Here is a 72089-nt window from a genome sequence, read left to right on the forward strand (position 1 = left end):
TGTCTGTGGCAAGGGAGTGAAATCTTTGAAAATATTTTTTTATGAAGAAATGAAGGTCTGTGCATTTTCTCTCTCTACCTATGGTGATCAGATGTTTTTGGAGATTTGTGGCTCTATGAAATATGAATGGTTTGAGAATCTTGATGAATATATAGGTTTCGATTCGAGTAATTTTCTGGGCTACAATTTTTATTTGTTTTTATGGGTTTCATGGATTTGAACTTATATTTGAATATAGAATGCATATGATAATACTTATCGTGTAGCCAAGCTTTGAACCTGGGTCTCACAATTTCAGGGAAGTGAAGGAACTATCTCACTAACCCTTGTGGTTACTAAAGGAAGGTCTGATTTTATGGAAAAATTGTGATGCATCCTTCACTTCACTTCTAAAATCAAACAAACATGCAATTAGGTATTCCTCGGGTCTATCTCTACTTTTTTATTTCAATTCCAATAAGATACTACCTTACAACCATTTCTGAGTTAAGACATTAATCATCAAGAGACTAAGTTTCGATAATTCCCTAAAATATCCTTCTCTGACAATAAGGGATGAGATTTCTCTGAAAATTTAGACTTATTCATGATGTTGAAGCCTGTTGGCATTGATGTCAATAGGGTCTTGGTGTTGTTCATGATCTGCCTATGTCTACCTCATGATGTGTGATAAGTGTTTAGTTGTTGTGGTGTTCATCTTGATGGTATTGTTAGTTGGCATTGATGTAAACATGCTTATGACTAGACCTAGACCAAGTGATTTGGAGGCTATGTAGAAATGGATTCCACATGTGTGATTGGATTGAGGTTGTCATGTTATGTTGATTGGAGATGTTGCTACTGCAAGTGGTTGGAGTGTTGCTCTAGGTGTTGCATATGTCTCTTTATGTATTGGAGACATTGGATTGTTGTTATATGCACTGAGATGTTGTTTCATGTGTTGGAGATGATGCTACAAGTGTTGGAGTTGATTTGGCTTGGTTTATGTTGGCTTGGTTTATGTCATTTTTTTTGGAGCTGAGTTGTTTTCAGTTCTGTTTGATCATTTTCTTTGGTTTCCTTGCACATCTTGTATATTTCATGAGTAGTGTATTACCATGGTACATGTATTCTTGGTCTTAGCATTACCATGGTATTGGTATGTGTGTGGAGTAGGTTTCCATGTGATATTACCTTGGTGTATATAGTCTTTGTATTGACATAAACATGGTATAAGATTCTATGGTATTGGCATAACCATGGTATTTACCTGTGGTATTGACTTGGAGATTACCATAGTACAGGCACATCTGTGGTATTGTCATAACCATGGTATTTACCTATGGTATTGACTTGCAGATTACCATGGTATAGGGGTCCATGGTATTGGCATAACCATGGTATTTACATGTGGTATTGACTTAGATATTACCATGGCATATGGGTCCGTGGTATTGGCATAACCATGATATTTACCTGTGGTATGTACTTGGAGATTACCATGGTACAGATGCCCATGGTATTGGCATAACCATGGTATTTACCTATCGTATTGATTTGGAGATTACCATGGTACAAGTTTCCTAGGTATTGACATAACCATGGTATTTGGTCATGGTATTGGTTTGGAGATAATTCAAGATAATTTGACCTTTACTAAAAAAAATAAACAAAGTATTGAGTTATTTTCTTAGGGTGTTGAGTCAGTGTGAGCTTGAAGAAGAGTTTGTAAGTTGTGCGAGTTGTCCAGTGCAAAATTTTCTAAAGCAGTTTGTAGGTGTTGTAGCAATGAGATGAAGTATTTTTTAGCCATCATATTTATGCGTTGGGTGAGGTGTTGAAGTGTGGATCGAATAAGTGTTTGGTGAGATTGTGGGGTGGCTAGTGGAGTATTTTTGAGATTGTCTTCAACAATTTTATTCTTATTTTTTTGTTGGAGATTTTGATTTAGAATGATGGTGTTGTATTAATGTTCATGTTGAACGAATTGCGACCCCTGTGTGAAATATTATGAAACGAGGCTCACATGGAGGAAGTGAAGGCACAGAGTCTTCATATTATACAGTGACTTGGAAAATTCAGTAGAAGGAAGAGATTTCTCCATCCAATAGGATATTGATAGTCCAATGGAAGTTGGGCGAGGATCATTGATCGTGGTGGATCTCCTGTCATGATGTCACCTCTTTGCATTTATCTCCAAAGATACTCTTTCCATAAGTGGATCTTCCTTAAACTTGTACCTTTGCTTCATCTCTAGGCTTTCGACAATCTTCCTCTTGCCTTGTCTTGCAAAGGTTTGCCGCTTGTTGTTGATGTCGTTGCTTCTCCCTATGGTGCTACTTCCTTGAGTGATAGTAGCCACTCTACTGTCATGATGACCAGTTCATTAAGCCTAGAGGAATTATAGCAATATCTCTACGGGTCTTCCTCTTAGTTTTGAACTTAAACTTCTTGAAGTCCTCGACCTCAGCATTCGCTTCTTTCAAACTTTGGATCGTATACAACCTAATTCACAAAGGAAGCATAAGCCTTGGTGCATTCTTCTTCCTATGTAATCCAGTTGATAACCTTATCGAGATGTGGTATGAAACCTCCTGCATGACCAGCTTGTCCATGGAAAATTTGGCAACACATGCGGAGCTTTCTCCACGTTGTACATCCTGATGAAGGTGCCATCGGGTGAGGCGTACCAATCTGCAATGTTTAGCAATGCCTCCATTGTTGCGTGGGACATGTAAGTCAAATCTTGTTCAAATATCATCATGTACAAAGGGGCGATGAAGTGGTCAAATAGTCTAGCCATGACTCCTCGGTAGTTGCATTCTGAGAGAAACTTGCAATATACATTCACAACATTCTCTGAAGGTGTCCATGCCCAATCCATGCCAGGAAACTCTTGACAGGAACAAACCACATCGATCAGGTAGGCAAACATAAAGAATCTTTCTTACTGATCCTTGGGTAGACTTCGAGCATTCGATACACGCACTTTCAACTAGAGAGCCAACATGTCAGACCAGTTGAAAGGTTTTCCTTCACTTTCCAGTTGATCCAACATAACAACCCAACTCTGCAGGAATATCTCCATACTCCCTTGGTCATACAAACGACATGCGAAGATGTCCAAGAATTGGTAAACCTTCTTGAGCGTCTTCGTCTTGTATATATGGTTGGGTGTCATCTTGAACTTCGATGGCTCCATTACCCAATGCTTCAAGATGTCTCTTGTGTTTGCGCTGCTATTGGGAGTGTAAAATGGTGCATCCATCCTATTCACCAGCAGTGGAAAATGGTATATCTACTGATAATCTTTCGTCCTAAAGAAAGAAAGCTCTACGCCACTGACACTGCTTAGAATCATCATCTTAGGATTAGACTGTGATATAATCTAGTGGATCATGTTTGCACATGGGAAGGTGGGATACCTACCTACAACCTTGTACAATCCTGACTTATGAATATTGACATAGACTTGTCAGTCCTCCAAATTCTCCTCAAAGTTTCCTGCAAAAATAGTGTTGATGTCTTTCCATGTGATATTGATTTCTTTCTCAATGAACAAGTGTGTGTATATGTACATGGTAAAGCTCATAGACCTCTCCTCAACCCCATCTCTAGTACTTCTTTCAACTTTGTCTTTTGATCTAGCTCTCTTGGAGACCATGATACCTGTACTACCAAGAAGCTGCTAAAAACCTATGGTACCTAGAGACAAAGAAGACACTCGTGGAAAGACAATGTCAGCTAAAAAAACATAAAGCAACTCGAGAATCGATCGGGAAACAAACTGGTGACTATTGGGCAAGATTACGCAGCGTTAAATCTAGGAGGCTGGGAGATTGTCAGTTGGAATTGCGCATTGCAGAGTCTCAGCTGCCAGTGAGGCTCACTGTTGACTGAAACTGTGCAATACGCAGTCCAGTGAGTTTGACTAGTGACTGAAACTGCACAATGCGCAAATCAATTAAGCTGTGTTGTTGGATGGAACTATGCATTGCACAGTTCCAGTGGGCAGGACTAGGCACTACCTCCCAAGATTACACAAAACACAGTTGGGAGCTAGTGTGGGTAGCCTCTCTACAATTCGTGGAGGCAAGGCAGAGCCTTGACTGCCAAAAATTCGTAGTGCTTGCCAGGAGAAACAAGATATGGGCCAAGACAACCCAGATTTTCCCAAGGGCAACCTAAAAACCCAAAGGACTAAAAGTGTGTGAAAAGCTAGTGCAGATATGAGTGAAATAGACATGCATGAAATTTAGGTTAGTGTAGAAATCAATTAAATGGGAAAACAATGAAGCTCATGAAGAGAGTCACCGCAACGATGACTGTTAGTGTAGAAACAGTCAGAGATAAGCTACCATCGCCCTAGTTGGTTTATTTCCATTTTTGTTTGTAAGCATATTTCAGTATTTTACATTAATCAAATGAAGTATTATTTCTACTGCATCTCTGTATTTCTGGTTATATTTGTAATTTGTTGTGTTCCTGTTTAAATCCGGATATAAAAATCCTTGCAATCTCTAATTGATTCATAATTTAGAGAATGAAGAGAAAATTACTAAAGGTATATAACTTGTAAGAAACATGAGTTATGTGTTCATTCAAGGTATTCTTTCTCAAGCATGAAACCATCGATAGAGTAGCCTCCAATGATTTAGAATTTCTAATGGTAAACATGCTCATCGAGAAATATAAAAAATTAACAATACAAAGTGCCTTCAAAGAAGTTGACTATATAGAAGTCTTTGTAAACAATGTGATGAATATTAGGAAATGAGACTTAACATTATGTTACGAAATGTATATGATCATCTCTATGGACTTTTGGCAAGGGATGGTGATATTGTATGTTTCCAATATGAAATTTCCATTGGTTGATCACTGGTGCAAATTTGGTTTTAGTAAAAAGGGAATCTGTTGAATTTATCTGTGTCTTTGATAATAATCTCATAATCATCGAAAGTGAACTTTGGGAGATGATTTTTAGCACAATCGAAAAGGTAAAAATCAATATTTCCAACCTTTACACAATTCTTATGGCTTATGTGAGTACGAAGGTTTCCCAAATGCAACTTGTTTACCTACCTTGGTAAGATTGGGTATTAATGTCAAATAGTGAAGTATTGACACATCTAAACCTGGAGCAACCATCTAGTGAACAAAAAGCCAAAACTTGACACTAGTGTGGATGTTAGTTTTGTTGAAAATGTGTTAAGATCAAAGGTTAGGAACCTCAAGACCTTTCTTATTAGCAATGAAAATTCATAAAGCTTATGCCATTGAAAAAACCATTAATGCCATTATATCAAAGGATGAGCAAAATTTTAATAAGATATCTCAAGAGGCCAAGTTGTGAGAACAATAAAGTAGGAACATGAGTCTTGTCTTGCTTCTCAAAAAGAAAGTCTACTCCTTAGTTTGAAATAACTCATTTAGACAATTGAGTATTGGTACAAGGGACCTGATGTTAAAAATTATTACTGATCAGAATTAATGGAAGCAATGAAATAAAAGTATGTTTAGAAGTATGCCTCGAAATATGTATACAAATGGAGTTTACATTATCTGGCTATTGGAGTTATATTGTCTAATATATACAGATCATTTGCGACTTTGATAAGGATTTTAAATGAATGGACAGTGTGAAGAGGCAAAGACAAGTTAAATCACTTCAAATTCCTAAATTGGAAAATAAACATACAACAAGTTATCTATAAAGATGCATGTTTTGAAAGTAGAGCAACTTGTTGATTGATTTTGTGAGAGACCTAGATCATGAATTGTTTGGAAAAGATAGAAATACAAAAAGACTTGAGGAAAAGAAGAAGAAGAGAAGTTGACTTGAGATAGAGGAGCAGAGAAGATAAGTAGCTATAAAGGAGCATAGGTAAGGTATATAGCATAGATAAACCATGTAAAGAAACAATGCAATTTTTTTTATTTATCAGGGGATTGGTGTCTCATTTCAGGTAGTAGCCTGAAAAGGAACATGTTGGATCCTATAATAAGTGGTAGTGGGTGCTCCTAGCAAGTTGTAGCTTGCAGAAGAAAAATAAGGTTGAAGCCTCATGTCGTAGAATCCTACAAAAAAAATTGATGTAAAAGAGGGAGTGGGTGTTTTCCTTTAAATTACAAAAAAAAAAAAAAAAAATTGTGATTTTCTTCCTTTATGGGTTTTCACTTATATCTGGTGTCGACATGTGTTGAATGTGTTGCTTTTTTGTTTTCCTTTGAATTTATGGTTAATTTTTGAACACATATATGATTCTATTAAGTGTAAAAGAAAAATTTAAAATGATGTTAAAATAGTTTGGAATTGGTCATTGGGAAAATACATAATTATTGATTCACCCCCACCGAGTAATTACCTAGTTTTCAATAGGATTTTCTTCCATGCCTCGTCGATGAGCACAAGTTAGGAGGGGGGACACCTACTACTAGAGAGGGTCCACAAAGGGATTACATTTATGCATTACCATATGGAGGATGATTCCTATCTCTTTTGTGACCTCATGTCGATAGCCATTCAAGTAAAGCTCACATGTGCTAAGGGGGAAGCTTCCTCTCACAGACTACGCCTCTTAGACATGGAGGTTCTTACTAAATTGGATTCTAGATACAGGGCATACAATAATTTATTTCAATTAGTATATGTAAACAATTCATCTCTAATGGCATATGAAATTTCTATTGTGGTTCACTCTCTTAGATTGGCATGAACTTTACATGGATTTTCTTTGTTCCCTTGAGCATCTACACCGACATCTAAGGGACTTAGGTTGAAGGATGGAGTGAAGTGAACATCATCTCTGCATCCCCCCTTGATGAAAGGAATTTCCAAACATACTAAGGAAACCATCTAGGTCGTTGTTTTGGACTCGGACCCTCTTGCTTAGATTTTAGTATGTTTATGCTATATGGTTTTTTTTTTATGATTTCTTTAAGGAGATTTAATTTTTGGATTTGGTTAGGTCTCCCTAGCCATAGACTCGCTTGAATTTTCAATTTATCTTGTAATTTCCACTTTTGAAGGAAATATAATTTACCCTATACACACAAAAAATAAAAGAGTAACTAAGTCATAATGGAAAACAAATATGTGTATTGCCATTATTATCATATAATAGAAAATAGCAATAATTATATATGCAATTATTTGTCCTTTTTACTATAAATTAATTAAGAAACCAACTCATAATCAAAAGATTTTATTTATTCATTTCTAGTTTTATCTAAAAAAAACCATAAATCTAAATTAACTTTAAATTTGATTTGTATTTTTTTCCCCATTTACTTTAAAGTAGATTTGTATTTTTTTATTTTTAATGTAAGTATTTCTTTTCAATATTATAACATCTTCGTCACATTAGGTTGTAGAGCGCACCTCACTACTATAGATGCAAAAATAATATTAAATACATTTAGTTGAGTTTATCTATTAATGTAGATCCATTTTAAAGGTTAATACAATGATCAAATTCTTTAAGGTGCAACTTAGCTTTTTTTCTTTCAACTTTTTCTTCAACTCCATGTGATGTATTGATTCTTTTGTATTAAATGATAAAAAAATTACATCTTAAAAATTCACATCCTTCTCCATTCTTGATTGTAAACTAATTGAACAAAACACTTATAATGAAAAATAAATATTTATTATGATTGTCATATAACTAGCATAGATCCATCTTTACTCCGGATCTACCAAGGGTCGAGAGGGATGAATTTTTTTTCTCTATGCTAGTTTGCATATCAAGATATTTGATCCCTCTAGGAGCTTAGCACTTAGTAGATCTGTCATGTCTCCTGTTAATAACATTACAAAAAAAAATTACATATATATGGATACGAATACAAAGTTTACTGCTGTATATATTTAATTCATAACCATTTATTAGGTAGGTATAGATGAGTAATAGCATTATGATACCGTTGTTGATAATATCGATCCTGTTGTTTTAGGTTATGTGTCAATGGCGTTGTTGCATTTATTTCCCATGCGCTGGGCTTTCTTGCCACAGTTGTTGAGTTCGGTCCCATGGCGCTTCAACTCACTGATCTTGTAAGACTTATAACCTTATGGTTGTTTTTTTGGTAATGTGGTTAATTTTGGGTTATATATTCAATTCTAACTCCGTTCCCTATACGTGGCACGACAGATCTGACCTATTGCAACTACCTCCATTGGATCCTCATTGTATCGACGGTGATAAATCCTGATGGGCGATCCAACGGCCAGAGTTGTTCTTGGCGACCTACACCTCCCTTAGAGCTGAAACAATATCTCATTTTTCCAGTTCATGGCACCTACTCCGACTCCTGCTTTCGCTCGCATACTTGCTCAGCTACCACTCTTGAGTTCAATTGCAATGGAGAACTCTCAGAACACCGGTTCTTAGTCTTACTTCAGGAGACTGCATCCCGGGTGAGTTTAGCGATGGTATTGTGTTTGCAGCATTTTTAAACAAATTTTCTAACAAAAGGTCGAGCTATTACAGGCCATTGCATTTTCTAGTTTTTAACTTTATTTGCGGCGTTTTGATTTGTAGGAAAACTCACAGGACCCAGGACTGTAGTTGCTGCTAGATGGGGTCCGTGGCTATCCTGAACAGGGGTACCATCCGAGGGTTTCCACCAGGTATGAAGGTCTTCCACCTAGTTTTCATTCAGCATGGGTATATTTGTTTAGATGCTCAACTAGGGTTTCATACTTTCATCGTGAAAAGGGTTTATCCTTTCCTTCTGTGTAAGCTACCTGTTTACTTGGAGTATGCCCGCAAGGGTTAAGGATTGCTTGTATATGCTCCCGTGGAGAGTCCTAAATTCCTCTGGTTAGGGTCCAGAGGCCATGGTCATGGTCATAATTTTATGTTAAACTTATTTATTTGAGGAGGGTTTTACCCCTCTAGGTGAATTGTTGAGCCATTATGGCCATTTTTTGAAACTGCAACTTTGTAAGATTGCTTCTCATATTCTAGTCTCGATTCTGATTGACACATAAACTGGAATTTCTTTTTGGGTTTATATTTATCTATGTTTGTTGCTCAACATTTTTTCATAAATCTCATATTCTTGGTTATGTACAGCTTAAACGGGTATAGAGATTTATTGCGGTGATACCCTAAGTTCTGGTTTTTCGTCTATTACTAATTTAGAGTGGAAATCGTCTCTGTTCTTTGCAAATATTATTATTTGGCTCTCTGTCATTCCTCATAGTTGCAAGTTATTTCCGTTGATGTAATCATTATGAGGGTTTTGTTCTCGGTTAGGGTTTAGAGGACCTATCGCCAGGATTATGGGGTTGAACGTAGCGTTACAGAAATGTTATATGAACCCCTCTAGTTGATTCTGTGCTTTGCGGTCCTCCAAGGTTTAGGCCGAAGTCATCAATCTCACAGCCTTGAGCCTCACCACTGTATATGCTGGTATTTTCTTAAAAGATAAACTTAGTTTAATTTCTCTATTCGCAGTTCTATTACCATTACTTGAATAATAGAAAATGTTTCTCTGATTCTCCACTGAGATGACTCTATTTTTATTAAAAAAAAAAGGAAATAGACTGTTCTATTTTTTGAATGGTTCTATACAAATTCAGTTTATAGCTAGATTTTTTTTTTTTTTTCACGAATGTTTCAGGGCAAGATATTCCTGTTCTTTCTTTTTAATATATATATCAGATAGGTTCCTTCTTTAAAATTTCTTTTCAAGATTTGTTTACTCAGACAAATCTTTCTTACACTGGGATTATTCTGTTTCAATAGTTAATAACTACTACTATAGCAGAGCTATTGATACGAACAACTACCAGTTTAAATTTGACAACATTGGTTGTTCCTCGATATTTATTAAACATAGTAGAATGTTAACTCTATTGTTTGTTTCTTGTTATCTAATGAACAAAATATAGTAATAACTATGTTGTTTGTTCAGGCTCTTTGTACCACTAGATAATGTATCAACACAGTAAAACGCACTTCCTTTATTTTCTTTAGTTTAAGGCTTCAGAATGCCTTTTAAGTATTTCCACTTACCTGGAATGTTGTAGCTTATGAAGCTCTTCAAGGGCTGGGATCACCTCTGTTCTCCTGCTGCCAGTCTACCACCTGTCCTTGAGATTCGTCTTTCGGGACCAGAATCTCCCCCCTAGCTCACTTGCAAGACCACAGTCCTCAGCAAGTTGCTCGCACTTAGTGCATTGCTATCTGGTCATCACCAGACATAGCCATTTCCCTCTTTCCTGCCTGTCATTACAACGCAGTTTTTCCCTCCCCCCACTTCCTTTTCTTTGGAATCCTTTTCCAGTTAGGGGAGGTAGTTAGGGTTGTATTTCCAGCAACTATCTTTTCCAACTTCCCTTCCCAGAAGTTACTAGTTCTGCTGATACTTAAATCATTTCTCATTTTCAATAATTAAAAATATTATTTAATTCAAATAGATAATAACACTAAATATTCAGTTTGTTCTTACTGCGGTAAAATAAAATATTTACATTTTCTTGGGGACATTACATCTCCCCCTCCTGAAATCAAACATCGTCCTGATGTTTTCCAGCCATGAACAGTCCTGGATAAGCTTCTCTCATGAGTTGTTCATCCTCCCAGGTGGCCTCATCTGGCCCAAAGTGCTGCCATTGCACTTTAACCTGGGTGATGGCTCGTTTTCGCAGCGTTACTTCTCTCTGATCGAGTATATTCAACGGCTCGACTAAGATTTCTCCTTCTGGCTCGACCTGAAACACACAACATTTTAAGTCAGATTTTTTTCTTAGCCACAATTTGATTGGTTTACTAGAGATACTTTCTTACATGTATGTCCTGCCAGCTGATTACATGCTTAGGGTCATAAACATATTTTTTTAATACCGATACATGGAAGACGTTGTGGACCCGTATATGACTTGGCAGAGCGAGCTGGTATGCCACCGGCCCAACTCTCGCTAAGATCTGAAAAGGTCCACAAAACCGGGGTGCCAGCTTGGTGCTCCCACTCCATTGTAACATGCTCCTCTTAGCTCGAATTCTCACATACACATGATCACCTACTTGATATTCCTTAAAATTCCTCTTTCGGTTAGCAAAGTTTTTTTGCCTGTCTTGGGCTGCCTTTAAATTGGATTGTACCTTCTTGACCATTTCTTCCATCTCCTTAAGCATTTCGGGACCCAACATCAGCCTGTCTTCTGGTCCACCCCAGCTTGAGGGTGTGCGGCATTTTCATCCATACAACACTTCAAACGGGCTCATTTGCAAGGACGTATGATAGCCATTGTTGTATGCAAATTCAACCAAGTGCAAATAATCTTCCCACTTGGATGGTTGCTGCATTACATATGATCTTAACATATCTTCCACAACCTGGTTCACCCGTTCTGTTTGTCCGTCGGTCTGAGGATGATAAGCAGTACTGAAATTCAGTTGAGTTCCCAATTCCCCAAACAGAGTTCTCCAAAAGACCGATGTAAATTTTACATCACGGTCAGAAATTATTGTTTTTGGTAACCCGTGCAGCCTAAAAATATTTTGCATAAAGATATGGGCAATCTGCACAGCTCTGTAAGTAGATTGCACTGGTATAAAATGAGTTGATTTGCTTAGTTTGTCCACCACCACCATGATGGAATCATTGTTTCTTTTTGACTTGGGTAATCCTATTATGAAGTCCATAGAGATGGTTTCCCATTTCCACTCTGGAATTGGTAGTGGATGTAATAACCTAGCAGGGTGTTGGTGTTCCGCTTTAACTTGTTGGCATTCCAGGCAATGGGTTAAGTATTCAGCCACGTCTTTCTTCATCCCCGACCAATAATATTCCTTTCGGAGTGCAGTAATCATTTTCTGATACCCCAGGTGCCCAGCATAATGACTTTTATGAAATTCATCTAAAATCAAGCTTTTAATGTTATTTTGGTTGGGCACATACAACCTTTTTTTATAATACAGCATGCCAGCAGCATCCATAGCATATCCTTGCTGATTTTCTTTGTTGGTTGAATTCTGAACTTGCTGTCCTATTTGTTGATATGTTGCATCTTGTTCTGCTGCTTTTTTAATCATTTCATTGAAGGTACTTCACCCCTCGCTGCAAGAAATCTCGTAGAGACATTGTATTTTTCGACTTAAAGCGTCCGCTACTCAGTTCTCTTTCCCTTTCAGATGCTTAATCTCAAAGTCAAAACCACTTAGAAAATCCACCCACCATGCTTGCCTAGCATTTAAAGTGGGCTGACTAAAATAATTAGTCAAGCTGTGATGGTCCGTTAATAATAGAAACTTTTTACCCATCAAATAGTGACACCACATTTTTAAGGCGTGAATAACAGCTGCCAACTCCAAATCATAAGCTGAATATTTCTGCTCATGTTCTTTTAATTTCCTAGACTCATAGGTGATTACCTTTCCTTCTTGCATCAGTACCCCTCCTACCCCTTCCTTACTCACATCAGTACACACCACATAGTCCTTACCCGGATCAGCTATACTTAATATAGGTGTTGTGGTGAGTAGATGTTTGAGTTGCTCAAAACTTCTTTGGCATTCTGCAGTCCATTTAAAAGTTTTTCCTTTTTTCTGTAAGGAAGTGATAGGGTAAGCCACTCTCGAAAATCCTTCCACAAACTACCTGTAATAACCCACTAATCCCATGAAAGATCTTATGTCTGCCACGTCCCTTTGCACGAGCCATTCCATTATGGTCCTTATCTTTTCGGGATCCACAACGATTCCATCCTTAGTGATTATGTGTCCCAAGTATTGTATTTGTTCCTTAAAGAAGTCACACTTGCTGTATTTGGCATATAATTGGTGCTCTCGGAGAGTTTGCAACACCAATCTAAGGTGCTCTTTGTGTTCCTCCATATTCCGAGAATATATCAGTATATCGTCAATAAAAATTAACACAAACTTGTCTAAATACTGATGAAATATGTTGTTCATTAAGCACATAAAGGTTGCGGGGGCATTGGTTAACCCAAAGGGTAACACCACAAACTCATAGTGTCCATATCATGTTCTAAAAGCAATTTTGGCTATGTCTTCTTCTTTAATTCTGATTTGGTGGTATCCTGATCGTAAATCAATTTTTGAAAATACCATTGCCCCTTTTACCTAATCAAAAAGTTCATCAATACGGGGTAAAGGGTATTTATTCTTAATTTTCAATTTATTCAACTGACGATAGTCCATACACATACGAAGGGTCCCATCCTTCTTTTTAACGAACAACACTGGGGCTCCCCAGGGTGACACACTGGGGCAGATGTAATTTTTGTCCAACAGCTCCTGCAACTGCATTTTTAATTCTATCAATTCTAGTGTGCTCATTCTATAAGGAGCTCGGGATACCAGGGCTACCCCTGGCACCAATTCGATAGTGAAGTCTATGTCCCTCTTGGGTGGCAGTCCTGGTATCTCCTCTAGGAACACATCTGCAAAATCTCGTATCACTGGGATACTTTCCAATGTGGCAGTTTTGTCTTTTGAGTTGGCATAACCCACTTGGATGGCATAAATCTGACATCCTTTTCTGATACACTTTGCCAACTGAGAAGCAGTTATTGGCCGAATCTGCACTGGCCTCTTAATACCTTGCATCTCCTGCTTTTCTCCGAGCTCATCCTTGTAGCAGATAGTCTTTGTTTTACAGTTTATAATGGACCAACGTTTTTCCAACCAGTCCATGCCTATCAACACATCATATGAACCAAGGGGAAGCACATTTAAATCTGCCATCACTGGCTGTCCTGCTATCTTCAAAGGGCAGTTATTGACCTTAGCTAGCACATGTCTCTTTGCCCCTATTGCCAGCTGTACTAGCCAAGGGTCTTTAAATTTAACAGTTTGTAACTTACATTGTTCCACAATCTTAGGACTAACATAGCTTAATGTAGCTCCAGGATCAATTAAAACAGCTACAGTATAATCAAAGATCTTACCTTCAAATTCCACCATGGTCGGCTGGTATTCTACCTGACGATCTTCTAGAGCGGCATTAATTCTTGGTAAACTTCGTCCCATGTCGCCAACTGTAGATGCTTCATGGATCTGTGAAACCTGTTCGGTACCCTTTCGATGAGGACAATTTTTAATGTAATGAGGCCCTCCACATCCCCAGCATTGTACTGGAGGCCTTACTGTCCCTTCATTGTCAATTTTTCCAGATTGTTCGTTGATTCTGGATTCAATGGGTGGCTTTAATCTGAGTGGGTTCTTTTGTATATTTCTGTTGTTTTTCCCTTTGGAAAATCCTTTATTAACACTACCATGATTTCCTTTAGTATTTCCAGCCATCTTATTACTTCTCTTATCAACCCACCTTTTTCCTAGAATTTCTCCCTTCTGCTTACTTTGCTGATAACATATCCTGGCCTTTCGTATCACCTCATCCATCGTTTTTGGGTTATCAAACTCAATTCTTTCCCTCATTGCCAAGGGTAAACTACTGATGAACCGTTGTACCTTAGCCTTCTCCTCTCGTATGTAGGGCACATAACGGAGTAACGAGGTAAATCAGGTGATAAACTCATCCATTGTCTGCTATCCAAGTCATAGGTCATGGAATTCCCTTGCTTTCTTGTCGTAAAATCGCTCAGTCAAGTATCTTTCCTTGAAATATTTTTGAAAATTTTCCCAAGTTATATTTTGTTCACTTACCCCTCGTACAATCTTGACCTCTTCCCACCATAGGGTGGCCTTCCCTTGCAATTGGAAAATGGCCAACTGCGCCTTGAGGTTGTGATCGTATTCGTATAGTTGAAAATATTTGTTCATATTAATCAACCAAGCCTCGACTGCCTCCTCCAGCTCTCCATCGAAGTGTGGCGGTTTTATTTTCCAGAACTCCCCTTGTAATTCTATCCGCTACCTCTTTGATGTCTGGTGCTCGGAAGCATTATCCAACTTTTCTTCTCGATTCTCTTCCCTTCCTTCTGACTCTTCCTGTTCTGTGTGGTAGCCTTGTTCCTCCGACACTCGTTGCTGCTCAGGGCTGGGATTCAGTGGGCGTTGATTCTGCTTGTCAGATAGGCTCTTCATGATCTTTTCCTGTTCCATGGTTAATCTCGCATTATCCTCCCATAAGCAGGCCATCTCATTCTTTAATTCCTAAACTGTCTCTAATATCACAAGGTTCGTATTACGGGCCTCCTCTCCTAGCTGTACCCATATCTCAGGATTAGTTTCAGGGCTTGTTGTAGGTCCCTGACCCACCACAAACCTGTGCATAACACTATCCGTTCTCCTCATAATGGTTGTCATCTATTTCTTGGACTTAGCACAAGGAGAGAAACAAAACAAATTAACGCATTAACTGTTTAAAAAAAAAAAAACATAATATCTGTTTATTCTCCATTCACAAATTTGCCAGAGGCCACAGTTTTTGAATCCTTGGCTCTGATACCACTTGTCATGTCTCCTGATAATAACATTACAAAATTTTTGTTTATATGTATATGGATACGAATACAAAGTTTACCGCTGTATGTATTTAATTCATAACCATTTATTAGGTAGGTACAAATGAGTAATAGTGTTATGATACCGCTGTTGATAATCTCGATCCTGTCGTTTTGGGTTATGTGTCAATGGTGTTGTTGCATTTATTTCCCATGTGCTGGGCTTTCCCGCCACAGTGGTTGAGGCCGGTCCCATGGCGCTTCAACTCTCTGATCTCTTAAGACTTATAACCTTATGGTTGTTGTTTTGGTAATGTGGTTAATTTCAGGTTATATATTGAATGTCGGCTCCGTTCCCTATACGTGGCATGGCAGATCTGACGTGTTGCAGCTACCTCCTTGGGATCCACATTGTATCGACGGTGGTAAATCCTGATGGGCGATCCAACAGACGGAGTTGTTCTTGGCGACCTGCACCTCCCTTAGAGCTGAAACGATGTCTCATTTTTCCAGTTCATGGCACCTGCTCCAACTCCTGCTTTCGCTCGCATACTTGCTCAGTTACCGCTCCTGAGTTCAGTTGCAGATGGAGAACTCTCATAACACTGGTTCTTAGTCTTACTTTAGGAGACTACATCTGGGTGAGTTTAGTAATGGTATTGTGTTTGCAGCATTGTTATTCAAATTTTCTAACAGAAGGTCGAGCTATTACACGCCATTGCATTTTCTGGTTTTTAACATTATTTGCAGTGTTTTGATTTGTAGGAAAACTCATAGGACCCAGGACTATAGTTGCTACCAGATGGGGTCCATGGCTATCTTGAACAAGGGTGCCATCCGAGGGTTTTCACCGGGTATGAAGGTCTTCCACCTAGTTTTCATTCGGCATGGGTATATTTGTTTAGATGCTGAACTAGGGTTTCATACTTCCATTGTGAAAAGGGTTTATCCTTTCCTTCTATGTAAGCTAGTTGTTTACTTGGAGTATGCCCGCAAGGGTTAAGGATTGCTTGTATATGCTCCTGTGGAGAGTCCTCAATTCCTCTGGTTAGGGTCCAGAGGCCATGGTCATGGTCATAATTTTATGTTAAACTTATTTATTTGAGGGGGTTTTACCCCTCTAGGTGAACTGTTGAGCCACTATGGCCATTTTCTGAAACCACAACTTTGTCAGATTGCTTCTCATATTCTAGTCTCGGTTCCGATTGACACATAAACTGGAATTTATTTTTGGGTTTAATTATATATTTATCTATGTTTGCCGCTCATCATTTGTTCATAAATCTCATATTCTTGGTTATGTACAGCTTAAACAGGTATAGAGATTTATTGCGGTGATACCCTAAGTTCTGGTTTTTCATCTATTATTAATTTAGAGTGGAAATCGTCTCTATTCTTTGCAAATATTATTATTTGGCTCTCTGTCGTTCCTCATAGTTGCAAGTTATTTCTATCGATGTAATCATTATGAGGGTTTTGTTCTTAGTTGGGGTTTAGAGGACCTATCACTGAGATTATGGGGTTGAACGTAGGGTTACAGAAATGTTATATGAACCCATCTAGTTGATTTTTTGCTTTGCGGTCCTCCAAGGTTTAGGCCTGAGTCATCAATCTCATAGCCTTGAGCCTCACCACTGTATATGCTAGTCTTTTCTTAAAAGATAAACTTAGTTTAATTTCTATATTCGTAGTTCTATTACCATTACTTGAATAATAGAAAATGTTTCTCTGATTCTCCGCAAAAACGACTTTGTTTTTCTTTTTAAAAAAAGGGAATAGATCGTTCTATTTTCTGAATAGTTCTGTACAAATTCGGTTCATAGCTAGATTTTTTTTTTTTTTTTCAAGAATGTTTCAGGGCAAGATATTCTTGTTCTTTCTTTTTAATATATATATCAGATAGGTTCCTTCTTTAAAATTTCTTTTCAAGATTCGTTTACTCAGGCAAATCTTTCTTACATTGGGATTATTCCGTTTTAATAGTTAATAACTAGTACTGTAGCAGAGCTATTGATACGAATGGCTACCAATTTAAATTTGACAACATTGGTTGTTCCTAGATATTTATTAAACAGAGTAGAATATTAACTCTATTGTTTGTTTCTTGTTATCTAATGAACATAATATAGTAATAACTATGTTGTTTGTTCAGACTCTTAGTACTACTGGTTAATGTATCAACACAGTAAAATGCACTTCCTTTATTTTCTTTGTTTAGGCTTCAGAATGCCTTTTAAGTATTTTCACTTACCTAGATTGTTGTAGTTATAAAGCTCTTCAAGGGCCCAGATCACCTCTATTCTCCCGCTGCCAGTCTACCACCCGTGACTGGCACCCGTCCTTGAGATTCATCTTTCGGGACCAAAATCTCCCCCCTAGCTCACTTGCAAGACCACAGTCCTCAGCAAGTTGCTCGCACTTAGTGCATTGCTATCTGGTCATCACCAGACGTAGTCATTTCCCTTTTTCCTGCCTATCATTACAGCGCAATTTTTCCCTCCCCCCACTTCCTTTTCTTTGGAAGCCTTTTCCAGTTAGGGGAGGTAGTTAGGGTTGTATTTCCAACAACTGTCTTTTCCAACTTACCTTCTGAGAAGTTACAAGTTCTGCTGATACTTAAATCATTTCTCATTTTCAATAATTAAAAATATTATTTAATTCAAATAGATAATAACACTAAATATTCAGTTTGTTCTTACTGCGATAAAATAAAATATTTACATTTTCCTGGGGACATTACAAGATCCAAAGTAAAGATGGATCTATGCTGGTTTAATTTCCCCCTTTAAATAGGCTACATTCAACATGAATATCATGGGTAAATACCATTAGTTCTCAATACCACAGGCCAATATCATGTGTCCTCTTTATTTTTATTTATATTAATATTAGGGTTAATAGTTTTTTTTGGATGGTAGTAATAATAATTTGGCCCATAGGCTTCACCTAAATAAAACATCTCTTTTGAGTGTTTGTAAATATAAAGTGGATTATGGAGTGTATATATATATATATATACACACCATACCTTTGGTTTATTTATATTTTTATTTATTTACCATGCCTCTTTTATAAATATGGTGTTAAAATGGTATTTGGCCCATAGGCTTGACTTAAGAAAAAAAAAAAAAAAACAAAACAAAAAAAATTGAGTTTCCTTAAATATAAAGAGGTTTATGGAGTAAATATAAAAAGAGGTTTTATTTATTTACCATACCTTTAGTTTTTTTAGTTTTCTTTAAATATAAAGAGCTTTATGGAGTAAATATAAAAATATGTTATATTTATTTACCATAAATATAAAAAGTTGTTTTATTTATTTACCATACCTTTCGTTTATTTATATTTTTATTTATTTACCATACCTCCAGTTTATTTATATTTCTATTTATTTACCATACTTATTTTTGAGTGTTCATAAAACTCTTTATATTTTAAATTTAAATTGTGTTTATACATAAAACTAATTAGATTGATTTTTAAATAGGGCCGGCATTAGATTAAAAATGTTAAAGGTTAAACATTACATGTTAAATGTTTACATTTACGTTTACGTTTACATGTTTCTCGCCGCAATAAAGAAGACAATACTTTTTATTTTCTCCTATACAAAACCATTATTCTAAATTTTCTCTCTAAATCTAATTTAAAGGTTAAACATTACATGTTAAATGTTTACATTTACGTTTACGTTTACATGTTTCTCGGCGCAATAAAGAAGACAATACTTTTTATTTTCTCCTATACAAAACCATTATTCTAAATTTTCTCTCTAAATCTAATTAGTACCGTATAATTTTTATTTTAAAATTGATTTGTATTTTTAAAATTTTTAATATAAGTAATTCTTTCACTATTATTTTTTTAATATAAAATTACCTAAAACAACCATTTTCAAAATTATCTTCGAAAACACCATATTCCCTTTAATGCAATGATCTTCAAATATATACTGTAAACAAAATTTATTAATAATAATAAACCAAAATCATTAAAAATGATAAAATAATATATTATAATTGAGAGAAAGATTGCATTAATAAGTGTAAAACCCTCTGACTTTTAACTTGGAAGTCGGCTTGGCTTTTGCTTTGCCCCAACTTTGCCCCACGGTTATTGAAAATGTCCATCAACTAGTAACAATATGAAAGGAGTCCAAAACCAACCAGTAACAATATTAAAAAAAAAAAAAATCCAACACCAACTAATAACAATATAAAAAAAAATTATGTCCAACTCTAAACCACTTAAACGAACCCTCGACAGTTACTTTTATCTTATCTTAAACCACTCCAACGAACTTTTAAAAATTAGTTTTATGTTTTATCTTATCGTAAACGTAACTATTAAATTAATTACTTTTATAGGTTATGTATACCTTAAAGAAAGAAACAACTTCAAAAATATATTAATTAATTAATGAAAATACCTTTTTCTATGTAGCCAACCAACACATCTTGGGAGAAGTCCTTATATAAGTGGACCTTTATGGTAAAAAATGTGGTGGGTAGGTCTTCTCTGGTTTGAATCAATTATAAAATAATATAATCGAGTTATTTTATACATTATAGTTCACTTGTCATAATATAAATAGTGAACCAAAATATAAATAGTGAATCAAAGGACATCTCCCGGCCTAATGGCACGGCCACTGGATCCTGAGACAGAGCGGACTAAGCAAAAGGGTTGAAGAAGTTCTTAGAAAGAGTGGTTGCATGGTGAAGAGTAAGAAAAATACTTCGTATATTTTCTGTGAGAGAGAAATAAATATTGTAGCGATGGAAGCAGAAATCTGGCAAAGGCTCCCAGAAGAGTTGTTGTATATGATTTTAGCGAGGTTGCCCATTAGGGTTCTTGGCAAAATGAGGAGTGTCTGTAAACAGTGGAATTATCTTCTGTCTTCCCGTGATGCCCTCCAAGTAAATGTTCTAAATTGGTCGTTGCATTCCACCCCAAGGTTTCTAATTCAGATCCACTGGGATCTGCAAGGTGACGTTGTAGGTATTGTAGATTTCTTACCAGCCGCATGTTAATAGAAATGCTCCTTTTATGAATATGTCTTCTTTGCTTTAGTAACTATTACCAGGACAACATTTATCTTTACCAATCGAGGAAAAACAGAAATACTTCTACCATTTACTTAAACTTGCAAGCAATCTAAACAAGAAAATGGAACACACACTTTTTGCTTTTCAATGCCTTAATCTCAAGAATTTACTCATGAAAAAATCATCTTTCAAGTATTAATACAATATGAATGCAATTTTTTGATTTTTCCAAATAAATGATAAGCAACTAAATGCAAAACAAATCAAAGACTCAAAACTAAGGAGATATTTCTTTTTGCAAGACTGGAAAATTGTCTCATTGACCGGGAAGCAATGTGATCTATACCAAGTGAAGGAAGGAAACCGAATGAACAAGACATGAAAGTTTGGTAATCAAACGTCGCATACCAATCAAGATGATGACCAACAGTGAATAGGAGGAAGCCTCAAACAAAGTCAGAGATTATGCCAAGCAGAGTCTAAAGATCCCAATGAATGAGCGACCCAAGCAAACCAATCATTCAAGAAACACTAAGGTATTTAGGTCACACGGTTCAAGAGGAAGGATTTCAAAAGACTTGAAACCCGAAATCGAAAATCCTAACAACCAATACTTTTGATACAATAAAGAGGCAAAAAGCAAACCCAGAGGATAGAGAACACTGTCCAATCAACAAACAAACTTCAATATTTTAAATCTACAGGAATCGTCGTGAGTGTAAAACTAACAACATGCGCCGAAAATGAATCATCTCACCCCTCTAACTAAGCACTTTGCGATGTTGTCGCAGAATTACATTGGTTAGCAGCGCCGAGCTGATTTCAGAACTCTTCGCAACTTTTAGGAAATTTAATCGTGCCAGACAGTAAAAGGCGCAACCCATAAGACAGTGCAGGCGCGACTACTTTGCGATTGTCATAAAATAAACAGCAATGACCTAAGATCAAAGGCAAAAACGAAAGTTTGGCTGAGGCAACGCTAGATCTATCACTCATCAGAGTGGGAAGACTAGAAGAGTAGTTTAACAACTTCCAGAGTAGAGCATGGTACCCAAACAATGAGGGAGACAATAAAAAAACAAAACCAATCAAAACAAAAGACAAAAGACAAGATCCCTAGTATGGTCACCAACTTGTGACACAGGCAAGTTCCCTCTGCAAACAAAGGCAACCCCTCTAGCCCTAGAGTGGGTCTAGTCACCGCAAAGACAATACCCTTCCTTAGAAAGTTGTTGTTATGAAGGCCTACCTTCAGATCGTCGTTCGATGAAGTCCTCGTTGTGCTGCTGTAGCACTTGTTCTTCTAATCACTTGTACCTGAAAACAACATGTAGAGAAACACCACAAACACAATAGAAAACAACCAAACAATCTACTTGAAGAGTCAAGGAACTTCAAGCTATCGACATACAATTCAAAATACGATATAGGAAACAAGCTATTGATTTGTATTAAAATAAATCAAGGTAAAACTTACAACCGAGCCTTGATGTCGTAAGTCTCCTCGAAGGGTCCTGTCGGCATGTCTCCGTAAGCATTCGCTTGTGAACCGTCTCCCAAGGGAACACATGACTCTCACTTTCATCCAAAAGGTTGATGCTAGAAAGTTTTCAAGCCAACTCTACTTAAACATCTCTCAAGCCAAATTACATGTGAGGCTACTTACACACTCTAATAACACTCTCTACCTCTACTCCTCTCTTAGAATCTTGAAACTACCAAATTACATTTAGCTATCATCAAGTTACATTCAAGCTAGCTGATCTCAGTCATGGAGGAGGCATTTATAGGAGGGAGAACTTCCATAAGAGATGGGAGGAGGAACTTATCCTTTAGGGAGGTTGCACAAAAGGTGGAACAACTATCCCAAAGGAGAGAGGTGAGATCATCTGATGTAACAACTAGCCCTAGGACTGCCCATGAAGCAATTTCATCATGAAGCTTCGACGAGTTGTTTAAAAAACTTGCCAAAAGTAGCTCATCGCATGTGCAACACAGGGACAGAGCAACGACTTCGCTAGGGTTAGTGAAAACTTGACCATCTTCGTGGGTGGAACAACTGCTGACCCACAACGACCCAGAAACTTAGGAAAAAAGAGTCTGCTTCAGGGATAATGAACTGAGACATTCTTCCTGAGATTACAAGGAAGGTATTGACACATAATTAGCAACATGACACAGAATATATGTCAATAATATGGACCGGCAGTGTTCGGGATCAGGGAATGCCGAGTTGGTGACAAATTACTGTGTAACAGTAGCCTTATCTATTCCATTCTTACTAAGTTGGGACCAGCCTACTGTGTGTTTGTTTCCATCTTCCATTCTACTAGAGAAGCCTTCATTTCTGAAGGGCAAGACTACAAGTCCCCCTCTTTTGATGCCTCTTGTGATTCTTTAATAAGAGAACAAGAAAAACTATTACATCTTGGTCTTCTTAATCTTGGAAACTCTTCTAAGAAAGCCTTAGCTACCCAACAAAAACAAAATTTAAAGAATCCTAAGAAGAAGTATCCTAAAAAGAATGGTCCTAAACTAAATAAGCGTCCTAAGAAATTTTAGTCTCAAAATGAAAAAGCATTTCAACAAAATGATAAGGCAAATAAAAACAAAGGGAAGAAGACTAATAAACATTGCCACTTTTGTAATCGAGATGGCCACTTAAAATCCAAATGATTTAAGAAGATGGAAGCCTTGGAAGTAGCAATGAAGAAGCATAACATCCATTTGGAGAACTCTTCAACTTCAACTTCATCTTCAGGAATAACACTTCCTGCATGTGGTTTTCAAGCATCTTGTTCTGGTTCTGCACTAAATGTATCTTCTTCTTCTCATTCTCATGAGTGGCTCATTGATTCTGGAGCTTCTTATAACATGGAAAAAATCAAAGCCATGTTTTCTTCTTTAAATGATTGTAACACCAAAAATATATATGTTGGTGATGATAGATCTCTTAGTGTTGTAGGGACTGGAACTATTCATCTAGACAATGGTCAATTTAATGATGTATTATCTGTTCCAACCTTATCCTGCAACCTTCTATCTATATATCAGATAACTCATTTAGGTGAAGGTAAAATCGTTGAATTTTCACCTCACGATGTTGTAATTAAGGACCTAAGAGAACCTAAATAGATTTTGGCTAATGGCATTGTTGATGATTCTACAAGGTTGTATAAGTTTAACAACTTTGGGTCATAAAATCTTCCCTCATTATTTGTTGCTCATAATGATAAAGTGAGCAAACTTTGGCATGAGCGATTTGGTCACTTAAACTATCGCTCCCTTCAGAATCTATGTAAATAAAATATGGTGACAGCTCTTCCTATGGTATCTTGCAGAGATGGTGTTTGTTCCGGAGGTGTACTCGGAAAACATCATGGGGATAGTTTTGAAAAACGTGCCTCTTGGCATGCCTCAACCCATTTACAGCTTGTGCATAGTGATTTATGTGGTCCACTTCTAGTTGTTTCATTCTCTGGCTACAAGTATTTCTTAACTTTCATTGATGATTTCTCCAAACGCACTTGGGTATACTTCTCAAAACTCAAGAGTGAAGTATTTAACATGTTCTTGACATTTAAGGCCTTTGTTGCGAAACAATATCGACAACAAATTCTTAAGTTAAGATCTGATAATGGCGGTGAATATGTTAACAACAAATTCATCAACTTTTGCACTGAGCATGGAATTCAAATGCAACATATTGTTCCATATACTCCACAAAAAAATGGTGTAGCTGAAAGGAATAATCGCACCTTAAAGGAAATGGCTAATTGTATGCTTCAATCTAAAGGACTTAGTCTTAATTTTTGGTCAGAAGCAATTAACTGTGTAAATTACATAGTAAATCACACTCCTACTAAGGTTTTAAAGAATATCACTCCAGAAAAAGCATGGAGCTCAATTAAACCAGATGTAAGTCACTTTCATGTTTTTGGAAGTGAAGCATAGACCCATATTCTAGATGAGAAACATAAAGCTTTAGAACCTAAGAGTGAAAAATGTATTTTTGTTGGATATTCTGAAGATGTCAAAGGATATAGACTTAATCCACTTAAGTCCAAAAATGTTATCATTAGAAGAGATGTAAAGTTTGCTGAAAATATATCGGCCTACGAGCCTAGTTCGACGGATGTGCCACCTCTCTCTATCCCTTCTACTTCTAAAAATATTTCTTCTTCAGATGATGACAGTGAGGATGACAATCCTCCTCCACCTTCTTAGGATCCTCCTTCAGCTCCTCAGCTTCCAAAATGGGTCTGTGCTACTCAGGATGCAGCAGGTGCTCTTGCAGGTGATCCTACAGATCAGCGACGTACACGTTCTCAATTTGATAGAGCCTCTTCTTTACTGGCTCAAGCTTCAGCGAATTATGATCCTGACACCTTTGCAGAAGCTTCAGGCCATCCAGATTGGGACGCAACTATGAATGAAGAATATCGTTCATTATTGGCAAATGATACATGGGATCTTGTTCCTCTTCCAAAGGGACAAAAAATTGTTATATGCAAATGGGTTTACAGAACCAAGTATGGACTAAATGGAAAAGTTGATAAACATAAAGCTCGTCTTGTTGCTAAGGGTTTTTCACAAGTTGAAGGCATTGACTATATTGAAACCTTCTCCCCTGTTGCCAAAATGAACTCTATCTACCTTGTTCTTTCCCTTATTGTCTCTTTCAAATGGGAAGTCCATCAGGTGGATGTTAAATCTTCCTTCTTGCATGGGGACTTGCATGAAGAAATCTATATGGAACAACCTACTGGATTTATACAAACAAACTCTAGCCTTGTATGTTGGCTTAAGAAATCCCTTTATGGTCTCAAGCAAGCCCCTCAGATTTGGTATTCCAAAATGGATAGCTTGCTTTTAGATACTGGCTTTTCTAGGTGTCACTCTGACAATAATGTCTACACCAAGAAAGTGGGTAAGTCTCTTATCATTCTTATTCTTTATGTTGATGATCTTATCCTTACTGGTAGTGATTCCAACCTTATAAACCATGTGAAGTCCAACCTTAAAAAGAAGTTTGAAATGACAGACTTAGGACACTTGCATTATTTTCTTGGTCTTCAAGTCTTGCAATCCAAGGAATGTATTTCCCTTTCCCAGTCCAAGTATGTCTATGATCTTCTACGCCACTTTCACATGGAATATTGTAAGCCAACCCCTTCTCCCTTTCAATCTGGAGCCAAAATTTCAGTCAATTGTACTTCCCCTGAAGTTGATGCTACCTTGTACCGTCAGCTTATAGGAAAACTTTTGTATCTGACCCATACCCATACCGACCTTTCCTTTGTTGTTGGCCTTATTGCTCGGTTTATGCAAAACCCACATGAAAGTCATTGGAAAGCAGCTAAGAGAATACTTCGTTATGTTTGAGGTACAGTTCAGTTTAGGATTCATTACAGTTCAGAAGCATATCCTCTATTGATTGGTTTCACTGATTCCGATTGGGCTGATGACCCTGATGATCAGAAATCTAGTGCAGGTTATGTATTCACTCTTGGTTATGGACCTATTACATGGGCTTGCAAGAAACAAAGTGCCATTTCCCTTTCTTTAGTAGAAGCAGAGTATCGTGGTGTCGTAGAAGCTAGTAAGAAAGCCTTGCGGCTTCATCAGATCCTGTTAGAGTTTGGCTTTCAGTAGCAGAATCCGACTACACTTTGGTGTGATAATCAAAGTGCCATTCAACTATGCACAGATCCAATCCAACATCAGCGCAGCAAACAAATTGAACTACACATGCACTTCATCAGAAAGCTCATTCATGACCATGTTCTTGAAGTGCAATATTGTTCAACCGATGATCTAGTTGCAGACATCTTTACAAAGGCTCTCACAGAGGCAAAGTTTACAAAACTTCAATTTATGTTTGGAGTTCAGGAAGTTGTCACTAAGGGGGGATAGGCTCTAATGCCTCCTTCCTTCTCCTATTGTGTCATATTTGTACATCCTTCAATCCTATCCCAAGTTGTTCTTAAGGGGGGATGTTAGGATATTCTGACACATAGGAAATAGTTAAGTATAACTTGGTCTAGTGTAGAGTTAGGTAAAGTGTGTTTCTTTGCTATGTACATTTGTAACTTACAATCCAATAGTCACGATATGTTCTAAACATGAAGTGATCCAACGGTTCATTCTCTCATCGGTATTACCGAGACTTGATCCATGGCTTAACACCCGATTGGTCCATGATCTCTATTTAAAGAGCATGGAGGGTCATTTGTAGGGTAACCATTCATGAGAGAAGCTTATGTAAATTTTCATTATTTTATTAATAAATTTCCTGAAGTGGCCATGTTGGCTTAGGCCATGGACTGTTTCCCTCTTTGAGAGTTTTAACTACGTCAAGAATACTGGTGTATTGATCTGTTATGTATTTGTGAGCAGTGTCCTTTGGTGTTCTATCTGAGGAACTTACCGTGTAAATTCCTACATTTCTAGTTTTATCTAAAAAACCATAAATCTAAATTAACTTTAAATTTGATTTGTATTTTTTTCCCTTTTACTTTAAAGTAGATTTGTATATTTTTTATTTTTAGTGTAAGTATTTATTTTCAATATTATAACATCTCCCTCACATGTTTGTAGAGCCCACCTCACTACTATAGATGCAAAAATAATATTAAATACATTTAGTTGAGTTTATCTATTAATGTAGATCCATTTTAAACCTTAATTTCTTTAAGGTGCATCTTAGCTTTTTTTCTTTCAACATTTTCTTCAACTCCATGTGATGTATTGATTCCTTTATATTAAATGATAAAAAAATTACATCTTAAAAATTTCAAATCTTTCTCCATTCTTGATTGTAAACTAATTAAACAACACACTTATAATAAAAAAAAAAAATTATTTATTATGATTGTCATATAACCAACATAGATCCATCTTTACTCCGGATCTACCAAGGGTCGAGAGGGATCAATTTTTTTTCACTCTATGCTAGTTGCATATGCTAGTTTACATATCAAGATATTTGGTCCCTCTCGGGGCTTAGCGCTTAGTACATCCAAAGTAAAGATGGATCTATGTTGGTTTAATTTCCCCCTTTAAATAGGCTACATTCCACATGAATACCATGGGTCAATACCATTGGTTCTCAATACCACGGGTCAATATCATGTGTCATATTTATTTATATAAATATTAATATTAGGGTTAATAGTTATTTTGCATGGTAGTAATAATAATTTGGCCGATGGTATTTGGCCCAGAGGCTTCACCTAAATAAAACCTCTTTTCTGAGTGTTTGTAAATATAAAGTTGATTATGGAGTAAATATAATTTTTTTAATATTTATTTACCATACCCCTTTTATAAATATGGTGTTAAAATGGTATTTGGCCCATAGGATTCACTTAAATAATTTTTTTTTGAGTTTCCTTAAATATAGAGAGGTTTATGGAGTAAATATAAAAAGAGGTTTTATTTATTTACCATACCTTTATTCTTTTTTAGTTTTCTTAAATATAAAGAGGTTTATGGACTAAATATAAAAAGAGGTTTCATTTATTTACTATACCTTTAGTTTATTTATATTTTTATTTATTTACCATACCTCCAGTTTATTTATATTTCTATTTATTTACTATACCTATTTTTTAAGTGTTCATAAAACTCTTTATATTTTAAATTTATATTGTGTTTATATATAAAACTAATTAGATTAATTTTTAAATAAGGCCCCCATTAGATTAAAAATGTTAAAGGTTAAACATTACATGTTAAATGTTTACATTTACGTTTAAGTTTACATGTTTATGTTTACTTTTTATTTTCTCCTTTAAAAAATACCATTATTCTAAATTTTCTCTCGAAAACACCCTATTACTTTTAATATAGTGATCTTCAAATATAAATTGAAAACAAAATTTATTAATAATAATAAACAAAAATCATTAACAATGATAAAATAATATATTATAACTGAGAGAAAGATTGCATTAATAGGTGTAAAACCCTCTTACTTTTAAATTAGAAGTCCACTTGGCTTTGGCTTTGCCCCAAGGGTATCGAAGGAGTCCAACACCAACTTGTAACAACATAAAAAAATAAAAAATAAAAAAGCCAAAACCAACTAATAACAATATCAAAGAGAGATTCCAACACCAACTAGTAAAAATATAAAAGAACTTTACATCTAACTCTAAACCACTTAAACGAATCCTTAAGATTTAATTTCATCTTATTTTAAACCACTCAAACAAGTTTTATCTTATCTTAAATGTAACCCTATTAAATTAATTATTTTTATAATTTATATATATCTTGAAAAAAAAATACTTCGCAAATATGAAAATACCTTTTCTATGTAGCGAGCCAACATATCTTTGGAGAAGTCCTTATATAAGTAGACATTGATGGTAAAAATTGTGGTGGGGAGGTCCTCTCTTATTTGAATTAATTATAAAATAATATAATCGGGTTAGTTTATACTTTATAGTTAACTTATTATAATATAAATAGCGAACCAAAATATAAATAGTGAATCAAAGGACATCTCCCGGCCTAACGGCAAGGCTAATGGATCGTGAGACAAAGCGGACTAAGCAAAAGGGTTGCAGAAGTTCTTGGAAAGAGTGGTTGCGTGGTGAAGAGTAAGAAAAGTACTACTTATATTTTCTGTGAGAGAGAAATAAATATTGTAGCGATGGAAGCAGAATTCTGTTAAAGGCTCCCAGAAGAGTTATTGTATATGATTTTAGCGAGGCTGCCCATTAGGGTTTTGGGCAAAATGAGGTCGGTCTGCAAACAGTGGAATGATCTGTTGTCTTCCCGTGATGCCCTCCAAGTAGAGCTTCCAAATTGGTCGCTGCATTCCACCCCGGGAATATTGGGTTGTGGAAGGAGGTGGTTCGGCAATCTACAAAGTTCCTTTGCTCAATCACGTCGTTGTGGATACTTGCAAGGGCATCTTCTGCTGTCATAGAAAAGGGGATCAGTCGGATCTTTTGATGGGCATTCCTGGTACCAAGAATTGGAGACGGCTGCCTCGTCCTCCTGCAATACCTGCTGCCTCCTTCACTTTCAGTGGAATGACTTTCGATGCCTCCACACGGCGTTGCATTCTCCTGCTCGGATATTCGTATTCCGATGGGGATAGAACAAATGTGATGTGTATTTATGATTCAGAATCCAACGCCTGGACTCAAGTTTCCACGATGGTCCCCGACCATATTCGGCCTTGTGGAAAGGGTATTTACTGTAAAGGAAAATTTCACTGGGCTACTCTCGCTTCCAATCGCAATCTCATCGTAGCGTTCAATATTGTTGATGGACTTTGGACAGAAATGGCACCACCAGAGGGATGCACAAAGATTTCTCCGGGGAATTTATGTGAACACGATGGGCAAGTGGCGCTACTTCAATTGTGTGCAACTGACAGACGTGATTCTGTTGACGTTCACATGTGGACGTTGAATGAAGTTGAAAAAAATGAAACGTGGTGTAAGCTAACCCCAAAAGGCCACTTTCCGTTATATTCTACCGTTCATCCTACCTTTGCGGTGAACAGAAGTGGGTTGATAATCGTAGTAAACTGGAGCCTTTGCAGTGAACAGAAGTGGGTTGATAATCGTAGTAGACTGGAGAATGAATATGTCCATAAATATCTCCATATTTAACTCCAAGGGGAAATTAATCTTCCGGAAAATGGGATTACCGGATCTTCATACGTATCAACGACAACGGCAATCTTATATATTTGTATCACCCTTGGAAACTACCAATGTGTGGTGGCCTTAGGTTATTATTTATACATCATCAAGTTTCTATGAAAATTTTGATGGTTTTTTAAATTGTATTTGTAAATTTTAATGATATTTGATTTTCCTTTTTAATGAATGTATCATTTTTTCTATTTGTGTCTCCATGTTAAGAAGATATTATAAACTTTTTATATTCATGTTAGGAAGATATCATAAACCTCTTATATTCATAAAAATCAGTATACATGTTTATCTTCTTTTATAATTAATTTAATTCAAAATTATAGGTAAGAAAGTCTTTTATAAAATATCATTTCTTCTTCCATATTGTCACTCATTTCGACTGATTCGTCGGGCCCTTCAAAAATCAAGATGGTGGATAAGGGTATTTATGTCGTGTCGTTTTCCAGTCACATTTTTATAAAAAAATCCAAAAGGAATTTGATCGAGAAAATCAATCCAAACATCATAGAAAATCAACAACAAAAGTGTACAGTTTCAACCATGTGAAGATTGACCGGATCTGAAAAAACCACCAAAACAGACGATCCAGTGCTCGTTTTCAAATGCTGAAAGGCAGACCTTTAAAATATTGCTGCTTATCCACATCAATGAATTTAATTATAATAGCAAACAGCTGTATGCACGCAAGGAAGGAGTCCAAATATTTATAATGTACATCGTCATGTGTAACGACATTCAAAAAACTGAGATCACAGCAGGCCAGAGCCATCTACTAAACTTACAAGTGCTTCAGAAAGTGAGAAAGAAAACACTAAAACAAAGCGAATGTCCTTAAACTTCAACCCTTACTCCTACCAATCCACTTCACTTCAATGGTATATTTATGGTATCCAATGTCTATCTTTTCCAACAATACGCTATGCACTTCCCCTCGTGGCCCCAACATCACCACTGCACAGATGATGTCGTAAAACAGTAAAGTTGAATAGGATTTCAATGCAGGACATGATCAATAAAACCCAAAAAAAAGTGAACCCTCAGGACTAGCAGCATGTCCTCTCATGAAGGTACCCAAATCATGGCTCCAATGGCCCAGCTGCTGCGCTCCGCCGAGGCGTTAACAATGCCCGGTGTAATTACCCCTCCTCCTCCTTTATTTTCTTTATTGTTCCATTCACAATGTCTTTATTTTCTTTATTGTTCCATTCACAATGTCTTTGTTACCTGCAGATATTGGAACTGAACTGTGTGGGAGATGCTAATGGTGGTGCATTATCAGGTTGAATCTCCTGTAAAGGTTCTTGCAAGATTCCTTCTTCTTCTTGTTCATCATTTTCCACTTCTTGTTCTTCATGCTCCTGAATTTGTTGTTCATTTTCTTGTATTGGTGTTATGTTTTCCTACTACTCTTCAAACCTGTCAATAACCTTCTTGACCTCCAACTCACCTACAATCCTTTTGAATATTTCTGACTCATTAAATATAACATCATTGCTTCTAATAATTTTATGTTTGACTAAATCATGTAAACTGACTGAATCCTGTAAACGATAACCAAAATCTTCATCCGCATATCCCAAAAAATGCATTTCATAGATTTATCATCTAGCTTAGTTCTATTTTATTTGGGAATATGTATGAATACTTCACATCCAAAGATTTTCAAGTGAGAATAATTCAAATTCTTACTAGTCCAAACTTCTTCAAGATACTGCCATCCAAGGCTGTAGTTGGAGATCTATTTATGAGGTAGCAAGCGGTCCTAACTGCTTTAGCCCAAAAGTTCTTCTCCAAACCAGAATTGGACAACATACTTCGCACATTTTCCATAATAATGCGATTCATCCTTTCTGCGACACCATTCTGTTGAGGAGTACCAGGCACAGTCTTCTCATGCTTTATGCCAAACCTGTTACAATATTCCTTAAATGAATTTGAGCAATATTCTCCACCATTATCTGTTCTTAAACACTTCAGTAATTTGTTAGTCTCTCTTTCAACAACAACATGGATTTTTTGAAATATTCCAAACACTTCACTTTTATTTTTCATAGGATATGCCCAAACCTTCCTGGATGCATCATCTATAAATGTTACAAAATATGATGATCCTCCTAATGATTTGATGTTAACAGGCCCAAACACATCTGAGTGTACCAATTCTAACACATTTTTATTTCTGTCATGGCCACCTCTAAGGAATGAAACCCTTCTTTGTCTACCATATATACAATGCTCACAAAGATCAAGATTGTAGGATTTCAAACCTAGCAATAAATTTTTACCAACAAGGATTTTTAAGCCCTTATCACTCATGTGACCCAAATGCTTATGCCACAGATCTGCTGAATTTCCTTCTTTTGTGACAGCAGCCAAATCTGATTTTCCTATCAGTGTCTTCAATGTGTATAATGTTCCTGTCTTGGGTCCTTTGGCCATGACCAATGCACCTTTGCTAATTTTTCGACCTCCTTTTCCAAAGCTTGTCGAATAGCCTTCATCATCCAGTCGTCCCATAGAGATTAAACTCATGCGCATTTCTGGTACATGCTTGACCTGTTTCAACAATATATCTTGTCCATATTTCATCTTGATCTAAACATCTCCCACTCCAACAATACTGCAAAAATGATTATTCCCCAAATGCACTCTACCATAATCACCAGGATTATATGAAACAAAATTATCTTTGCATGGGGTTACATGGTGAGATGCCCCAGAGTCAAGGATCCAATCAAAGCTACTACTAGATGTATATACACATGCACCTTCTACTGAAACAGTACACAACACATCACCATCTATGGCTACAGCGATAGTCTCACCTTCATTTGTGCTAGATGACTTGTGATTTGTACTAGACGGTCTCTGATCCTTTTGTCCTTTCTTCCAAAATCGACATTCTTTCTTCATGTGCCCGGGTTTGCCACAATGAAAGCAGATGATTCTGCCTCTCCTTGATTTTGATCGGCCTCTCGATCTTGATCGCCCTTGCCGGCCTCGATCCATTCTCCTACCACGATCAGCTAGAGCTAGAGCCTCTCCTCCCTGGTTTTCCGCAATTGACTTGCGTCGCAACTCCTCATTCATTAAACTGTTGCTGACATCATCAAACTTCAGGGTCCCTGTAGTTGCTGAAGTGCTCATAGCTACAATTAAATTTTCCCAACTGTCTGGCATAGAACACATCAGCAATATGGCTCTAATTTCATCATCTAAAATGATTTTAACAGAGGCAAGTTGATTAGTAATAATATTAAATGCATTCAAGTGCTCAGCAACTGAAGCACCCTCCTTCATTTTGAGATTATAAAGCTTCTTCATCAAGAACACTTTGTTTGATGCCGTGTTCTTCTCATATAGATCATGGAGCTTCTTCCATAATCCTTCTATTGTCTTTTTTCCAGACACATTGAAATAAACATTTTTTGCTAAATATTGGCAGATTGTTGCAATTGCCTTTCTATCTAGCTTATTTCACTCTTCATTTGTCATCGATGAGGGTTTCTTTGTTGTGCCCTCAATCGGCAAACACTGATCCTTTAAAATCAGTGTATCTTCCATGAACACCACGTTTCAACTCCAAACTCCACGAATCTCCACGTTTCAAACTCCAGCAACACGTTTCAACATAGATCCATGACCTTGTTTTTCTTGCAACAACCGTCTTTTAGTTCTAGCGTTCCTCAGCTATCTCCTGGACAAATCCTTCAATAGCTCCAGGGGTAACAACCAACGTTTTAACGAACGCTGCCAGAGTAAGGCAATGGCACTAAGAGGCTTGCACAGTGGATATTCAACCCTAGCTCTGATACTAGTTGTTAGTTCAGAGCTTACATAATTGATCCAGGTGGATGTTGGTGGCCACCCACCAACCCATTTGGACCCTCACAACTGTCTCTTTTAGTCTTTTCAGTTTCCTAAATTGTAGCGCAGTTTACTATTTTTAGCAGTTTTTCGGGTCCTGAACTTCCGGAGCCGTTTTGAGGCCCTAAACGACGTTTTTTTGGGATTCTGGGACAACATGGGTCCATCCCAAAGTGGTAGTACTCGGATAGATCTTTCTAACGAGCTATCGTACGCGTCAAACGGAGATCGTATGCCAAAGTTACGACCCCGGGAAATTGATGTACCAATTTACCCAAACGGGGCCCACAATTTGGCGTTTCATCTTCTAGGATTAGGTTTCGGGATGTGAAGGGTTTTTCATTGTTTCTCAACAATAAATAGGCCTTCGAGCCTCATTGTAATACAGTTCGGAACAGTTAAGAGGCATGTAGCCGCACATCTCTTCTCAGAGATAAGCTACCATCGCCCTAGCTGGTTTATTTCCATTTCTGGTTGTAAGCATATTTCAGTATTTTCCATTAATGAAATGAAGCATTATTTCCGTTGCATCTATGTGTTTATGGTTATTGCATCTCTGTATTTATGGTTATCTCTGTAATCTATTGCGTTCCTGTTTAAATCTGGATCAGTGGTATCAGAGCGGTCTGCTTTTTCTTTGTTTTTCTTTGCATGTCCCCAACGAGGTCGGGATATAAGGAGTTAGGGCTTGAACTGGTCGAACCTTTGCAAGACCAGCCTCGCAAATCCCGACGGCCTCCCATGGCGGATGAGAAGAAAGACGAGGGGGCAGGAGATCCTATCAGAATCTTGCTCGAAGAAGCCCTCGAGCGGCAAAGGAACGCGATGATGGATAGCTTTGCGCAGATCCTTCAGCGGCTACCCAGAGGCGACGCATCGGCTTCCAACAGCGACTCTGGAAATGCCACACCCTTCAAGGTACAAGTTAATTTTGAAATCCCCATCTTTGAGGGTCAAATAGACGCAGATGCCGTAGATAAATGGTTAAATCTGCTAGATGGGTATTTTTCTGTTCATGAATTTTCAAGTCGGGAAAAGATTGTTTTTGCTCTTCTCAAAGCAGCCCCCCACGTCAAGGACTGGTGGGAAACCTACTGTGAGCAGAAGGATGAAAGTACAGGCTCACTATTTTCAGCCGCACCCACTTGGAATGACTTCCGGGATGCCATCAAGGAGCAGTATTACCCTGTCGGAACCAATGAGGACAAATACATCAAATGGACCACACTGCGGCAGGGACGAGACCAAGATGTGCCGGAGTTCACAAACATTTTTCATACCCTTCGCACACAGTTGGGTATCAAAGATTCTGAGCTACATCTGGTACTCAAATACCGTGGCTGCCTGCACAAGTACATCCAGGAAGAGATGGGGTTCTTGAACATCCCCTCACTCGGCACAGCATACCGATACGCTGTCAAAATCGAGCAAAAGTTCAAACAGAAGAAGCGAGACTTTGGATCTACAAATCCGAAGCCCAAAGGACAAAGCCAAGGCGGGGTGACCCAAGACAACCTGTCAAAGCCACAAGAAAAGAACAACACCACGAAGCCGAAGAAGGACACAGGAAAGTGGTGTGAGTTCCACAAGAGTCCCACTCATAACACAAGTGAGTGTCGGACCAAGCAGTCGCTGGTGGCCGAGTTGAAGGCTTCCGAATCAGATGCATGTTCTGACCCTGAGCCAGAACCCGACAAGGGGAATGGAAAAGGGAAGCAGATCATTGATGCAGATCTCAGCGCCACTGTTGCCACTGCCAAGATCCAGAAGAATGAGCCCGAAGATCCAGAGGAGGGGGAGCGTCTTTTCCACTCACAGATGTGGGTGAAGGGTTCACCGCTGCAATTCATTGTCGACAGTGGTAGCCAAAAGAACCTCGTTTCAGCAGAGGTCGTGAAGAGGTTGGGCCTACCGACTACACCACACCCACAGCCGTACAGTATCGGGTGGCTTCATGAAGGACGAGATCTCAAAGTTCGCCAGCAGTGCCGCCTTCCCTACAGCATCAAGCCCTTCACAGACGAGGTATTGTGTGATGTTACACCTCTAGATGTTTGTGATGTATTATTAGGCCAACCATACTTGTGGAGGCGACATGCTGTGTATGAGTCAAGGCCTCGTGCTGTCATTATTTCTTTAAATAATTCATTATACAGGATACCAGAAGTAGCCCCACCTACTGCCACATCTTTTATCACTGCTAAGAAAGGTAGCAAGCTCATCTCACAGACCAGGAAATTTATCTGTCTGGTTCACTCCCAAAGTAAGGGGAAGATCGTTGCTACATCCATGACCCCTGCAAAGGGTTCCTCCATGCAGCAGCAGCAGCAAAGGGATACGGTCATGACAGAACACAGGAACAACTTCTCCTCACCCACAGGGGTACCACATAAGTTTCAGGTGGGCAACAAAATTTGGTTACATCTGCAGAAAGAACGCCTTACAAGAGCCCATCAGAAACTCAGACCACTCCGACATGGTCCTTACACCAGTACCAAGGCTACGGGCAACAATGCTTTGGAGCACATCATTCCTCCATTCCTTCGCCTGCACCAAATGTTCAATGTGGACCATCGTCGACCATGCTTCCCACCATCACTGGACACATCAGAGATTGCAAGACATGTTCAGCAGATGGAGGAACTCAACGCAATGGGGACCATTGCTTCCTAAGGGGGGAGGAATGATCCAGGTGGATGTTTGTGGCCACCCACCAACCCATTTGGACCCTCACAACTGTCTCTTTCAGTCTTTTCAGTTTCCTAAATTGTAGCGCAGTTTACTATTTTTAGCAGTTTTTCGGGTCCTGAACTTCCGGAGCCGTTTTGAGGCCCTAAACGACGTTTTTTTGGGATTCTGGGGCAACATGGGTCCATGGGTGGACCCATGTTGCCTCCCAAAGTGGTAGTACTCGGATAGATCTTTCTAACGAGCTATCGTACGCGTCAAACGGAGATCGTATGCCAAAGTTACGACCCTGGGAAATTGATGTACCAATTTACCCAAACGGGGCCCACAATTTGGCGTTTCATCTTCTAGGGTTAGGTTTCGGGATGTGAAGGGTATTTCATTGTTTCTCAACAATAAATGGGCCTTCGAGCCTCATTGTAATACAGTTCGGAACAGTTAAGAGGCATGTAGCCGCACATCTCTTCTCAGAGATAAGCTACCATCGCCCTAGCTGGTTTATTTCCATTTCTGGTTGTAAGCATATTTCAGTATTTTCCATTAATGAAATGAAGCATTATTTCCGCTGCATCTATGTGTTTATGGTTATTGCATCTCTGCATTTATGGTTATCTCTGTAATCTATTGCATTCCTGTTTAAATCCGGATCAATAACACACAGCGGATTCATACTCAGAGACTTAGACAGCAATAGCAGAGAATGATTTCAGAGACAGAAAAATGGAGAAACAACAAGATTACTCAGTCAGAAACAGCGGAATAGATAAAACAATCACTGGAGAACAGAAATCACTTTGCATTACATAACAGGCTTGGGCCTTGGCTTACTTTCCTTGGCCAGAGAAATTACAAATTTATAGAGGCAGAAGAAGGATCTAGAATCCTGTATGTGATTCAGATGGAGATCTGGAATGATCTAGAAACTAATGGCGGTGTAGAAAGATCTAGAATCCTGGAGATCTAGAAAGATATAATCTAGAAAGATCTAGAATCCTGCGTGAATTTGGCTTCACACTTAACATGTTGTAGATACGTTTGAATAGATTTGCAAGTAAAAGGTCCGTGTTCAATTCTTGTAAATAGAATATACGAGTAATGAAAGCAAGTCTCTTACCAATTTGAGTTAATTCTCTTAAATAAAATATATAAGAAAATCCATCACCAATTCGAATCTCTGAAGTTTTGGTATTTGGAATATCTTTACAAATAAAAAATAAATATGATCATTGAAATGACCAGTCCAGAGCTGAGCTTTTTGTAAATAGTGAAAATTAAGCTCTCTACCCATTTTGTGACTCGTCGAGGCAGTGCTCTGATTTATTGGTGTGTCGGAGGACATTAATGGCGTTTGGACATTTTCGATTTGTTTGTCCTTTTCGAATTGAAAGTCTCGAGCCGGAGATTGGAAACCCCAAAAATTTGTGTTTTTGCCCATCACAATTTTAGGCATTTATTAGCAGGTTCACATTGCCTTAAATGACCCTAAAAACAGAGACATCTAGATTTGGGTGAGTGACTGGACAAAGTAAGAGGTAGTCCTCGGAGAGATATTTCCAACGGATATCATGCGCGTCAAACGAAGATAATATGACCAAGTCACGACCCAGGGAATTTGGTTGTCCAACTAACCCCAACGGGGCCCATAAACTCTTGGTGTTACATCTCCTCGGGTTAGGGTTTTGGATGTTTAGGTTGTCTCTTATTTTTCAATACTAAAAAGGCCCTTGAGCTTCATTGTAACACAGTTCAGAGGCATGTAGCCACCACATCTCTCCTCAGAGATAAGCTACCATCGCCCGAGCTAGTTTATTTTCATTTCTGTTTGTAAGCATATTTCTATATTTTACATTAATGAAATAAAGTATTATTTCTGCTGCATATTTGTATTTATGGTTATTTATGTACTTTATTGTGTTCCTACATAAATTTGGATCAGTGGTATCAGAGCAGTCTGCTCTTTCTCTATTTTTCTTTTCATGTCTCCAATGAGGTCGGGATATAAGGAGTTAGGGGTTGAACTGGTCGAACCTTTGCAAGACCAGCGTCGCAAATCTCGATGACCTCCCATGGCAGATGAAAAGAAAGACGAGAGGGCAGGAGATCTTATCAAAATGTTGTTTGAAGAAGCCTTCGAGTGACAAAGGAACACAATGATGGACAACTTTGCCTAGATCCTTCAGCGGCTACCCAAGGGTGGCACATTTGCTTCCAACAGCTACTCTAGAGATGCCACAACCTTTAAGGTGCAAGCTAACTTTGAAATCCCATATTCGAGGGTCAAATAGATGCAGATGTTGTAGATAAATGGTTGAATCCCCTAGAAGGATATTTTTCCGTTCATGATTTTTCTAGCCGAGAAAAGATTACTTTTGCTCTTCTCAAAGCCACCCCCCATGTCAAGGATTGGTGGGAAACCTATTGTGAATAGAAGGATGAAAGTACGAACTCACTGTTTTCATTCGCTCCCACTTGGAATTCATTCCTTGACGCCATCAAGGAGAAGTACTACCTTGTCGGGAGCTACGAGGACAAATACATAAAGTAGACCACGCTACGGTAGGGAAGGGACCAAGATGTGCCAAAGTTTACCAATTTTTTTCATACCCTTCGCACGAAGTTGGGTATCAAGGATTCTGAGAAACATTTGGTACTCAAGTACTGTGGCTGCTTACATAGATACATCCAGAATGAGATGGAGTTCTTAGACATCTCCTCGCTCAGCACGGCATACCGATATGCTATCAAGATCGAGCAGAAGTTTAAACAGAAGAAGAGAGACTTTGGATCGGCAAATCCGTAGCAAAAGAAAGGCTTCTCCAAACTGCAGAACCAAGGACAAAGCTAAGACGGTGTGACCCAATCCAACTCGTCGAAGCTGTAAGAAAATAACACCACCACGAAGTCAAAGAATGACACAAGAAAGTGATGTCAGTTCCACAAAAGCTCCACTCACAGTGCAAGTGAGTGTCGGGCCAAGCAGTCGCTGGTGGCCAAGTTGAAGGCTTCAGAATCATATGCATATTCCGTCCATGAGTCAGAACCTGACAAGAGGAATGGCAAAGGGAAGTAGATCATTGATGCAGAATCCAGTGCCACTGTTGCCACCACTAAGATCCAAAAGAATGAGCCTGAAGATCCAGATAAGGGGGAGCGTCTTTTCCACTCACAAATGTGGGTGAAAGGTTTGTCGCTGCAATTCATTGTTGACAGTGGGAGCCAAAAAAACCTCTTTTAATTTACCATACTTCTTTTATAAATATGGTATTTAGCACATGGTATTAAAATGGTTTTTGGCCCATAGGCTTCACCTATATAAAAGCTCTTTTTTGAGTCTTCCTAAATACAAAGAAGTTTATGCACTAAATATAAAAAGAGGTTTTATTTATTTACCATACCTTTGGAGTAAGAATAAAAAGAAGTTTTATTTATTTACCATTCCTCTAGTTTATTTATATTTTTATTTATTTACCATACCTATTTTTTTAGTGTTCATAGACCTCTTTATATTTTAAATTTATATTGTGCTTATACATAATACTAATTAGATTGATTTCTAAATAGAGATTAAAAATGTTAAATGTTAAACATTACATGTTAAATGTTTACATTTACATTTACATTTTCATTTACGTTTGTGTTTACATATTTACGTGAGATCTACCCCCATCCTCTAAAAATACATTATTCTAAATTTACCTTCTAAATCTAAATCTAACTAGTACTATATAATTTTTATTTTAAAATTGATTTGTATTTTTCAAATTTTTATTATAAGTAATTTTTGCGCCATTATTTTTTTAATATAAAATTAAGTAAAACAACCATTTTGAAAATTATCTTCGAAAACACCCTATTACTTTTAATAGGGTGATCTTCGAATATAAATTGAAAACAAAATTTATTAATAATAATAAACTAAAATCATTAAAGATGATAAAATAATATATTATAATCGAGAGAAGGATTGCATTAATAAGTGTAAAACCCTCTGAGTTTTAACTTGGAAGTGGGCTTGGCTTTTGCTTTGCTTTGCCCCAAGGGTATTGGAAAAGTCCAACACCAACTAGTAACAATATCAAAGGAGTCCAAAACCAACTAGTAAAAATATCAAAAAAAGGGTCCAACACCAACTAGTAACAATATAAAAGAACTTTACGTCCAGCTCTAAACCACTTAAACTAACCCTTGAGATTTACTTTTATCTTATCTTAAACCACTCAATGAACTTTTAAAATTTAGTTTTATGTTTTATCTTATCCTAAATGTAATTGTATTAAAATAATTATTTTTAGAATTTATATATATATTGAAGAAAGAAACAACTTTGATCAAAATGAGTGTCTGGCCATTGGGAGGTCAGGGTCCATTCTCCACAAAGCCCTTGGGGTTAGGCCTAGCTAGTGAGCCCCGGGACCAGATTCCCTTCGGGATCGATCAGCCCAGAATTTTCTAGAGAAATCACAGGGTTCGCAAATTGCCAGCGGGGAAATCAAATTGCCAGCGGTTCGCACGACTCAACTACCATTTTTTACATATAAATCGTCCTTCGAAACTAACAACTTATGGTGGCGTTAATCATAATTTGGATAACGATAATCCGTTACTTAGGAAAGTTTAGACGGCTCATTTTTATTTGTCATAAGTATATGGAAGATTTCTTACCAGCACTAGCACTACATTAATAGAAGCGCTTCTTTTATGAATATATCTTTTTTCGTCTGCTATCTGTTACCAGGACAACTTCGAAATGAAAATTTCAAAGAACAAATGAGCTTCATATTTAACAATCTTTTACACTTTATAAATTCACTTATTTGCTTTGATACGTACTCTTCAGCTATTTGGCTCTGAAAATATTTTCCGAGTGTGACTCTGGTATATTATCTCGTGTATTACTTTTGCATAAAATTTGTTCTAAATTTGTTTTGTATATTAAATTTTTTAGTCAACGGTGTTAAAAATTGGATTTTCTTTTGAATTTTCATATGAATTTTAAGTAGCCTAAATTGGATTTATCTTAAAAATATTATTTTTTATAAAAAATATATATATCTTCTATTACTCAAGTATATTTTTAAATGTGATTTAATTTAATTTTATTATTTGAAAATATGAATTAACTTTAAATAAATTCAAATTTAATAAAATTTAATATACGTAATTTTTTAAACATTAATACAAATTAAATAAGATTTACTCAATTAAATAAAAAGCTTTATATGAATATATAAAATGATAAAAGAAATACAGATAAAAGGGAGATTAAAATATTAATAAAAATTATTTCATAGTTGCTCATAAATATTTAAAAGTAAATAAGCAATAAGATAATAATTTTAGCAAAGGTTTAATTAATAAACCAAATAGTTTTTATGTTAGAATTTTGCAAGAAAATTTCAAGTAATAACGGTATTTTTCTTCTTAAATGCATAAGTGGATTTAGCACTCTAAAAACTCCTAAAGCACTTAAATTTTAGAAATTAAACAACTTAAATTTATGATTCTTAGAATCTATACAAGATTTTGCTGGAAATTAACTAGAGGCCATTTCGTTTACTAGTTAGAGTACCCCATAATTTTATAGATAAAGTTCTTAGGAAAATATAAATGAAAAAGAGATGCAATAAAGTCTAGAAAACCAATATGAGATTATATTTCCTAGTAGATTAACATAATTTGAAAATAACATTTAAAAATAAATATAGATTAGTCTATGTTTAATATTAAATTATTAGCCAAAAATTATATTTTAAAGAAAATTTTCTATTTGTAGGTATTGAGAGATAATTTTTACAGACATATTATCAATATAAAACATAAAAAAAAAATTAGTAGAACTAACACAATTTATAAGAGATTTTACCATAGAAACTTAAAACAGAGAAAACTAGAAAGCATTTTCTATCTCTCAGTGATTTCAGAAAATAAAAAAGATTCAAGAGCACACTCACACAATTTGCAAGATATTTTACCCCAAAAACCTAAAAGTGAGAAAATATGACTAATTTTTCTATATTTTTCAATATTTACATAGCTACTAAATTCCCTCTTCAAGGAGGTCCCCTTATAGGAAAAAAAAATACTCACATAGCTTTTTCCATCACATGTACAACCTAATGATAAATGGTTTAGATTGACTATTAAATTACAACTCAGGGTTCTCTATAAAATTATTGCCACCCTCTGCACTTTTCACAATGATAGCTAATTAATAGTCAACCATTTTTATTTTATATTTTTCTTTAAATTCGAAGGTTCTTTTACAAATTTAAAGCTATTGTCTTTTTATTTTTATTCTTCTTTATATGAATTTCATTTTTTTCTCTTGCATATTTTTTTTAAGTTAGGTGGTTTGCATTACATCAAATGAGGATTACATAGACCAAATATTTTCTGCCCAAAAAAACCACTCTAACATAAGTTCATAATATTGAAGTTGTCAAGACCTCGTCTAATTAGAGCATCTTGTAAATAGAAACTTATAAAAGCAGGATGGTTGTGTGAGACTTTGACATACATCTACATGTGATAACAAAAAAGATTACTAATGCTGCAAGAAAACTTACTAGTGAGTCATTACAACTTACTTATGCACATCAACAATTCAAAAGTTCCTCAAGCCATTACAGGTGTCTACTTATCCTCAGCTCCATTTATACGAGCGTTTCTCGAGTTATTAATCAGAAACCTTCACAAAATTGAAACCAAAGAAAATAGTACCATCTTTAATTCATAGCATTCTTGCCCATTTTATCTCCTAGACCTATCAGTATAATTGTGGTCCAAGGTCTATCTTGTTCAACACTTATTAATCTAAAGGTGAAAGAAGAAAAAGAATATGTATATGGGTGTTTATTGCAAAAAAAAATGTCTTGATTGAGTCCTTCACCCTATCTTGTACCATTGAGTTTAATCCCTGCATTATAAACTTTATATTATAATAATCTTTATATTATAATGAATCATAGCTCCCTTATTTTTAATCATCGTAAAGGTCCTAAAAATATTTTGTGCTCTTTCGATTCCTTCCATCAAAAATAAAAACAGAAATGTTGGATTGATTAAATCATTACACTTCTCTTCCAAAAAAAAAAAAGGCTCCAACCAAAAAGAAAAATTTATTTGTTTATCTACTTTTAATGTGTGCTCAGTACCAATACATATTCACTGATCTCTAGTTGTTGCATTGTCTCAAGGTCACATTTCACGCTACCTCAAGACTCCTACACTCACTTGGGACTCGCTCTATGTCTATGGTAAGACTATAGTTCTCTTTATGATAGTAACAACACACTTACAAATGCAACATAATTACAGTGACAACATATTACAGTTATCACATTATTATAGTCTTGCATTGATTGCAGTCATCACATTACAGTCATCATTAACATCGTTGTTCCAATATCGCATTATGGTTACCGTCTTGCATCTCTTGTTGTATAGTATTCAGGGTATCTCTAACCTCAGAGAATGAAGTGTCACTCCAGATCTTGATATATCATCACCACAGTTTATATGCAACACATTTTTCTACGATTTATGGTCCAAGCTCAGTTTGGTATATATATTCTTGATCTCTATGATAGATATTATCTCACATGGTTATGGCTCACGTGGGTATGGCTCGCATGGATTAGCATGATCTTCTTATGCCTATGATGGGTAATCGGTTTTGCGCATAGTATGAACTAGTCCATCTAGAATTCCTCGCGCATTATATGTGTGTTTGGTCATATGACCTAGTCCGTCTAGCATGGCTCGCGCATTATATGTGTGTTTGGTATGACCGCACCCATTCTGCCTAGCATGGTTGTGCATTATATGTGTGCTTGTTATGGCCCGCATTCGATGGTAGTATGGCCTACTCGATGGTTGCACAGTACATGGATCAGATGGCCTACCGAGATATGGCCCAACGCCCAGCAAGACATGGCCCAATGTGTTATATGGTAGCATGACCCGATGTATTATATGGAAACATGGCCCAACAGAGTTGGACAACATGGCCCGTGATGTGTTATATGACACCATGGCCTGTAATGTTGTTAGGGTATTCCGACCACATAGGAAATATTTAAGTATAACTTGGTCTAGTGTAGAGTTAGGTAAAGTGTGTTTCTTTACTATGTACTTTTGTAACTTAACATCTGACAGTCACAATATGTTCTAGACATGAAGTGAGTTAATTCTCTCCTCGGTATTACCGACACTTGATCCGTGGCTTAACACTCGATTGGTCCATGATCTCTATTTAAAGAGCATGAAGGGTCATTTGTAGGGTGACCATTCATGAGAGAAGTTTATGTAATTTTTTTTTCTTTTATTAGTAAATTGCCTGAAGTGGTCGCGTTGGCTCAGGCCATGGACTGTTTCCCTCTTTCAGGGTTTTAACCACGTCAAGAATACTGGTGTATTGATCTGTGATCTGTTTGTGAGTGGTGTCCTTTGGTGTTCTATCTGAGGAACTTACCTTGTAAATTCCTACATGGTATCAGAGCTATTTGAGAGCCGCATCCGTTGGTGATCCAAATCGGAAGCTGGTACAACTACATTAGAGTGTCGTTTCCTAGATCTATTGTTTCTGACCGCTTTCAAGCTGAGAGGACTGCTCTATTGTGTTAGGAGCATCTGTTACGCAAAAAGGTTTCCGGTAGCCCTAGCTACGTTATTTTTAAGATCTAGAGGTATACAACGTTTATTTGCAGTTTTAGTTATTCATCTCTCAATTTATTTAACTTGTTCTTGGCCTTTAAGGCTTTAAAGCCAAACTGCGCTGCCTGTTCGTTTCAGCTTCTCGGCTTTTTGTCTCCCCGACCTCTGTCCGCTCAGACCCCTTTCTAAGCGTTAGCAATCATTGCTAAATGCTTCCAGGGATGGTGGCCACCTGCACTGTAATGGAATAGGTCATCGGGCCTTTGAAATCCTTTGGAATGCCAAAAACGATCGTTTTCTGTTTTACACAGAGAAACGCTGCAACACTGTGAAATTCCGCCAAAACACTACTCATTTCGGACTTCAAAAGTCCTTAAATATGGTCTATTCCTCTATCGGGTCCGTCCTCATCGCTATCGCAAGTCGCTTCAGCCTTGCTCCTTTGTATTTTTAAAAATACGTTAAAACTGTGAAAACAACGTAAAAATATGGCTTTGGCAGATCTGAAATATTATATATTTTCATTCCCGAACCCCTTCGGGTCCGGGTTTTATCGCATCGGCGTTGTTTCTTTATATTTCGTTAAATAACGAAATATGCGAAATATGTGAAATTACATTAACAAATGCCTTTCGGCGGATCTCAAACCTTATGCAACAATGTTTATATTCGTTATCGCGTCCGGTTGATCGCATCGCACATATATATGTGCATAGGTCCGCCCTTCTGTATGGCTCTGATGCGACTTTGCGACACGACTTGTCGCAGTCGCAAGTCGCATGGGCCCCGGGTCATGGTGAGTGCTGCTATTGAAATCCGCCGATGCGATATGGCGGTGCAACGTGGGCCGTCGATCTACGCGCTTGATCGACGGTCCTCGTTGACCCCACCATATCGCTATCGCAACATACATATGGTCTCCGCCGATATCCGCTGATTGCCACTGCCGATTGCGATTCGCCAATCAGATCTGGACCGTTGATCGGCCAGATCTGACGGCTACTGTGCATTCACTGTTCTGCCTCCGATACTCTGTTTTTTCATGGTTTTCTCTTGTTTTTGCCTCCCGATAGTGTTTTTCCGCCATTCTGAAAGGTTTTCTCATGCGATTTTCTTTGGTATTTTAAACGATTTTAAGAGATTTCAAGACTTAGAGAGTGTTCTTGGATCCATTTGGATCAAAATTTAAAAGAAAATGAAAAATGAATAAGGTGAAAGAAGAGAAAGGCTTCCTACACAAAGAGGTGATGCAAGTAACTCTGCCGGGGTATTGACTAGGCTCGCTGGCAGAGAAGTGATACTTGTGTTCCTACGTGACTCCATCGGGGAACTATCCAGGCCTTCTGGCAATGAAGCAACACCAGAGATGGAACTAAAACTCTGACGACCATATAGCCTGTGCACCAATATACCCCTCATCCCCAATCAAAAAAACTATGTAGGCTTGGCTTGGAATGTGTACCGACCAAGAGCTTGGAAGATGCTACATCTTACAATCAAGCAAGTGTGGAAACCAAGATGAACAGAGAACTGAACGATAGTTTCGGAGGTGCTAGACTTTCTTTTCATGAACAAGGTCCATTCAGAGAGCTAGAGTTCTACGAGTGTGTCGCCAAGTGTTGTAGTGGCTACAACCACCCTCCAAAAATTTTCCTTAGCTTCGTTTTGGAGCCTCCCTACCAACCATCCTTAGCAGCATGTATTGCACTGTCAAGTACATAGGCTTCATTTGATTTTCAGTGGCTTACCAGCCTGGGCATGTCAGTTTGCTTCACTCCCTTCACAAGTTTCCATTCTAGACTTAGACTATTTTCTCGCTGAGACACTCCCATAGAAAATTGCACAATTATATAGGGGAACTGACCTTCCCTCAAGAAATTACGCAAATTAGCTAGGCAGCCTACTGGGCTCTAGAATTGCACAGAACAGTTAGGCAGTCCTCCTTCAGAAAAATACGCAATCTAACCCAGCACTGGGCCTCAACCCAGAAATTGCGCAATTTTGGTAGCCAGTGACCTTCTCAGCCCAGAAATTGTGCAATTCCTGATAGATAGTGAGCTCTGCGCAACCCTAAAACTACGCAAATTTCCATCCCAGGCTCGCAGACCAATGCATATTCTTTCAAGGTTGACCGGTTCCCTCCGAGACCGAGCAAAACTAATTTTCGTGCATGGGCTTCTTTTCTCGAAATAGCAAAAGGAAACATGCAAAAGGAATCCCTAGATTTGAGGGATCTATTTTTAACAGCTAGAGGTTACATGCATAGATTATTTTAGAAACCTCTTACTAAGTGTCATTTTTCCTAGATTTGTGGCATGTGCGTCATAACCTCGATCTTATCAAAACTTATGAACTAGACGTTGCAGAGATCATTCCTCACATCGATCTTACATCTCTGACATCCCACATCGCATCCAAGAGTCTTCGGCACTTTCAGCTTAGCTGTCTTAGTGTGAGTCTGCTTCTCATGTCTTGCGCTACGTTTCTGTCACTTTTTGTGTTTCGCTTTGTGTAAGTGTTGTCTGCTTGATTTCAATGAGTGCTTGTTTCCATTTCGATGTATGTTAGCTTGTAGAAGCACCATTTCAGTTTTCGTTTGCATCTCACTGTTGTCGCATGCATAACATTGTTTTCGCACCGAAACAATCGTGGCCGTTGGTCACTGATTAACCACCATGTGAAGGTCAATCTGCATCAAAACCCAAAATATCTTTGTTTCCTTAACATGCTCTAGGTATTTTGTGGCCCACAACGAGGCAAATCGTGCTGCCTCCAACAATTCTTCTTTGTGTGGAGGACAGTGGCTATCCTCCAGTAACTTCCACGCAATCAAAACGATTGACAACATAAGCGAGGCATAATCAAATTGCGAGGGCTTTGCACGTCTCAACTACCATTTTTTACCTATAAATCGTCCTGTGAAACTAACAACATATGGTGGCCTTAATCATAATTTGGATAACGATGATCCGTTACTGAGGAACGTTTAGATGCCTCATTTTTATTTTTGATAATTATATTGTAGATTTCTTCCCAACACTACATTAATAGAAGCTGTAATGACCCCAATAGATGTAAATGTGAATTTTACTATGGTAAAAAGACAATATAGTAGTAGTTGTTGTTTATGTTTAAAAGAAACAAAACTGTGATAAACTACATTATTGAATAAATTAAATATTTTCTTGAAAGGTGGATTTCAAAGAAAGGAAATCAGTTGTAATAGCTGATTGGAACTGCCCTCCCAAACAGGAAAAGTCCTGGGTGTAGGGAGGAAGTTCTGTGCTGTTGGGATAGACAGAAGTGATTCCTTTCCAGAGGAAAAGGAAAAGGAAAAATATACTGAGGAAATTGGTTAAGTCTGGTAGGGACCAGATAACCAGGCACAAGGTGCTCAGATCTTGTTGAGGGTTTGAGGCCTGCAAGATAGCTCGGGGGAGAGAATTCCGTCTGGAAGATGGATCTCATGGTTGGGTGGACGAGCAGACTCGAAGCACAGGTGACTTGCTTGAGTATCTATTTGTGACTCTGGTGAACCAGGTACGGTTTCTAACCTCAGAGTCCTTTTTGCATTAAAAAGAGAGACTTACAAATGACCACAGTAGTTAAACAAGAAATGTTTATAGTTCTTAGAACTGTTACAATGTATTTATAATCGCATAAGTGTGGTGTTAAATGAAGGAATAGGCTATCCGCTGATAGACCTGATCTAAAACTAACTGGCGGTTATTAAAAAGAATACAGAGGGTTAGATTATGAAATGCCAGAGTTAGATTATTAAATGCCCAGGTTAGATTATTATATGTCTGTTAAAGGTGCAGAGTTTGGCACGAAACAGGCAGAATAACAGAGGTATTATATGCTCAGGAAAAGCCCATATCAGAATACATAAACCGAAACATCTTGAACATAAATTATCACCACATATTATGTGCTACTAAATACGAGCCTGGAAACCCTAGAGCTTGGAAAGAAGTCACGGCTGTAGCCGGACTATAACTGTTGAGACAGAACAGAAAAGAGTATGCAATGATATATATACATCGGTAGTTGAAATACGAAATAACTACATAGTCAAACAGAGAACACATTCTACAGCCGTATGGGACTCTGTCTCTGAATGTAAACAGTGTATTTAACCTCAGCTTTTCAACAAATAACAGCGAAGCTAGTTCAATGAGGAACAATAAAGGCGAAACAAACCCTCATACTTCTGTGTATTTCGATATTCACAACATAAAGAAACAGAACGGAAGTATCATCATATACATTTGAGAGCATTAATAGCAAAAGCTAAAAAGGTCTAGAACCGCATGCATATATCGGAACAAGTTATATGAAATCAGAACATATATATCTTAACTGAAAATCACGAGTTCTAGCGGCGCTGTGATATACAACGTATTTGTATACAGAGCGAGATTAATGATAAACGATATTCAATTCTAATAGGCAAATGGACATGTATTAGACGAATATCATTAAGAAGCCAAAGATATAGTCCAAAATGAAAAGCTGATGCCGTCTGAAGGCTCGAACAGAGTAATAAGTTCCTGCTTATGTCTTTAATCAGAACAATACAACAGTATACCTCTGAAGAGAAGCCAAGTGCATATACAGTGAAAATAGAGATGGTATTAAAACAAAGGAACCTGGTTCCGCTAACTTCGATGTGAGCATACGGCTAGGGCCGATGCTGGAGGTTATACATTAGATTAAAAGACCCAAGTCCGGGTATGCCGCGAGGCAGCACAAAAACCACATTAGTTCATGAAAAGCAAGAAAACAATACATGGGTTCCGCCTGGAACAGTAACTTTCAGTCGAACCTCTGAGACAATTAGTCAATAAATCAAAAGGCAACCATGAGGGTTCTCTTCGGAGAATACCTCAGTGAACCCAAGCACAGAACCGGCAAACCCTCGGCGGTCTGTAGCAAACATGATAGTAACAACTCAGAAACGATAGGTTCTGAGCTCTCATTGAAGGAAAACAAGCAAACATTATATGAGAACCAACCTGTATCCGCCGAGCAGGCTGGGCTGTCGAGACCATCACCTCGACACCATCAAAGGGTTAAGCAGTTCCACCTGTGTTCGCCAACAGCAGGAAGGCACACATTAATCAAGCCACAACCTTACAGTGAAATAATAAAAATGTTATCCAGTAAACGCAGAGCGTAAGATACCTGAGAAAATCCGGAGCTGGGCCCTTCACGGTCTTTGGAGAGGTTGCAGGTGGGAACCGTGAGCCTGGGAAGATTGAACCAGCATCTCGGCATAGAGACTGAACCGACAGAGCAATGCAAACAAATGAACCCCGAGTTTGATCCAAGGAGGTTAAGTAATGACTTGAAACCCTGGGGTTCATCTCCACCCTTCGTTCGCCAAATGAGATCTTGACCGTTCATATGAAGCAGGAAGAAGAGGCGGGAAGGCCGAGGATCCCAAGGCCGAGGTGTCACATGGCTGTATGTACAGGCCATGCCACCTGGCCAGCTGTGAGCCGAAACCATCGATGCGGTAGGTGAGCTGGGCCTGCAAGAACTGCGGCCGGACCTCCAAACCCCGAGCCTATTAAATACACCGTATGCTGGGGGGGGGGGGGGGGGGGGTTTAGGGGTTAGGCTCAGAAGTCAATAAACATATTACATACAAAGTTATGACATAGCTTAACACCGTGATGCAAATAGAAAACCATTGTCAAGTAAACGAGTGTTGATAATAGTTTATTATGGTGAACAATGCATAGCATAAGGGTTGACCAAACGAAAAATTAGCTGAAGCGCATGATAATATACATGGTGGTAATATATGGTGCATCAGCTCATATGTGTGGTATGCTCTTTTAATATTCGGACCATAATTTTTTTTTTTTTTTTGTATATTTATGTGTAAAGGGTTGTGACAAATTGGTATCAGAGCCCAGTTACAACACTGTGGCCTCAAACATGACATGTTTCACTGTGCAGAAGCATACACCATGTATATTTATATGAAAAACTGATAAAATTACTTAACTATTGTTCTGTTATGAAGGGGTGACACACAGAACTATAACAGCTAGCATTCAAGCCAAAGAAAAAGGGAAAGTAACGAAATGCAAGGAGACGGCAGTAACCCTCGGGAGAATCCAGAACTATGGGTACAGTTGGGTGAGGAAACACGAAGTACCAACCTTGCAATACTAGAAACTGTTCAGGAGTTGAAAAATGAGATGGCACGTTTTCGAGAAGACAACGCACGTTTGACATTAGAACAAGAAAGAATTCTGAAGAGTTTGTCGGACAGGCAAAATCCACCTTTATCTAACCCCAGCGCGGAACAGCAGAGGGTGACAGAGGAGCAAGACTTTCAGAATGTACCTGAAAATTCAGAAGGCAAAGAGGATCATTCTGACAATGTACCACAGCAGCAAACCTCAAAACGTCAGAAAATGGAGCTGCAGGGAGAATTCCGGAAGATTAAACCCCCGCATTTCGATGGCGAACAGGAAGAGGCAGCAGAAGCATGGTTAATAAATATGAATAAATATTTTCAGTTGTATGAGTATGATCACAACTTGAAGGCGAGACTGGCTATTTTCCAGCTACAAGGTAAGGCAACCTTGTGGTGGGAGGAAATCAAGATTGTTAAGGGGGTCAGTGAACGGACCATTACATGGGAGAAATTTCAGAAATACTTCAAAGAAAGGTACCTAACTGAGCGCTTCTACGATGAGAAAGCGAGAGAGTTCCATGATTTAAGACTGGGGCAGCAGACTATGGACGAGTTCATTAATCACTTTACCTCTCTGTTATGTTATGTACCTTATATCAAGGAGGAGAAAGCCAAGGTCCAAAGTTTTGTGAGCAGCTTACCTTCATATATAAGAGAGCGGATTGAGTTTGACAATCCTAGGACCATGGATGAAGCTATTCGTAAAGCAAGGATCTGCTACCAGCAGAATAAACAGAAGGGGGATACTTCAAATAAAAGATGGAATGAGAAAAAGAGTAGTCGGATGGCTGGAAACAGCAAGGGAGGTCGCAACAATGGAAGTAAGGGAGCTGGTAAAGGATTAAACAGTAGATCTGGAGCAAGAAGTGCGCCCCGAGCTAGGCCAGTAAGTGAATCTAGAGTAAGTGAACAGCCTGTTAGGCCAGAAAGTGAAGGGATGACCAGACCTTCATTTCAATGTTGGGGTTGTGGAGGACCTCACTATGTCAAAAACTGCCCGCAGCGAAAGGGGACGGACCAGATATCCCAAATTCATGAAGCATCGACTGTTGGGGATGTGGCACGTAGTGTACCCAGAATTAATGCAGCCTTGGAGGACCGCCAAGCGGAGTACCAGCCATCTATGGTTGAATTTGAAGGTAAAATTTCAAACCTTTCTTTAGCTGTTCTTATTGATCCAGGAGCTACTTTAAGTTATGTTAGCCCAAAGATAGTAGAACAGTGTAAGTTACAATCTGAAAAGTTCAGAAATCCGTGGCTGGTCCAATTAGCTACAGGAGCCAAGAGACGAGTCTTGGCCAAAATAAACAATTGCTCTTTAACCATAGCAGGGCAGCCAATAGTGGCAGACTTAAACATACTTTTTTAGTTTGCAGATTACTGTGGTGTGATTTTTGAATGGATTTCAGATTTTCCACAGTGTTCATGTTTTGTAGTCGACGTTTCGAGTCTGAAACTAGACTCATCATCAGGGCAAAATGTTCATATGACGTTCATATGACGTTCTGATTGGGATGGATTGGTTGGAAAAACACTGGTCATTAGTGAATTGCAAGATGAAAACTATCTATTATAAGGATGACCATGGAGAGCAGCAGGAGTTACAAGGAATCAAACATCCCGTACAGATTCGACCCATTACAGCATCTCAGTTAGCTAAATGCATCAAGAAGAAGTGTCAAATTTATGCTATTCAGGTGGGTTACGCAAATCAGAAGGATAAAACTGCCATGCTGGGCAACATTCCGGTGGTACAAGAATTTGCAGATGTTTTTCCTGAAGAAGTACCGGGACTACCACCCAAAAGAGATGTGGACTTCACCATTGAATTGATTCCGGGAGCAGCACCCGTGTCACGGGCGCCTTACCGAATGAGCGTACCAGAACTAACAGAATTAAAAATGCAACTGCAGGAGCTGTTAGACAAGAATTACATCCGTCCCAGCGTATCACCCTGGGGAGCCCCAGTGTTATTTGTCAAAAAGAAAGATGGAACTTTCCGGATGTGTATTGATTATCGTCAGCTGAATAAGCTCACGATCAAAAATAAATATCCCTTACCTCGGATCGACGAACTTTTTGATCAGGTGAAGGGAGCAACGGTTTTCTCTAAGATCGATCTGCGATCTGGTTATCATCAGATCAGAATTAAGGAGGAGGATATCGCTAAAACAGCTTTCAGAACGCGGTATGGACACTACGAATTCGTGGTGCTACCTTTTGGTCTGACCAATGCACCTGCTACCTTCATGTGTTTGATGAACAGTGTGTTTCACAAGTTCTTAGATAAGTTTGTGTTAATATTCATAGACGACATTCTGATTTACTCCCGATCGAGGAAGGAGCATGAAGAACACCTTAGAGTGGTGTTGCAAACTTTGCGAGAACATCAGTTATATGCAAAGTTTAGTAAGTGTGATTTCTTTAAGGAGGAAATACAATACTTAGGCCATGTGATCACAAAGGAAGGAATTGCAGTGGACCCTGAAAAAATCAGAACTATAATGGAGTGGCCTATACCGAAGGACGTGGCAGATATCAGATCCTTTATGGGGCTAGCAGGTTATTATAGAAGGTTTGTGGAAGGCTTTTCAAGGGTAGCATACCCTATCACCTCCTTACAAAAGAAGGGGAAGGTATTTAAGTGGACCTCAGAATGCCAGCGGAGCTTTGAACAGCTCAAACACTTACTCACCACTGCACCTATCTTGAGTATAGCTGATCCTAATAAGGATTACGTGGTCTGTACTGATGCAAGTAAAGAAGGTGTGGGGGGAGTGCTGATGCAAGAAGGAAGAGTGATTGCATATGAATCAAGGAAATTAAAGGAACATGAGCAGAAATACTCTGCTTACGACTTGGAATTGGCAGTTGTTATTCATGCGCTGAAAATGTGGAGACATTACCTGTTAGGAAGAAAATTTCTGTTGTTGACAGACCACCACAGCTTGACGAACTATTTCAGTCAACCCACCTTAAATACGAGACAAGCTCGTTGGGCAGATTTCTTAAGTGGGTTTGATTTTGAAATTAAGCATTTGAAGGGAAAGGAGAATCGAGTAGCTGACGCATTGAGCCGAAAGGTGCAATGTGTGTGCAGACTTTCGGTCAGCAAATGGCAGAGTACCTTACTTGAGAAGATAAAATTAGAAGCTGATCAAGATGCTGTATATCAGCGACTTAAACAGCAAGTACAACAGCTTTCTGATAAGGAAGTACAACAAGGATACGAGTTAGACAATGCCGGAATGCTGTATTTCCATAAAAGGCTGTATGTGCCCAATGAAGATAGTCTTAGAAAATTGATTCTAGACGAATTCCATACCAGCCATTACACCGGGCATCCAGGGTACCAGAAAATGGTTGTCGCACTTCGGAAGGAATACTATTGGCCAAAAATGAAGAAGGAGGTAGCTGAATATCTAGCGCGGTGTCTAGAATGTCAACAGATTAAAGCGGAGCATTTGCATCCAGCAGGGTTGCTACAACCCTTACCCATTCCGGAATGGAAATGGGAGATCATTTCCATGGACTTTATAACTGGGTTGCCTCGAACAAAGAAAAATAATGATTCCATTATGGTAGTAGTGGATAAGTTAAGTAAGGCAGCACACTTCATACCGGTTCAATCCACGTATAAAGTTGTGCAAATTGCTCATATCTTCATGCAAAATGTGTTCAAGTTGCATGGACTTCCGAAGGTAATAATCTCGGATCGTGATGTTAAGTTCACATCAACTTTTTGGAGGACATTGTTTGCTGAACTGGGGACACAACTGAACTTTAGTACAGCCTATCATCCCCAGACCGATGGGCAAACGGAGCGGGTAAACCAGGTAGTGGAGGACATGCTGAGAGCATGTGTTATGATGCAGCCAACCCAGTGGGAGGAATACCTCCACCTGGTTGAATTCGCGTATAATAACGGGTATCATACATCAACACAGTTGAGTCCCTTTGAGGTTCTGTATGGGCGGAAGTGCCGCACACCCTCAAGCTGGGGTGGACCTGAAGATAGGTTAAGATTGGGCCCGGATATGCTCAAAGAAATGGAAGACATGGTGAAGAAGGTGCGTAACAACTTAAAGGCTGCTTAGGACAGACAAAAAAGTTTTGCCGACCGAAAGAGAAGGTTCAAAGAATTCCAGGTCGGAGACCATGTTTTCGTAAGAATCCAAACCAGAAGGAGTACCTTGCAGTGGAGTGGGTGTGCCAAGCTGGCACCACGCTATTTTGGACCTTTCCAAATCCTGGCAAGAGTGGGGCCAGTAGCTTATCAGCTTGCCCTACCAAGCCATATTAAGATCCACAATGTTTTTCATGTTTCCGTATTAAAACAATACGTCTACGATCCTAAACATGTGATTCAATGGCAGGATGTTCGGGTAAGAATTAAATCTGGTCATTTTGAATAAGCTTTATTCTTAAACAAGGAATAACTAAATCTGTTGCTTTCACAGGTCGAGCCGGAAGGCGAGGTGTTGGTCGAACCACTGACCATTCTCGACCGGAGAGAAGTGCAGCTGCGGAAACGGGTTATTATCCAAGCTAAGGTGCAGTGGCAGCATTATGGGCCTGAAGAGGCCACTTGGGAGGATGAGGAACTCCTTAAAAAAGCTTACCCGAATTTCTTTAAGGGAAACGGACATCGGGACGATGTCCAATCACCACATATTATGTGCTACTAAATACGAGCCTGGAAACCCTAGAGCTTGGAAAGAAGTCACGGCTGTAGTCGGACTATAACTGTTGAGACAGAACAGAAAAGAGTATGCAATGATATATATACATGGGTAGTTGAAATACAAAATAACTACATAGTCAAATAGAGAACACATTCTACAGCCGTATGGGACTCTGTCTTGAATGTAAACAGTGTATTTAACCTCAGCTTTTCAACAAATAACAGCGAAGCTAGTTCAATGAGGAACGATAAAGGCGAAACAAACCCTCATACTTCTGTGTATTTCGATATTCACAACATAAAGAAACAGAACGGAAGTATCATCATATACATTTGAGAGCATTAATAGCAAAAGCTAAAAAGGTCTAGAACCGCATGCATATATCGGAACAAGTTATATGAAATCAGAACATATATATCTTAACTGAAAATCACGAGTTCTAGCGGCGCTGTGATATACAGCGTATTTGTATACAGAGCGAGATTAATGATAAACGATATTCAATTCTAATAGGCAAACGGACATGTATTAGACGAATATCATTAAGAAGCCAAAGATATAGTCCAAAATGAAAAGCTGATGCCGTCTGAAGGCTCGAACAGAGTAATAAGTTCCTGCTTATGTCTTTAATCAGAACAATACAACAATATACCTCTGAAGAGAAGCCAAGTGCATATACAGTGAAAATAGAGACGGTATTAAAACAAAGGAACCTGGTTCCGCTAACTTCGATGTGAGCATACGGCCAGGGCCGATGCTGGAGGTTATACATTAGATTAAAAGACCCAAGTCCGGGTATGCCGCGAGGCATCACAAAAACCACATTAGTTCATGAAAAGCAAGAAAACAATACATGGGTTCCGCCTGGAACAGTAACTTTCAGTCGAACCTCTGAGACAATTAGTCAATAAATCAAAAGGCAACCATGAGGGTTCTCCTCGGAGAATACCTCAGTGAACCCAAGCACAGAACCGGCAAACCCTCAGCGGTCTGTAGCAAACATGATAGTAACAACTCAGAAACGATAGGTTCTGAGCTCTCATTGAAGGAAAACAAGCAAACATTATATGAGAACCAACCTGTATCCGCCGAGCAGGCTGGGCTGTCGAGACCATCACCTCGACACCATCAAAGGGTTAAGCAGTTCCACTTGTGTTTGCCAACAGCAGGAAGGCATACATTAATCAAGCCACAACCTTACAATGAAATAATAAAAATGTTGTCCAGTAAATGCAGAGCCTAAGATACCTGAGAAAATCCGGAGCTGGGCCCTTCACGGTCTTTGGAGAGGTTGCAGGTGGGAACCGTGAGCCTGGGAAGATTGAACTAGCATCTCGGTATAGAGACTGAACCGACAGAGCAATGCAAACAAATGAACCCCGAGTTTGATCCAAGGAGGTTAAGTAATGACTTGAAACCCTGGGGTTCATCTCCACCCTTCGTTCGCCAAATGAGATCTTGACCGTTCAGATGAAGCGGGAAGAAGAGGCGGGAAGGCCGAGGATCCCAAGGCCGAGGTGTCACATGGTTGTATGTACAGGCCATGCCACCTGGCCAGCTGTGAGCCAAAACCATCGATGCGGTAGGTGAGCTGGGCCTGCAAGGACTGGGGCCGGACCTCCAAACCCCGAGCCTAATAAATACACCGTATGCTGGGGGGGTTTAGGGGTTAGGCTCAGAAGTCAATAAACATATTACATTCAAAGTTATGACATAGCTTAACACCGTGATGCAAATAGAAAACCAATGTCAAGTAAACGAGTGTTGATAATAGTTTATTATGGTGAGCAATGCATAGCATAAGGGTTGACCAAACGACAAATTAGCTGAAGCACATGATAATATACATGGTGGTAATATATGGTGCATCAGCTCATATGTGTGGTATGCTCTTTTAATATTCGGACCATAATTTTTTTTTTTTTGTATATATTTATGTGTAAAGGGTTGTGACAGAAGCACTTCTTTTATCAATATATCTTCTTACCTCTACTATCTATTACCAAGACAACTTCGAAATAAAAATTTCAAAGGGAAAATGAACTTGATATTTAACAATCTTTTACACTTTATAAATTCACTTATTTTCTTTGATATGTACTATTAAGCTATTTGGCTCGGAAAAGATTTTCTGAGAGTGTGACTCTGGGATATTATCTCGTGTATTACTTCTGCATAAAATATGTTCTAAATTCCGTTGAGGTTCACTTAGAGCCTTGGATCAGTAGTAGCACTGAGTCCCTGCATACAGGCAAGAAGCTGAGAAAAAAGAAGTTGCAGAGTGTTAGGCTTATATAAAGGTTCGTGTAAAGGTTTTCTAGAATTTATAAAGTGCAAAGGATGGTTAAAAATCAAGCTATGTTTCCAGAGTTTATAAAGTGCAAAGGATTGTTAAAAATCAATCTATGTTTCTAGAATTTATAAAGTGCAGAGGATTGTTAAAAATCAATCTATGTTCTTAAAATGCATATCATAAATGAATAGTTTTTTTTTTCAATTGAAAATTATGGATGATTAAAATTTTAGATTTTAAATATACTTTTACAGTATATTAAATTTTTTCAGTGAACGGTGTTAAAAATTGGATTTTGTTTTGAATTTTCATATGAATTTAAGTAGCCTAAATTGGATTTATCTTTAAAAACATTATTTTTTATTAAAAATTATATATCTTCTATTACTCAACTGATTTTCAAAAGCGATTTAGTTAATTGTATTATTTAAGAATATAATTTCAAATTTAATAATATATATATATATATATATATATATTAAACACTAATGAAAATTAAAAAATTTATATCTATATGAATATATAAAATAATAAAATAAAATAAATTAAATTATTTATAGGAATATATAAAACAATAAAAGAAATATAGATTAAAGGTAGATGAAAATATTAATAAAGATTACTAAAAAATATTTAAAAGTAAATAAGCAATAAAATAATAATTTTAGGAGAGGTTTAATTAACAAACAAATTTTTTAGTTAAAATTTAGCAAGAAGCAAACCTTCAAAACTCTTAAATCACACCATAATTTTATTATTACCATCTTAACACCGGATTTATATTTTCTGGTGTTAAGATGGATCTAGGCTAGTTTGGTTATACAAAATTCGCTAAACATGCCTAATTATTTTGATAATTTTAAATATGCTAAATATGTCTAAGATTAATTTGGTTAATTTAATTTAAAATTTTCTTAGTTACCTCAGTTTGTTGAGATGAGGGAGACTATTACTAAATGAAGAAAAATGATGTAATACAAATTTTGAGTGCAAAGTGTCAATGTAACAATTTTGATAGATAGAAAATGTAAATACTAAAAACAATGATGTAATACAAATTTTGAGTGCAAAGTGTCAATGTAACAATTTTGACAGATAGAAAATGTGAATACTAAGAACAATTACAAACAATCTTCATTGCAATCAATATGAAACTACTTTTTTCCATTTTCTCATATCGATCATATGAAAAGAGTAGTTGGAATCATAGACCATTAAAATATTTAACTCGAGCTACTGTAGTAAACAACATACCTCTTTCTCTCTAATATTAATAGTACTTTTCTCCAAAGTCAATCATTGTGACTTATGGAGTGTTAAACCCCAAATAATTTTCAATGGTAGTTATTTTCTATTACCGCGTTTGAATGCAAAGTAATTAACAGTGTTGAATCATGGAAAATGGGAATAATAAGAATGTACCCAATTATAAATGCAAGTAAGAAAGCATTTTATTTAAGATGAAAATGCAAGTATTGTAGGGTACATGTTTGTGATATGTTTGATGAAATGCCTCTCATGGCTAGTAGGGGCCCAAATAATTTTTAATGGTAGTTATTTTCTATTACTGTGTTTGAATGCAAAGTAATTAACAATGTTGAATGAGGGAAAATGGGAATAATAAGAATGTACCCAATTATAAATTCATGTAAGAAAACATTTTATTTAGGATGAAAATGCAAGTATTATAGGTTACATGTTTGTGATATGTTTGATGAAATGCCTCTCATGGCTAGTAGGGGCCCAAATAATTTTCAATGGTAGTTATTTTCTATTACCGCGTTTGAATGCAAAGTAATTAACAATGTTGAATGATGGAAAATGGAAATAATAAGAATGTACCCAATTATAAATTCAAATAAGAAAACATTTTATTTAGGATGAAAATTCAAGTATTGTAGGTTACATGTTTGTGATATGTTTGATGAAATGCCTCTCATAGCTAGTAGGGGTCTAGTTAAGATTTTGTTCAACTTATTTCTTTTGCTTCATTGTTTTCCTATACGTTTATTGATTTCAAGGAATCATTCCATTACGGGCAGTGGCCTCGGCTATGGGCTTGAAAAAATGGCTTAAATCCTAGGCTCACTAACACAGATTTAGCAAGTTTGGTCCACAGTCAATGGCATGCAAGCGTATGAGAGCGACTTTGGGTTTCTTCTCGCTCCCTTGCCTATAGCATGAGAGTGACTATGGTGTAAGAGGTCCAAAACAGTAGTGGGACCAAGGGAAAGGCTTTCATAGTGGTTGACTTGTCTCCTGAGGGTTCTATTGATGAGGTTGGATGACTGTATGTGTTGTTTCGTTGATTCCACTTCCTTAAGGTCACATAGGAGGTCAAATTTTATCATAGTAGCCTTTTGTCTCATGTTTACCCCGGTTGGCATAGTTACCTGGGTGGATGTGGGAGGAGGTTGTTACAGAGTGGTATCAAAGCATGGTTCAACTCTCAGACTAGAAGGGTTGAAGGTGTTGGTCATACATGCATGTCAGTTGCATGTGTGTATCTTACACTTATATACTTGTTACATTTCATTGATGATTGATTAGGGTTGTAGTATGGTTATCATGGAGAATTTGATATTGATTTCATGAAGAGTAATTGTCATGAGCATGTGATTGGTTGCATATGGATTATAAGTTTCTTACATGTTGATTTGATGGTGCCTACTTACATCCTTGTATGTTAGGTTACATTCTTGAATATTTGGATTACATGTATTAGTCTTGTAAGTTTATTACAAGATTTGGTCGCTTATGTTCGAATACATGTGTTTATGCGTAGGTGTAGTTGATTTGGCATTGCTCATGCATACTATTGGTTTCATGTGGAAATGTGTACAATGGAGTGATGGTTGTTTTCATGCATGTGGTCATAGCATGGATTGTTGATAAGGCCTTGCATTGATGACTGGACCCTAGCTAGAATGATGTTTATGCGTTGACGCACTTACTTGTTGTATGTCTATATGTTACTATGTCTATGGTATACATGTATCACGCTGATTTGGTGATCTTGCAGACAATGTATCCTCACCGAGATATACTAAGGTACGTTGATTTATTTTGATTTGGTTTACCTGACATATTATGCATTGCAGGAAGAAATATCAAATGGCTAGCAAGATGGTTGACTACAAAGACTCTCCCTATGAATCCGAAGAGCGGTATGGTGTTGGTAACTCTTCCAACTTGGCAGTGACACTGAGAAGCTTAAAGGAAGAGATAAGGAGTTGTAAGGAAAATAATGATAGAATCATATAGACAAACGAAAAGCTAGCAGAGGAAAATGCAGTGATACTCCAGACATGGAAAATTTTAGGGGCGAATGTTCGCCCTTTGTCGAAATTAAGGGGTTTTAAATTTTTAGTGGGAAAATATTTTGTATCATAGTACATTTTTACAAATCATCTCAAATAGCCCACCTTATTTTAAGGGAGAGGGTAAAAAAGGTAAATTTAGCCCTTGAAATTAGGAGTTACAAACTTCCATTCACCCTAATTTTCAAGAATAAGTTTTATTTAAGTGAATCCTATGGGCCAAATACCATATTTATAAAAGAAGTATGGTAAATTAAGAAAAATATAAATAAATGAGAGGTATGGTAAATAAATAAAACATTTTTTATATTTATTCCATAAGTCACCTTATATACATGCAAGGGTGTAAACAAATAAAAATATAAGTAAAGTGGAGGTATGGTAAATAAATAAAACGTATTTTTATACTTACTCGAAAGGTATGGTAAATAAATAAAAATATAAATAAACTAGACGTATGGTAAATAAATAAAACCTGAACCTCTTTCTATATTTAGTCCATAACCCTCGTTCTATTTATGAAGGCTCAGAAAAGAGGTTTTATTTAAGTGAATCCTATGGGCCAAATACCATATTTGTAAAAGAGGTATGGTAAATTAATAAAAATATAAATAAACGAGAGGTCACCTTATATTTACAAACACTCAAAAAAAGCGTTATATTTAGGTAAACCTATGGGCAAAATACCATGGGACAAATACCATGGGCTAGATTATTATTAATACCATGCAAAAAAACATTAGTAACCCTAATATTAATATTAATAAAGATAAAAATGGCACATGGTATTTACCCATGGTATTCACCAAAATGGCACATGGTATTGACCCATGGTATTCACCTGGAATGTAGCCTATTTAAATGGGGGAATTAAACCAGCATAGATCTATCTTTACTCTGGATCTACTAACCCCCGAGAGGTATCAAATATTGTGATATGCAAACTAGCATAGAGTGAAAAAATATTTGATCCCTCTCGGGGCTTGGTGGATCAAGAGTAAAAATGGATGTTGTAATTTAATGTATGTTAAACATTTTAGCTTGGTTAAAATAAAAAATAAAATAAAAATCAACTATTAATTTTATTAATTTTTATAAATTACTAATAGTAATTTTTAAGCTCCAGGTTTATGATAACCCATGGTAATACCATGGTATTCATGTGAGCATAGACTATTTAAATGGGAAATTCTATCATCTTAGATCCATCTTAATTCTGGGTCTACCAAGTGCTCAAAGGGATAAATAGATTTCATCCCCCTAAGAGTGGTAGATGTGGAGTTAAGATGGATATAGCTTGGTTTTGATGATAATGAAGATATTAAATAGACTTAGGAAATTATATTGTAAAAACATCTTAAGGTGAATGGTTAAAGCATAGACATTAGACAAGTATATTTGTATACTTCTGTTTTAAACTGAAACAAATCCAGGGCTAAAAGGAATGGATTGATTGCACTAGTCATCCTTCTATAACTTTCCAACATAGGCTGGAGTAAACAGATTGTAATTTGGGTAATTTTTCTAACTGCAAATAGGAACATACTTGTGTATTGGCAGGGTGGTTACGAGGTCCCTAGAAGTGATGAATTTGAATTTTTCTTGGTTTTATATATAGTATTAGGTTTTTTCTCATGCTTTCTATGAATGACACGGGTGAATTTTATCCTACACCCACTAGGTTATCGATATGTAATTTCGGTAATTTTGATTTCAAAAGATATTTTAAAGAAATGTAATGATTTCATTTGTGTATTCAATAAACACAATATTCTAATGGAATTCTGCATTTGTGGTTTACCTATACAGATTCCATGGAGAAGTATTAGTGGTGTGACATCATGGAGAAGTATTAGTGGTGTGACATCAATTGTCCTCAAGTAGAGGCTTTAGTTTTACTCTTTTCTGGAAGCAAATACTTTCTTCCAACATTTTTGAGTTCCATGAAAAATTTGAAAGTCCTAATAGTATTCAATTATGGGTTCAAGAGAGACATAGTATTCAATTATGGGTTAAAGAGATCCACACTGAATGATCTATCAGCCTTATCTTCACTTAGTTTAAGACTATTCACTTGGAGAGGTTGCATGTGCCCCCACTTCAAGAGCATAGTAAAGTCATGTAGAACTTAGAGAAGCTATCTTTAAGCTTTTAGTGAAGATTGGAAAAATGTCTGGGTTCAATAACACCCAGTCGAGCATTAAGCTTCCAATAATGCTAGATTTTAACCTGGAGCACTTTTGTGATTTGGAGGAGACGCCCCCTCGTATTTGGGACACATCTTCAGTTGTGAATTGGACTATTACTAACTGTCATTTCCTTCGAAAGTTACCTGATGACTTGGGGAACCTCAACTCTTTAAGAATCTTAAGGAAGGAAAGAAAGTACATTATGCTAAGTTCTCTTATGCTTTTCAAGTTTTTCTTGGATATCTACAACGTTTCAGGTAGGAAAGTACATTCTGTTAATGAAAATTTGTCTTGATAGAAAGGCCCAATTTCAAATTCTAATGCTTACAAAAAACATTGTATAACTATAATGTTTCTAAAAGGAAAGCATATTTTTTCAATTTAAGTATCATGATCCCATATTCCAACTCATTTTTCAGTAACCCATTAGGCTTTGTAGCTTTGAATAAATCCATGTCTCTTGATAAGATCCTCTTCCAAATTAGAACGCAGTTTCCTTTTGGCAATAACCACATACATGTCTTGATTTCGTTATTGAGAAAATAGAGGTTGTGAAACAAGCTTGTGCCATACAAGGACTTGATTCATTGATTATGTATCAATTATGGCTCTTGATGTAACAATGTCTTGATTTTGTTGCTTGAAAATAGAGGTTATGCTTTACTATTTCACAGAATTTCTTACAATATTTCCATAAGTATTATTTTGTAATCTCAGTCAGTGAGGGATGATAGTAATGACAAAGGTAATATTCCATGGTTTGAATTTCCCCTCTTACTAAATATTTAAATATATCACCACAATTTAACTGTTAGTTAAAGGAATTGTATTTGATTTGTAAACAATTCATTGCTTGATTTATAGATTTTGATTTTTTCCCTTTTTCATTTTTTTCTCAGATTTGGTATGAAATATCTTCCAAGATTTGGGTTCCCTAGTTTCCCCACCATAGCTATGAGGTTCAAATGCTATCATTAAATATTCTCGGAACGTTACAACTTTTCCAGTAAGTTTGCTTTGAAAAATTGTTGTTGCTTTTCCATGGTGTTAATGCAAATAAGCATTGCAACGAGTGCCATTATTTAGATTAAGTGTCGAAATCTAGGTGGTATTGTAATGATGGAGTGATTGTTTTCTAGCTACTAAGGCCATATGCATTTTTATCTCCTATGTTGTCCTGAGATATTCAAATTCAGAATAAGAATTGAGGTCTCGTTTCCACTGTAGATTGCAGTCAGTTTCTTGAACATAATATATAGTAGATTATCTTTTACTAATCAATTGTGTATGTGATCCCTCGCAAGAAAGGAAATTCAAAGTGACTTTGATTTCACATTGATTTGTCAAAACATCCACACAGGAAAGGAGATTCAAAGTGACACTGATTTCACACTGATTTGTCAAAATGGAGGCAAGAGAAAAGGAAACTTTGTATTCAACAATGCTCTTAATTTCATATGTACATGCACAGACATATTAGTAGAAAATATTGAAGGGTTGCCTAAGTAATATTTTCCATTCCACTACATTCTTTACAGCTTGTAAATAAATAACTCGAAACAATTCATTACACTACTTGTTAATCTTTATTAATCAGTGGTTAAGATTTTGATATTGAACTGGCTAAGATTTTTCTTCCTTCTGTGAAATTGTGTGTTCTATAATGCTTCTTTTCCATTCACTATGTATAGCATATAAAGTGTGTCTAATGGAGTAGGAAGATTGGAAAGTCTTGTGATCCTTGAACTATGTTACAAGGCAGAAACCCAACGGGGCAGGGTAGGTGCATCCCCACAAAGGGGTCACAAATACCAAAGTTGGTATTGGCTAGTGCCTTGAGCTAGAAAATTTCCTTTACCCTTGTATTAACAGTGAATCTGGAGAGGATTCTAATATTATCTTTATAAGATTTATATCAGTTAAGATTGATGAATAAAATTCATGAGACATGAGCTAGGATGTCCTTGCAAGGTGGTTGTTGATTATTGGAAGCTATGATGGCCATTATGTCAGGCCAGGTGGTCGCACTCCCTTGATCGTGAGCATGATTGTGATCAAGATGGAAGACTTCATAGTCTAGATTGATTGTTTAGCAGTGATAGTTAGTGGGCTCATTCACAAAAGCTTCTATTTCACTAATCCTTTTTATAGAGTTGTCAGATTCAATTTCCGAAGGTTTTAATTACACTATAGAGTTGAGTTCTGAGAGAGTTGTGATTCACAGTGTTAAGTATAGCAGCTATGACACTTGAATGAAGACAAGCATAGTAGAGGTATCAGACTCTGTTATAAGCTTACCTGCATATTATAAGGGACTTGGTTGGCTTTTTTATAATTTTATAAACAAGTTGCATGTCGTGGAAATGTGAAAAAAAACAGTGATATTGCCACCATGTGGCTCTTGTCATATATGGTTTTATACTTTTTCAAAAAATTCTCTAAGAGTTCACAATGCTAAGATTCACTAGGACTTTACAAAGTTTTATTATTTAGTGAAAGACTCACCAAGATCTTACAAGATTTTATAATTGAGTAAAATATTCGCCATGCCTGGTGAGAGATTCACCAAAAAATTATATATACATATTATATTATTAATAGAATTGCCTTCCAGTTTTCCTATATACCATGGAGATTCGCCCATTTATTATACATATAAATTTAGGGGGGGTTCTTAAAATTTTCCCCGACTCCAGATCTTGTCAGATTTGCGGCGGCAAGGACCACTTTGGATCAGTCATGAGTGAACGCTATTAAAAATTGGGTTTTCTTTTGAATTTTCATAAGAATTCTAAGTAGCCTAAATTGGATTTATCTTTGAAAACATTATTTTTTTATAAAAGGTATATCTTCTATTATTCAACTATATTTTTAAATGTGATTTAATTTAATTGTATTATTTAAAAATGTAAATTAAGTTTAAATAAATTCAAATGTAATAAAATTGTAATATATTTAATGTTTAAATTTAAACATTAATAAAAATTAGAAAGATTTACTCAATTAAATAATTATTTTTATATGAATATATAAAATAATAAAAGAAATAAATATAAAAGGGAGATTAAAATATTAACAAAAATTATCTCATAGTTCCTCAAAAATATTTAATCCCATAGGACCTTCCTCATTGCCATTGGATTCCGATGGGTGGTAGCATTAGTTTCGCATTGACAAGTTTCTTGGGTTATATCATTGGCTCCACGCTAGTAGATATTCTAGGTTGAGCCGGGCTCTGCTATGATGTCGCATTTCTTCAGATTTGACATTATCCAATAGATAGAGATGGACGAGATGAGTCAAAATGAAATATGATTTGATGACGATAATGATTCAATTTTTGATGACCATACTAATTATTGGATTTGGGATGGAGGCTTGATGCTTCCTTATGATGTTGATGTGGGTTGAGATGTAATCCCCTTTATGATTCTTCTTCTTCTTCTTCTGATATTGGATCGAGATTATTCTACTGATGATCAAAGGACGAGATATGATAAATTGGATATTTTGTTGATATAAGACGGGTATTAATGATGATATAGTTGTTTGTCTTTCATATGATTGTGATATGATTCGAGATTCGCTATGATGCAACTATGATGATACATCCTAGATGCGGCTTATGATTCTAATGGAAATTCATCCCTAGCTAAGAGGGAGTGTTGAAAAGTAGGGAAACTATGGGATGAATTTCCCATAGAAACCCTTGTGCCCTAAAAGAATATTTAAATAAGTCAGAAAGGAATTTAATTGGATTTATCAATTGGTGGAAATATATTTTGGAGCAAAAACTTATGAAGGAAAATTATTCGAATTTAAATTATTAAATTTCCCTCCAAAATTTCAAATTTGGCTTCAAATGTTCACGTTGGCTTCCTCCAAGGTCAACGTGCTATACAAATCAACCAACACAGAAAGTTGGAATACCAACACCTCAAGAAATGATGATGATGCATTCAAGACACTAATTCATAATAGAGCATTCAAAAGTGAAGAGAAACAAAGGTACTCTCAAGGGAGAGACGTCTTCAATAGATCTTCACCTTATACACCCACGTATATAGGCGCATTTTATGGTTATTATTATACATGTTGTAACTATGGACATAGAGCTACAAATTGCAAGAGATATAACATAAGTATTGATAGAGGGTTTCATCAAAGCCCTAGAAGCATATTTTTTGGAAGAAAAAACAAATTTCCTTACACCTATGGCAATAGAAGTCACAACACTTTTGCTCCATTATTGAGACCAGATGTAGAGTGTTATCTATGTCACAATCTTTTCCATTTTGCACAAGATTGTAAAAGCATTTTAATGTGGACCTTGCAAAATTAGGAAGGAAGGACCTTCACTAGGAAGGAATACAAGACCACCAGGGTCTAGAAGAGAAAATAGGAATCTCGATGATCTCTTCCATGCTTGGTAGATGCACAAAGATAAGGGGAGTTTGTAGGAGAAGAATGTTTTTCAGCAGGAGCATCAACACAAAGTCCGATGATATTACAGGATGTAGTAGGAAAGCATGTTAACATGGGGAGTTTGTCAGGGGGAGTTAGATCACAGGTTTCCAAGGAGTCACCCTTTGCCATTGATGTCAAAGGAGGAGTAACTTGGAGGAATTAAGGGAGAGAGAGAGATGCAGGATGCAATATACCTTTCCTTTCTAGGTGTGTTAACATCAATGAAAAATATGGAGAGTGTTTAGCATGTTGTCATTGATGTCAAATCAGGAGCGAGTGTAGCAGGTACAAGATTATGCAGGACACAGAGTGAGTGAAGATATTGTCATCAATGTTAACATCTGGAGGTCATTGATATGATGGGTTCACATGATGATATAGTTTGACCATGAAACCCTAGTTGCAGTAGAAACCCTAATTTCTTGGTTGAAACCCTAACCCTAGGGTTTGATCCCTTGGTGAAGATGATGATGTTTCAGTATGACACTACAATATGTTGAATCCTTGGTCTTGCAAGTGGATGATGAAACCTTAGCTATTGGCCAAAACCCTAGATCTAGGGTTTAGTTCCTTCTTCGATTGACATAACCCACACATGATGAGGATTTTGAAGCAACAGATCACCAATATTGTCTTAGAGACCCTTGTCATTGGATTCTCTTCGCCATGCTAATTTTGGTGGTATATGGAGTGTCCCGTGGGATCACGATTTAAAAGAAATGCCTAGTAAAAGTTGAAGTCCCAACCAATGGTGCTAAAACTCCAAGGGATGTTGAGGTGGAAATAGTATTGGCATGATGATGATGTGGAAAATCACTAAAATGATAAAGTTTTATTAAAGGGTTTGTTAGGTTATCAAAGTTTGACTTCAAATTTTAATTTGAAAATTCAAATGGGCCCCAATCATATAATTCGACCATATGTATCTAAGCATGAATTTCAAGTGGGCTTATCAAAAGTCGGTGCCAAAGATATCAAAGCTTTGGTCTTTATAATATTAAAAGGAAAGTTTACATGTTGGGCTCTGAAATTCAAAATTCAAATTTAATTTGAAATATATTACTTCCAAAATTCTTTTCATCCTTATTTGGAAACCTTCACTCTTTTATAAGCATGACGTGGCTTATCTCAAAGCACGTGCAATCTAAAGGCATTATTTCTTCCACACTTATGCCTATGGCCAGGGAGTGAAATCTTTGGAAATATTTTTTTTTATGAAGAAACGAAGGTGTGTGCATTTTCTCTCTCTACCTATGGCGATGAAAAGCTTTTGGAGATCTGTGGCTCTATGAAATATGAATGGTTTGAGAAGTTTTCTTTGGAAAGGGTTTTGGTATAGGGTCTTATTTCTGGGTTTCATTGGGGATCATTTTTGTGCAGAGGGTCTCTAAAGGAGAATATCTAGGTTTCAATTCAAGTAATCTTTTCTGGGCTACAATTCGGTTTTATTTTTTATTTTTTATGGGTCTCGTGGATTTGAACTTATATTTGTAGATGGAATGGGTATGCTAATACTTCTCATGCAACCAAGTTTTGAACCCGGGTCACACAATTTCAGGGCAATGAAGGAACTATCTCACTAACCCTTGTGGTTACTAAAGGAATGCCTGATTTTATGGCAAAGTTATGATGCAACCTTCACTTTACTTCTAAAATCAAACAAACCCACAATTAGGTATTCCTCAGATCTATCTCTGCCTTTTTATTTCAATTCCAATAACATACTGCCTAACAACCATTTATGAGATAAAGAATTAATCGTCAAGATATTGAGTTTCAATTATTCTCTACAAGATCCTTCTCTGAGCATAAGGGTTGAGAGTTCTCTGAAAATTTAGACGTATTCATGATGCTAAAGCCTGTTGGCATTGATGTCAACATGGCCTAGGTGTTGTTAATCACATGCCTATGTCTACCTCATGATGTGTGATGAGTTTATTTGTTGTAGTGTTCATCTTGATGGTCTTTTTAGTTGGCATTGATGTCAACATGCTTATGACTAGAACTAGTGTAGGTGATTTGGAGACAGAGTAGAGATGGATTCCACATGTGTGATTGGATTGAGGTTGGAATGTTATGTTGATTGGAAATGTTGTTACTGCAGGTGCTTGGAGTGTTTCTCTTGGTGTTGCATATGTGTCTTTATATCTTTGAGAAATTGGATTGCTGCTACATGTGTTGAAATGTTGTTGGATGTATTCGAGATGTTGCTACAGGTGTTGGAGGTGATTTGGCTTGGTTTATGTGAGATGTTTTGGAGTTGATTTTTTTTTTTTTTTCTTTTTGATTATTTTCTTTGGTTTCCTTGTACATCTTGCATATATCATGAGTAGAGTATTACCATGGTACAAGTATTCTTGGTATTAGCATTACCATGGTATTGGTATGTGTGTGGAGTAGGTTGGGATGTGATGTTACCTTGGTGCAGATAGTCTTGGTATTGACATAACCATGGTGATTCTTTCGAGATTACCATGGTATAGGAGTCTGTGGTATTAGAACAACCATGGTATTTACCTATGGTATTGACTTGGAGATTACCATAGTACAGGTCAGATCCGTGGTATTGGCATAACCATGGTATTTACCTCTGGTGCTGAATTGGAGATTACCATGGTATAGGGGTCTATGGTATTGGCATAACCATTGTATTTACCTGTGGTATTGACTTGGAGATTACCATGGTATAGGGGTCTGTGGTATTGGTATAACCATGATAATTACCCGTGGTACTGACTTGGCGATTACCATGGTACAGGTATCTGTGGTATTGATTTAGAGATCACCATGGTACATGTATCCTAGGTATTGACATAATCATGGTATTTGGCTGTGGTATTGGTTTGGAGATAATTGAAGATAATTTGGTCTAGCCTAAAAAAAGAAGAAGAAAAAAAGTATTGAATTGATTTTCCTAGTGTGTTGAGTGAGTGTGAGCTTGGAGAAGAGTGTGCAAGTTGTGTGAGTTGTCTAGTGCAGAATTTTTTGAAGCAGTTTGTAGGCATTGTAGTAGTGAGCTGAAGTATGTTTCAGCGATCATATTTATGCCGTGAGTGAGGTGTTGAAGTGTGGATTAGAGAAGTGTTTGGTGAGATTGTGTGGAAGCTAGTGGAGTATTTTGGAGATTGTCTTCACCAATTTATTCTTCTTTTTTGGTTGGAGCTTTTGATTCAAAATGATGGTGTTGATGTGATGTTCATGTTGAACGAATTGCAAGTCCAGTGTGAAATATTCATAAAACAACCTCACATGGAGGAAGTGAATGCACATAGGCTTCAGAGTATACAGTGACTTGGCGAAGTGAGTAAAAGGAAGAGATTTCTCCATGCAATAGAAGTTGGATATTCCAATGGAAGTTGGGCGAGGATCATTGATCATGGTGGCCTTCAGCAAATGGTAGTTCATAGATCCATGAGAGAAACAGTTTCCTGTCTGATAGGTGACAACATACTATGAAGGAAGTCCAGCCTTCTAGCTTATGGGAGTAAGCCAATCCATGTAAAATTTGTTCAACAAATTAATAAAAAAATTGAGCAACACAACAACAGTAACATGGTGGTTTTTGCCCGGCAAAGGGTTTTCCACTAAAAATATTTGTGTCTTTTGTGATTGA

The sequence above is a fragment of the Pinus tabuliformis genome, chromosome 7 (genome assembly GCF_031772625.1).
Source record: "Pinus tabuliformis cultivar Carrire ecotype Pingquan chromosome 7, CPIR1, whole genome shotgun sequence".
NCBI classification, from domain to species: Eukaryota; Viridiplantae; Streptophyta; class Pinopsida; order Pinales; family Pinaceae; genus Pinus; species Pinus tabuliformis.